This window comes from Gallinula chloropus (genome assembly GCF_964237585.1).
Source record: "Gallinula chloropus genome assembly, chromosome: 1".
NCBI classification, from domain to species: Eukaryota; Metazoa; Chordata; class Aves; order Gruiformes; family Rallidae; genus Gallinula; species Gallinula chloropus.
Genome location: NC_140085.1, coordinates 34179937 through 34252025, shown reverse-complemented (window position 1 = coordinate 34252025; position 72089 = coordinate 34179937). Strand labels below are relative to the sequence as shown.

Below are 72089 nucleotides of genomic sequence, written 5' to 3'. Positions count from 1 at the left end.
CAGGTAGTTTCTCCTTACCTTCTGATCATCTGCTCTTACTTTTTATTCCTCTGGTCAGAACAAGTGTTTTTTTGCTGGAATACAAAAGGTTTCAAGCTTTGTGCATGAGGCTAAGGAAACAGCAGCGACTAAACCAGAAAGGTTTGCAAGTGTGACAGATGCCCACAGTGATATAACAAGCTTTCTTTGTAGACACGTTACAAGTGCTCTTCTGTTTAATTTCTTTCAAGGCTCTGCGTCGTACCGGCAGTTTGTAGTCCTATGGACCAATATATTTTGGCCTGAGTAGGCCATAAAACTGTGGTCTTTCTGAAATGAGTGGATTCAGATGTCATTTCACAACACAAAGAGGCGATCCTCTCTCTTCCAGAAAAGGATAGTGCTACTCTGTTTGTATAGTGACTTCAAAGGCATATTGAACTGTAGTACCCGTTACGTTGTGTTGCCAGAAATGGTCCTGGCAATTTGCAACTCCTCATGCCAGTGTTAAGACATGGTTCTGGAAGATGTGATTCACCTAGAAACATGCAATAATTTTTAACTGTTTGTGAATTAAATTATACTAAAGAGAATTTATTTAATCTGGGACTTGCCTACTAGTGCAGAGCCCAGTAATTGAATTCTCCTCAATTAAAACAGATAGATTAAAAGATACATATCTAAAAGAAAAGAATATGGAAGTTTAGTTCAGCATTTGGGTGCCAAATTTATACATCTAAATCCATATAATTAATTAGAAGTATCCAAAGTTGCTCTCTCACTGCTGCTTAAATCCATGGGAGCTGAGGGAACTCAGTGTCTCTAGAAATCATAGTGCTCATTTATCTGACCATATATAAAATTAATTACCAACCTGTAAGCATCCAGGTTACACATACTGACCTTACTGTAATCCAACAACAACGTAACCAGGAGAAGTTGTGTGGGATCGTGAAACATTGTGAAATGAGTGAATTTGAAAAAAAATGGATGAATTCTCATTTTTGATAATTACTGTCTAATAAGATGACATAAGCTTTTCAGGACACTGATAAAACGATGAGTTCTTTAAATCACCACAGTAAACACTCAACCAATAAAGATCAGCTTTACAGGCAAAATATACATGCTGAAGGAGTAGAGGACTAGGTTAAAATGAAGTTCTTGAAGAACATCTTGATGGTTAATATTTTTTTAATATAATAAACCAAAATAAAGCTATTGTCATGCCTAAGGGTATGTCAGGAATTGAGGCTGAAATTTGCAGAAATAGTAAGCTTATTTAAAAGCTGAGATCGTTAACACGTCTGTAAGACCGGGCGGGTGCCTCATGTGGTGCCCCATCCCCATCCCCATGTTCCTCTGGTATTTACATTAGCTTTTGCAGTTCTCTAAAATGCAAACAAATTCCATTTTCATTAAACCTAAATGAAATCAGTGAAAGCAAAATTGAATCCATAATTTACAAGTGTATTCTGTGAAGGTCCTTCCCGAGAGACTGTGACGGTGCTGCGGGCCAAAGCGATGCTCTGTGTGTGCGTTCTCAGTGGTTATTAAATGTGCATGCATTTAATAAGGTGAGGAGTCAAGTTCTGTGGAAAAAAAAAAAAACAAACCCGAAGCAAACTGATAAAATTAAGCTAACTGGAACTCCAATAGTATAAATAGCAAAACTTCCTGATCTGCTCGAGACAGGGAAGTCTCCAGCGCAGCTGGTGTGGCTGCTTCCCCTGAGCCTCCCTTGCAGCATGGAGCTGGGTGATGCCGGTTGCATCTTCCTGATGTGCTTTTGAGCTCAAGCTGCAAATGAGGGAAGGTGAAAATACCAAAGGATACAGTTAAAAACATTCTGAAGTACCTGCGTGGTAACCTATTTCTCTCTCTGGTTTTGGGCTTCATATAGCAGCTGTCATTACAGTAATGAAGTGATTAGATCTGCTCTGTTGCCTAATTACAGGACTAGAAATGGCATGCGTTCCTGCAATCTAGTTAAGTACTCCATATCTGAATCCTCTGATTTCAAGGATAGTCTTTGGGAAATTATCCTTAGAGCACATAATATTTTTTTTTCTTTTTTAAGTGCACTTGATTGAAGTGAGAAGTCTGTCATATTGTAGAATTATTGATTATGGTAAGTACTTTGAACATACACAGTGTTTTCCACCTCAGAATCTCCTAGTATTTTGCTACTATTATTAGCCTCATTGAAGAGTGAAAACTAGGAGGAAAAATAAGAGAATACTTTGTTTATTTAGGATTCTCTTCAAATGGTGGAGCAAGACTAGCTCCTTCAAGACTAGCTACCCTTTCCTTGAATGTCCTTGAGGGGATCCTACAAGCAAAAGTGCTTTTGCTGCATTTTTCTTTTTTAGTCTGGGAGAGATTTGCATCCCTGGTGCTATAGATTTTGGGAAGAAACCGAGATGGGTCTCAGCCTCCAGTTGGATATGGCTTTCTTTCCCAGAGCAGCTCCCCTTTCTTTGTACAATAACCAGGAAGCTCTGTGTGGTGATATTAATGATAGGAGAGCAGTATTACAAGAAAAAAAGACATCTCAAAAGACTTGATGTGCCTGCCTTAATTATCAATATGTGCTTCTATGGAGGTAGGTCTGCCTTCATTCCAGCTCCTGACATCTTTGGGGATGGAAAGCTGAACCTGCTCCCTACCAGCATCTGCTTTATTGTTTTCCAGCAGCTCTGTATTTGCCCAGCTAAAGTGCTTACATCCTTATAGTATCCTATCTGGAATCCTTGCTGTGACCAGAAGTTGAACATCCAAGGGAACACCACCTGCCTTGTCCTACAGATTCTTCTGGTAAACGGCAGTTAGCGGAAGTTGCTGTTCACCTGGCAGGGCATCCAACTAATTGTGTACATTCTTACAGCAAACAAGATAATGATTAGCACATACACAAGTCAAGCACTGATAGAGGTTCTTCACACCGGAAAAAGGATTCAGTAATTTTGATTTTCACTGCTTTATCTCAACAAATCCCTCCTGTTTTTCCAGCTGTTTCACATTGCTTAGAAGATAAAGAAAGCAGGTAACATTTTAACAAAGCTGTGTGAGAGGAAAAGTACAATAGCATTTTTAAGACCCATGCAAAAGTCTGAAGGTTGGTTAAAAAATTATTTTGAGGTAAGGGATAATAGAAAAAATTCTGACAAGATCAGAATGCAACACTTGCTTTACAAGTAGACCTGGTGTATAAAGCTCTGGGCAACCAGAATGCAGAAGTTATACCACAATACGTAGCATATATAATTTATGCTGTCTTCCTAAAGCCTTGCCTTGGCAGCAAATCATAGCCTGATCCAGCACATTTTGTGCACTCAGGTATGGAAGTTGCATTGGAAATACCGTTATGGAGTAGCGTACGCAAAGCTGCCCGACCCAATGTGTTTTTGCTATTACCACTGCAGCCTAATGTGGCTGCAAAAGGAAGTGTATTTTGTAAATGTGTTCTGAAATATTCATGTTCATCTCAAAGGCTACCTGGTTCAGGTTGTGGATGCTCTTATAAAAGCATATAATCTGAAAATGCTGTTTTCAAGAAAGAGTCGCGGTGCTGTGTTCGCAGAGGCCATCATCCTGCTTCACTCCCCGTGTTGGGGGGGTGGGAGGAAGGGGGGGATCACTGAGAGAAGTGACACCTTTTGCAATCTTGGGCACTGTTAGGGCTGGCTGGGAGCTCAATGAAGTCAATGAGACAGACAGGTACATATAATACAGCCTGGGCTGAAACCCTTTCCCCAGTTTGATCCATAATGAGGAGTTTGGATCACAAAGATGTAAATAGTTGCTTAGGAGTTACAAGGGTCCAGAGCAGCCACAAGGCTACAAGAGCAGCCCAGGGAGGAGCACACTGCCATCATAGGCTGTGGTTACAGATGACTCTTTTGCTTTGAACCAGGCTGGGGCATGTGTCTGGGTTAAGAACATCTCACACGTGAGCTCCCATGAATTCCTAGAAGGACCAGTGCAGAGGCAGCAACCGGCTGGTGGTGGGCAGGACAGGGGTGATAAGGACCAGAGCAGGGTCACAGTGTTGCAAACTGCATCCTGAAAGTACAGGGGAAGGAGCAGGTGATGCAAACCTCTGGTAAGTCTGAGGAAGGACACCTTATATGACAGCCTGGAGGGAGCACTAGAGCTTGCCCTGAAGCTGGAAGTGCAGCCCTACAAGAGCTTCACAGCTCCCTGTTATAAAACCACACATATTCCTGAGACTCAGGTAAATGAAAAAGTTCTGCAACTTTTCTTGGGTTTTGCACTGAAGTTTATGGTTTAGGGCAAAGGTGAGAGGTGTGAAAAAGTCACACCTGGGCACAGAGCAGCAGATCTGCTGGTAGTGACAGCCTAAAGACAGTCAGTCTCAGCCACAGACTCCCCTCCTTTTTTCTTGTCTGAGACAGGACAAATCCAGCCTCACAACTCCCCCAAAACTACCTAATACTCGGAGCATACCCAGCATAGGAAATGTTGAGATTTTGATGGTGGTTTGAAGAAACCCGAATCAAGACCTTAAATGCAAGAGCAAGAAGGCTTGGAGACACACTGACTGCCTGCAGTGAGAAAACCCCAGACACAGGGAGCAGCCTGTGCTGTGGGGAGCTGGGAAACTAAAAACATTGTCTATCAGAACTCATTTGAAAATGTTCTGGCTTTAACCAGGGGTGTGACTGATAGCGAACTGCTGGGAACCAGCAAGCAGAGAGGCAGCGTCCACAAATGATCAAGAAGCTCTCGAAGCTTACAGCACTATGCAATTATTATGGTCTGAGCGTTTTTTAAGCAGAGCAAATATTTGCTTTCAATTTCATGGCTGGCTGTTGCTGGCGATGTACATGGCCTCTATGGGCACAAGCAGTCACTTGCTCCCTGTTTGCCTTTTGGTTTTCACGCAGGAGGAAGGTTCAGTGCCAGGGTGTAGTATTACTTGCATAAAGCTATTTGCTTTTCTCTGACATTCGGCTAGTTTGAGATGGCTACTGATGCTTTTCAATTTAATTTCTCATGTGGATTAAACAAACATGTGCCACTCACAACAAACACTGCTGCTCATGACTCATTAAGTTGTGTTTCCTAACCAGGTAATCAATTGCCTGAAAACGCTGCGACAACAGAGTTGATGAGCTGTGAAATGCAAAGAGGAAGGTAACACAACCAAAGGCTGCCTTCTTCAGGCCTTCTGCATGCAACAGTGCTGCATCGGGACTTCTAAAAATAGAGGGATTTGTCCTCATCACTTTAATCTCATGTTCGGAAAATTTCCGGATGGCAATTCGTATTTTTTCCTCTGCTTTTTTCCTTACCTTCTTTCCTTTTATTGAGGCTGGGTAATATCATGGATAACATATTGCGTTACATCATGGAAAGGGCCAATGCCATTAGTTCAGGACCTTCTCTTTCTCCTAGCTTCAGGGTATAAACTTGGCTGATTAAAATATCCCACTGCCAGCTCACCTGTCTTGCCCAGGGTGCTGGGTCTGCAGAGCTGATCCAGACCTTGCCCTGGGATGCCTGATGCAACACAGGGAAAGCAAGTGCACACTGCGCCCTTGCACATCTTGGTGGTGATGTGCAAAACTGAGGGGGTCCATTTGGGGCTGCCTGAGTATGGATATTTGTTTGCATACTGTTGTCCTGGTTTCGGTCAGGATGGAGTTAACTTCATTTGTAGCAGCGGATGGAATGCTGTGTTTGAGAGTTAAAATGAAAGCAGTGCTGATAACACCCTGATGGTTTTAGCTGCTGTCAGGCAGTCAAGGACTTTCTCAGCTCTTCATATTTCTCTATTCATGAGAAAGGAGGGGCAAAGCCAGGACAGGTGACCCAACTGACCAAAGAGAGTATTCCATGCCAATTACATCCTGCTCAGTATAAAGGGGGGCTGATGGGAGGAGGAGCGGGGCGGCTCCAGGATGCATGGTTCTTGGGGGACGGTCGGGTTCTGGGACGGCTCTGGGTGGCACGGCCTGAGTTGTGGGTTCAGTGAGGAACTGCATTGTGTATCAACAGTTTCACATATTTTTTGCTCTAAAGTCCTGTTAGCATTGTTATATTTTATCTTTCTGCTATTTTAGTAAACTATCCTTATCCCAACCCATGGGCCTTTTGGTTTCTTGGTTTTGGGGTTGTTATTTGCCCCTTCTTTTCCCTTCCCTTGCCTCACTCCCTGCCCCCCTCTTCCCCCCTGCTCTTTTCCTTTAAGGAGCAGGCAGCTGCATGGATCTCTGCTCTCAGCCGGGGTAAAACCACGACAACTGTCTTAGAGTTTTGGAGTCCATGGTGCATGTTTGGAGAGTGGAAGAAAGTTAACTTTTCAATGTAGTGCTGAACAGCTCTTGGGAAATCTGGCTACTAAGAAAAATGACCGCCCACCACTGTGTTTATTCAGTCTCAAAAATTAGGATCAAATAGATTTCACTCATATTTTATTTGCAAGCCTACCATTTTCCCTTAGAAATTATTTCTGACTATGGAAGTGTTTAATTTTCTCCTGTCCAAGTGACACTAGGCTATTAATGTCATTGTGCTAATGCTTCAACTGTTCTTATCATTGTCATGCCCTCTGGTAAAAACTTGCCCTCTGGTTCCTAGTCCTTTGGATGACTCTGTGTTAGCACATCATGCAGGATGGCCACAACCTGGGATGCAGCTTGTGCAGATGGAGTACACTAACACACACTGGCAGGCCAAGGTTTGTACGCTGAGTAAAGCAAACTTCTGAGCACACACACGGTCTTCTTCAGATAAGGTGTAGAAACACACTTCAGAGCTCAGCAGAAGTGGAAGGAAGCTGCTCTAAGCTAATTTAGGTCTGTGGAAGTTAGGCTACCTGACAGCAAAAGGAAGAGTTTTGATAAATTTTCAGATTAGATGTTAGGAAAATTTTTTTCACTGAAGGAGTGGTGAAGCATTGGAACAGGGTGGCTAGGGAGGTGGTGAAATCACCCTCCATGGAGCTGTTAAAAAAAAGGGGTAGATGAGGTGCTTCAGGAGAGGGTTTAGAGGTTACAGTGTGTAGTGCTGATGGTTGGATTGATGATCTTGAAAGTCTTTTCCAACCATGATGATTCTATGATTCCATGATTTATCCCCTGCAGCATGGGAAGGGATAATGCATCACCTGCCTGATGGGAGGATGGTAAAGGAGAAGTCTATGATGTACATCGAAACTTAGTTTCACAGCAGACTTAGGTTTGCTGCTTCTATTTCAGGGCTGCACAGAAGCTGGTGCTCCTGCAAGCTTTTTGAAATTTAAAAATTAGAGCAATTTATCTAATAAAAGATATAATATCTACCTACAAAACTTGTACGTTCTTAGGGCTTTTTGGCTACAATAATGCTACATATTTCGATACAGGTTTTGATTGAATACAATTCACTTCGATATAGATGATGTCATATTGTCAATTTTCATTTTACAGCATGTGAAGGAGATGATATGGTCTTGAAACAAAGTTCATGGAGGGAAGTAGCAAAACTAAATCATGATTCTTATGGGACACTCCAGGTTTCATAATGGACGTTTCTGAGCATACGTGTTCCTCTGCTACACCACAGTTTTCCCACAGTCCTGTTTAAGATGTATAGAAAGATTTCAGCGTTGCTTCTTTAACTCCAAATTCAAAATGCTTTAGTTTATTTCTGTTTTCCACATCAATTTTTGTATGCTCTTGGGTTGGGATATATAGTTTTATCTCTTTTCCTTTTTTGCTATTCCAGAAAATAGGAGTACACGTTTCAGAGAAACGGGAAGTGCTTTATCTTTAATAGAAATGTATTTTGACATATAATGCTCTTATCGATCTGTCGTGGTGTTGTCCTCAGATATGCTTTCCTTGCAGGGCTTTTTTTTCAGAGCCCAGAGTTAAAGAAATGAGCAGCTGAAGTTCTGATAATCCCAAGCTAAATCTGAATCATGCTTGTAAGTCTAAATATAAAACTAATAGCAAGATAGGGTTTGCATATGTCAGCTTCATTTGCAAAATCAAATTCTGACAGGAAATGGAAAACAAGAAAATGATCCTCAAGAGGATCATCATAACTCCGAAATTTGAATATTTTTATCTTTTTTCGTTTGATCCTCTTTAAGGATTAATACCCTGCGTCAGGACGGTGCTTCCTACAAAGGAATCTTAACAGACAGAAAATAATGTTAAAAGGTATTATATCACAGCAGAATGAAAAACTGTTTGTAACAAGAGGAGAATGAAAAGTCAATTTAAAGGCAAGAGCTGCTTTTCCGTAACTTGACTACTTAACAACACCAGGCAGGAACTGTTCTAATTTTCTCTGAGGTATCAGATTGGCGGCTAATTAGTCAGCGGGAAGGAAACACAGCAATATTGTTCTGTGTGCTGTCATATGACCTCACCAGACGGATAGCGGTGGCTTTGCCAGCCCGCGTGAGGGGCTCAGGAAGCCCCGGTGCTTGCAGCGTGGCCGCTGCTCGCCTGCTCAGCAGCCATTTTGTGCGCGGGCGCCTGCACAGCATGGGGGTGGCTGCAGGGTGACACTGGCATTTAATGAAAATATTCACACAGCAGTCACATTGAGGAGGTTCTCTTCATCTTCCTAATTCCTCTGCTGAGAAGTCTCCTTCCAACAGTGGCCGTGTCTTCCTTGAAATACCTTCAGGTCCCTTATCTGAAAAGTTCCTCGAACCATTTACCATGAAAGGGCATCTGTGAGAAATTCCTTGACTGGTATAGCTGAAGCAATGTCTGGGAATATCTGTAAGAACCCATAAAACTGGAAAGACAGTTTGTTCAAAGACCAAATGCCTGGTAAACGCATCCCAGAAGCACAGCTTGTTTTACTACCATGGCCTGCCAGGCCATGCAGATGCTCTGCCCTCTCTTCTGGCTGCCATGCTCCATCCTGTGAAACACATGCAGGCACTTTGGCCTTGAAGTGGAAAATATCATGAGAACAGTCTTGGTCATGATCCAGGCACGGTTTGTAATAGGATTAGGTATCAGCAGCAGGCCTGGGAGTTGGGGTAACTGTTCTCATGCCACAGGGCTTTTCCCCATCCCTTTTCTCAGCACGTGTCTGAATTACTTGCTTGTTTCAGTGCAGTGTTTGAGCTCAATTTCCTTTTTTTTTTCAGTTTCCAAATGAATTCCTTATAGTAGGACTTGAGCACAAAAATAACTTATTTTAGGCTTGAGTCCAAAATTACTTTAAAATAAGCATTAAAGTTAGTGGGACCATTTGGGTTGCTTAAAGCATATCCTTAATTTGGATCCCCAGAGCCCCAGGTACCATGCAGGGAATGCAAAACTTCATCTTTACGTTCTGGTCCTCTCTCAACTGCAGTTGGTCTCCTCCATCACCATCATTGCACTTGAAGTACAACTGCTTATGTTCCAGCAAAACGAGTAACTCTGGCACTTTAATAAGGGTGCTGTCAGATTTGAAGATGTTTTGAACAAGCCCTAACCACTCTTCTGCACAGAAAAGTTGATTTGAATATGAGCAAGCACCTTCACTGGGATTTGGAGGGGATCTGCAGCTCTGTTCTTGCCTCAATTAATCATTGTTAACTTTGTGGTAGGTTTAAAAAAAGTGAGCTGGGGTAAATATGTGACAGCTAGTACCAGTATTATGGGAGATTACCACAGTTTTGACTGAAAGCTCTTCAGATAAAAGAATTTATCCATTTTTGTGTCTTCTAGATAAGCAAACAGCTTGACAACAGCAACACAACCCAAATTAATTATCCAAAAGCTAAGCATCTTTCCATTTTTTTGTTGTTACGCTCTTTAAAATAATTCACCACTGTCATATGCCTTTGGTTCAGCCAGCTATAAAGAAAAATGAAAATGCCCTCACATTCTATTAAAATACTTCTTCTCCTTGTTATTCTTGTCAATAGGGAAAGTTGTCCTTCCTCGAAACACAGATGTAGTTCAGGCCAACTATTCTGTTCCACAAAGGCTGTTTTTAAATCCTCAAGAACAAAGATATTTCCGATGAGTCAAGGCAAATTCCTCCCTTCCATGTGAATATTGCCGTCAATCTCTTGGCCAGAATAAAATACTTACCCTCTTTTCCTTCCTATCTGGTTCCTGGAAAATTGAATCAAACCTGCTGTTTTCAGATGATTTATTTTCATGAAGTGGACTTACTAACTCAAGGTCAGAAGCTTGTTTGTGACTTTGCAGTTTTTTTTTTCATAATCCTTGTGATTCAGAATATTGCAGATAGCTACAAGTAGAAGAATGTGCATCACAACTGGTATGTTTTGGTGCAGAGTGACAATCCCAGGGTCCCTCAAGGCTATGGACAAGGCTGACCATTTCTCTGGGGAATGAATAAGTTTTATATCTCATATTTGTAGCACCAAAACTCATCACTGCAAATGCTTTTCATAACGAGAGAGAATGTTTTTTCTGGAGAGGAGCACACACATGCCCCTGTGTATGTGATCTATGGCTTTTTAGAAGAAGGAGGAATGACCTGCCTGCAGTTTGCCTGTAAGGACTGCTGCACGGCTGCACTGGCTGTTGCATGGGCCATGGCTGCTGCACCAGCCATTGCTGACCACCACTTCCTGGCTGTCCTGAGACATGTTGCTGTGCTGGGAGCCAGTGTTCCTTTGTTTTCCAGCATGAGTTTGCTCATTGTCAGCTTGACAACCAGGACAAGGAAAAGTTCCTGTATCTTTGGCTGAGTCAGAAACAAGTAAAGTCTGAAAAAAAACTGCCTTACTTATTCCTTTTTGGCTTATTTCTAATGGTTATCTGCTCTAAAAATCCATGTTCAGAGGGTGATCTTGACATCCATGCTACTTGGATCAGCTATCTATCTCTGGTTTCATTGAGAATATAAATTGCTCACAGTCAGTGGGAAAGGCTTCTGGCTTATAGTGATTTGTTTTATTACTTATGTTAATGTGCTGGTGGGATAGAAGATAGCTTTGTGGGCACTACAAAACAAGGGTTAAGTAATGACTTGAGTTTCCTTTGGAAACACGTATGTGTTTCTCCAACCTTTTTTCACGTGATTTCAAAACAAATTAAAATTTTTATGAATATTTATTAATTGAGTTGCTTTATGGGCTGGTCTGGCTGATGTGCACTTCTTCACATATTCTGTTATATGTACCTCATCCAGGATTATTTCCATAATGTCCTTCTTGCCTTTCCTTTCCCTTCAAGGGAAAGCAAGGAGGGAAACAAGTAATCGTGAAATGATTTTGGGACTTCTGATGCTTTGCGTTCTTCTCATCTCATTTATCAGTGGGTCTACTTTCTCTCTTCTTCATAACAATTAAATTGCTGTCTTTTTCTCTTCCTCTCTGGGCCTTTTTTCCTCTTTTCTTTCTTCTGGCTTGCTTTTCTTCCCTGTGGCTTGTGGTTTCAGGGAGTCCCATTGCCAACTCCAAAATTGCAGTTGTTAGCTACTCAAGTTTGCAGGAGCCCTCAATGACACCAACCTGCTTGTAAGCACACTGCGGAGGGTTAGAAGAAGACTTGAGGGGCTGGCCATGGGTACTTGGGCAATGGTGATGGCTCCTTTCCCTGTCCAGCATAATGGGCTGCTGACAGCTCTTGCTCCCACCCTTCAGGCACCAAGAGACAGGTACTTTTGATCAAGCATCCCTTTTGTTAGCACACACTTGAGTTTTTATCTTGGATACTGCTCTTTCTTGGGCAGTTTGGTGGCCTGCCCACCTCTTCCCCAACCACCAGCTCCTTGGGAGGTTGCAGAGTGAGTGGACTCATGGCTAAAGGCAAAAAGCACAAACCCTGAAGATTTGTGAGCCAGATCAGCGTGCAGGGTAACAGATAAGCAGGGCCTAGCTGCAGCTGTAGGATGCAGGGAAAACTTTGTGCGGTTACATTTTCAGATATGGTCTCCCATGTCAAAGGTGAACCATGGTTTAATATAACATTATGCATCAGTTGGCTGGCATACTGCCATGATCTTGCAGGTTTTTTTCTACTGTTTTTTATCGCTGAGTCTTTCAAAAATCCCCCCCTTTTTTATACTTCTGTAAAATCCCACTGTAAATCTATGTGGCAGTTTATTTACTAGGCTAGGTGAAAAGGACCTATGTACTTCCCCTTTGAAATCAGGCCATACTTATGGTCTACAAGAAGATCATATGGGAAACTCCACAAAGCAAATGAAAAACAAAGACACTTCCTTATGGGAAAAAAAAAAAGGACCAAGAAGAGTGAATGGTTTTGGGTGTCTGTGGTGCAGAGGAGGGGGGAAGTGACAATGCATTAGTCTGAAGAAGAGTTAAATAAATGAAAACAGGAAAGGTTTTGCAGAGGAACGTCTGTAGTTTTATCTCTGTGTTACTGGACTGTGTACAATAACTCACTGTGCAGGGTCAGGGAAAGCACCATGTCTAGTCACTTCAGCAAGGGAAAAGCCTGAATCACACAGGCAACTCAATTCAGATAATAGCAGAACTGACAGAAACAAAGACATCTGCAAAAGTACTTTAGGTTCCATGTGTTTAATTTTTCTCAGTATTTATAAAAATAAGAGGAAAATTGAAGTAGTTACTTCAAGTAGTCGCCGCTGTCTTTTTCAGAAGGGTTCCATGATTCTACAAAGTTTCTGGATGACAAAGATGGGATCTGATTCTTTCTCACAGCTATCCATATGCAAGGAAGAAAGGAAATGCTTCAGAGGATTCGTTTTGGTCAAGTTGCTGCTAGAAAATTCAGAAGAGATGACGGCTGCTGTTCCTTGCCAAAGAAAAATTTGCAGAGGAGGTCAGATGGATATTCGAGCGGTTAGCCATGCTCAGACACAATAACCGTCACAGGACTTCTCCACTGGGACTCGGAGATAAGCAGTGTGTTGATCCAAGATATGGATTGTTTAAATGTGTTGAGAAATTTAACCACAAGATGGAAACTGGCTCTGCTGAGTGCAGGAGTAGTGGAGCGCTGCGTTTGACCTACCACAATGGCTGGAAATTTGTGGCAGCAAAAAACCAGAAACATTTGTTTTATGTTAAACTACTGACTGGGTCTTGAAACACAGCTCATATGGCAGTGTGAATATGGCCTCTATTTTCTTTGGTAGTTTAGAGGACTTCGCTGAAGAGCTTAGGGCTGGGGCTGGGGAAAGGAAAGGCTGCTGCATTTACGTTTTTTATAATCTCTTTAGGGTTTAAGTCGACTGGAAGATCTGAAGGAGCCAGGTACATGAAGGATGCTATGACTGAAATGAAAGCTCTCACAGAAGAAGTGGAGGTTAAAGGTCAGCTTGTTGTAGCTACCAGAGTGACTACAGGCTTCGAAAAGTACAACAAAAGTACAAGTGCAAGGGGAATTTGGACAATTCTGGACCTTCCTGGGACCAAGAAAAGTAATGTAGGTGTGGGAATCAAAATTGCTTCTCACCTAGTTTATCAGAAGAGGAACTTGTGGCCTTCTCCGTTTGACGACTTATTGTCTTTCCAGGTAAGTCCAAGTAAATGGAAAGAGCCCTTGTACCCTGTACTCCCAGTGTGTACACACAGACATGGACACCCTGTTGTGGTTTTGTGTGGCTGGGTTCTGGTGGAGGAGGGGGGCTGCAGGCATGGCTTCTGCAAGAAGCATCCAGAAGCTCCCTGCAGGCCCCACAGAGCAAAGACCAGCTGGGTCAATGACAGAGTTGTTGTTGACCAAGGCTGAGCCCATCAGCAACAGTCACAGTGCCTCTGGGAATCACATTTAGGCGAAAAAAATGCTAGCAGCCACTTTTTGCCTCCAGAGAAGGGAGTGAGAAGATGTAAGACACTGTGCAGGCACCAAGGTCAGTGAAGAAGGCAGGGGAGGAGGTGCTACAGGTGCTGGAGAGAAAGATGTTCCTGCAGCCTGTGGTGAAGACCATGGTGGAGCAGGCTGTGCCCCTGCAGCCCATGGAAGGGGACTGGGAGCTGAGATCCCACCTGCAGCTGTGGAGAGGCCACACACTAGGGTAGGTGAAGACCTGTGACCTGTGTTGGACCAAGTATGTGGCAGGACCTTGCTTGTGAAAAGAGGGCCTGACGCCAGAGCAGGTTTGCTGGGGGGGATGTGTGTGTGTGACTCGGTGGGGACCAGACTGGAGCAGTCTGGGCTCAAGAGGCTGAAAAACGTTCTATGATTTATGACTGCATCCCATAGAAGTGACCCACACTGGGGCAGCTGGTGAAGAGCTGAAGCCCCGTGGGAAAGGACTCAAGCTGGAGAAGTTTGTGGAGGACTGTCTCTTGTGGATGGGACCCCATGGTGCAGTGGGGGAAGGGTGTGAGGAATGCTCCCCCCCACCCCCTGGCTAAGAAGGAAAACAACTTGTGAGGAACTGACTGAAACCCCCATTCCCCATCTCCCCCTGTGACACGCAGGTGGGGGGAGAAGGGAGAGAAATCATGAATAAAGTTGAGTCCATGAAGAAGGGAAGGGTGGGGGGAGGTGTTTTAAGATTTTGTTTTATTTCTCATTATCCTGCTCTGGTTTCACTGTGTGTGTAATAAATGCGATTGCATTTTAACTCTGTTGAGTCTGTTTTGCCCATGACGCTAATTGGGGAATGATGTCTCCCTGCCCTTATCTTGACTCCTAAGCCTCTCAATATATATTTTTTCTTCCCTGTCCAGCTGAAAAAGGGAGTGATAGAGCCGCTTTGGTGGGTGTCTGGCCTCCAGCCAAGGTCAAACCACCATTCATGCACACATACAAAGTCACTCCAAACCATGATCATTACACCAAGCATGACTTCTTTATTTCAAAATTATTCTTGTGACCCCCATGGTTTTAATAATCTGATTAGAAGAACTTAAGTCTTATTGGTGCTTGGAAATACCATCTTTGCATTAAGGTGAGAGACCCGTCTGATGTCTGGGAAGTGCCGAAATCCCACACAGATTCCAGCGGGTAGCCTGCAGCTCCTCTGAGCTGTGTGATGTCAGGAGGCTACAGATGGTCCCCACAGGCTGTCAATCAGTGTTAGCACAAATTTCATCATTTCCTGCTCTCAAGACGTTGTGGGCGGGCTGGCGTACACGGCAGCCTTGTTGCTCCTGGTGCTGCTTTTCGGCAGGAAATACCTGCACCCAGTGCTGGCCTCTGGTAACTCTTCGGCAGCTTCTTGTAAGAGCTCGGTTTCCTGTGGCTGATATCCTTAGGAACTTGCTCATTTGTTCCCCAGAAAAACACATCCTCATTACACAATGTTCACTTGGAGCTCGGTAATCTTTGCAGCCCAAGAGTTTCACAGCTGGTGTCTCCCTGGTTGTGTCCAAAAGAGCAATGCAAAGGCAAATATTCAAAGTTCAAACATTCATTCAAATTACAGTGGCAGCTACTTTCAAACCCATCTTCTGAGAGTTCCTCTCCTGGTTGCTGCCGTGTTCTGATGTACACAGAGTGAAATTCTCTTCATGCTCTCTGTGGTTGCTCTCCATCTTTCCACACAGTTGTGGATCTACAGTGTCCTTTTTGATGGCTGTTCTGTTTAGCTCCTGTGCTGGGATATGCTCCCTGTGTCCTGCCCACAGTGGAAGTACCTGCCCATCATCAGTTTTACTCATTGCCCAAGTCCTTGGTGGGGGTCACCTCCAGGTGACACTACCGCAGGTAAGGTGAGGTGCCCAGGGCAGCTCCCAGCCCACTCTGGCTGACATGAAACCTGTCTGTCTGCTCTGTGTAGTGACCTGGGCTCCAGCCCCAAGATACCACTGCATTTTACTGAAGTGGGCAGGAAGGCGCAACATCAGCTGTTCACAAAAAGTAGATACATGGTTGACCACCCTGAGCACTTGGTAATACCTGCAGCTCCTCACTTGGCTCCATTTCACGTTGCTGCAGCCTGAGCTGCTTGGAGATGATAGAAAGAAGATTTTGAAGATCACCAAAAAGCTAGTTGTATAAGCTACACTTTCTTTCTGAAACCCACACTGAATTTTTGTTATTGCTAGTATCTATCCAACACGTATTACTCATCAATTTATGTTCTGCAATTAGAAAGCCCTTTTGTTATTTTATTCCTTTATATACATGTAAATAAGAACCAAAGTAAAAATTTGCACTAATTTCTAATTGAAATATAGTTTTCAAAAATAGTTGATGATGCCACGTGTTACTGAGATTACTGAGACAGTTCCGTTACTGGAATGTGTCTCTGTTCTTTTAAGCTTCAGATGTTTCTCCTGACATTTTCCATTACGAGGGACTGTAGCAGTGTGGTATTTTTGTGCATCTGTGTGGAAAAACAATCAGCATGAATGATCTGGCCCATTTGAGAATAAAATTGGGGAAAAGAGGATGTTTTCCCATAGTTAAACAATAAATCATTTTTTTCCTGGGAAAAGTTTCCCTTCCCATGCTGTGCAGCAGGGCTTCACCCTCAGCCAAAGGTCGGAGGGGTCCTGAACTGACTGTGGCAGTGGACTTCTCTGGGCTATTGAAGGTGACCATGAGGGACCGCTTCAGAACTGGGACTGGAGGGACGGCCAGAGAACAGCAAAAGAAAGCTTGTAGTTAAAGCAGAAGCAATAGGGAGACAAGCTGGGCAGAGACTAGGAAAATCAAAGGACAATGTTTCTAGCTGTGCCTGGGTGAAGTGAATGAGGAAGGGTGGGGGCAGGACATGGGCAGGCAGATAGTTAGGAAGGCAGGAAGATGGGGGAAGGTGGCTTGCAGGAAGAGTTGGGAGAGGTGGTGTTGCTGGGGGACTAGCAAACTGGGACTGGAGTCAGAGCCAGGGTGACAGAGCTGACAAGGAGTCACTTTGTGACAGCTAAAGCCAGCTGTGCAAGGGGCAGAAGGAAAGGCATGTGGAAGCAGGTGAGGTTTACACCATTATGCTTGAGAGACAGCTACCAGAGAGGATGGGGAAATGGGCACTGAGCACATCTGCACTGGAGATGGGATGGCATGTCCACATTCCCAGAAGGAAACCTGGGGCACAGACTGAACGGGAACTGTGTTCCCTACAAATGGGGTTATGAGCCACAGGGCACCTTAGGGCAGGACCTGATGTGATGCAGCCACTGCACCAACACCTGGGGCCTTGGGACTGAACAGACTTGGCAAGGCCAGCATGGGAAAAAGATAAAATCCAGGGGAACCAGAAGAAAGTAAAGGTGCCACCTCTCACTTGCAGAGGCCTCAAGAGATTCCCAAATCTTAGCATTGTGAATAACCCTAAGTGACAGCTTATCCCTCTTCTGGAGCAAAGGCCTTGTGGTGGGTAAAGAGATTCAAAGCATGGTGTTTTAGACAACTGTCACACAATGTAATTTCTGGGGGTTTTTGTTTGTTTGTTTTTTAACCATTGTCTCATTCACACAGGGTAAGCCAGCTCTGGGGAGGAATCAGGAGGGTGCAGTAAAGATTGCTTCCTGTATTAAACTGATAGAGATCTCAGATTGCAGAAAGGTGGGCTAATTGCCCAAGCAGTAGAACAGGGCTCTGGGAAAAGGGCTTCTCTACTGCCACGAACCTCCTGTGTGATGGTAGGAAAATTACGAGCATTTCCAAGAATCACCATTCCCAAGCAGCTAACAGGAGAGATGACTCAAAACCTGTTTGCTCTTGTGCTTCAGAAGCACATAAGCAAACACTGAAATACCAAACTAGCAAGTGCAGGACACTAAATTGTGGACTCAAAGACATTGCGTCCCGGTGCTGCCTCTCTGCCCTTCAGGTCCCAGGCTTGCAGGGCCATTAACAACTTCTTACAGGCTGTGACATAGTCAACATGAGTACACAGTTGTGTTTCCAAGACACCATTAAGCTGAAAACTAGAGCAATATGTGGACCTTTATCCTTCATCAGGATGGGCTTTGCACTGTGAGGAAACACGCAAATGAATACATAGAAAACATGATAGAAAAAACCCAAACAACGAATAGCTAGTCAGTGGAGGTTCCAGCAAAAAATACTGTGTGATCATGCAATTAAATCAGCTTTAAATTGAGGCACTTCCTAATTTCAGGATGCTTAACTAGGCCTCCTTAATGTTCCTGTCCCAGTGTTTTGTTGTATACTAACACACCGTGTTACACCTCCGGTGTCTTTCACACCCAATTCTTAATAATGGAAAAGACAAATATTTGTCTTTCCCAAATATTTGGGAAAAGACAAGTATTTATCTATGAATTGATACAGTTAGAGATTTCTAGAGAACAAAGAACTGATATGCCGCACTTGGGTTGTATCGGAGTGCTAAAATACAAGTGAGGCAGACACCCTAGTTTTGAAAAATTTTGCAGACGCTGCTGTTCTTCTCCTGGAGATTCAGTTGAGGGAAAACAGCAGAGGATTTTGGCAACACTCATTTATTACACTTCTACAAGACCCGACACATTGAATCTTGTCTCCAGCTATGCCTGTACAGCAAAAAAAAAAATGACATAGTACAGGTTGCTTACAGAAATTAATCTTATTCAACGTCCAGACTTGTTCTGCTTACTCCTGTAGTGTTGTAAATTGTGGACTTAAATAAGTAGTATGCTGTTTTTCCTTTTTTTTTAACCCTTCCTGAAAAAATGCTCATAAACAAGTTAAACATGCAGGAAAGTTAATGACACCCTTTCAATACTGCCTTTAAAGAAAATCCTGCAAATGCCTCCCACCCCCAAAGAAAACCAAAGCCACACCATGGCTTCAGATTATCTATTTATTTATTTTAGTTAAAACAAACATACAATGTTTCACTGAAACTGTTGCACTCCCTGCCAACAGCTGTAGCTACAGTGTTGGCCTCCAACAATACAGTGGCTATTTACATATGTACACCCATGTACCGCAGGATGCCTGAATTCGGTGGCCTAACAATACGTTAGTAAGAGCTGTTATAAGTAGCTGCATTCAGGAAATTGTAACATCCATGGTAAGTTTTAGAGGAGGAGAATACATGAACGTGAATGATGCTTTTTATGGACCCAATTGACTCCTGTGTTTATTGCAACACACACATCTGTAAGAATCTTAAGTGTTTTCTTGCACACCTCAGGTGTTAACACATTTCTTCCACTGTTGTAAGCCACACTTCTTCCATTGCTGGATGCTGTTACATTTTGTTCTGAAAGAATCTTTCCTTTGACAGTCATTACACAGATGTACAACATGGACAACTCCTTGAAATGATGTAGCAATCAGTAATGAGAGAGGAATATATACAGAAATCCTGGATTCCAAACCTACATTATATACATCATACTTACAGTATATACACACATACAGTTTATGTACATAGACTATCATAAATATTGAAAAATAGGTTTAGTTTTAATGGATTAATGTTTTATAAATAACATGTTACATTTATGACTGAAATATCATGGAAGACAGTAATGTCTAACCGAGGTGACAAAACAGTGGTTTAATACTGAAGCTGCTCTTTCAGGTGGTTTGTAATGTAGGTAACTTGAAGCAGACAGGTTTGGACAGAAAAAATATTAAATAAATTAAATAAATCATACGTTGGAAATCAACCCAGCCACGTGGAACTCAACTGTTGCAGGTGGAGAGCCAGGCATCAAGTAATATAGCACATAGTGTGAAAACTGGAAATTGCTACATTGAGAGAACTGGTGATGTATTATGAGGTGTCATTAAAAAAATCTTCCTCCTCTCTGGCAGCTGAGAAGGACTATGTAGGAACTTCTCTTTGATGGTTACTGAGAGAAAGGAGGCTATTTCTCCCTTCCTTCTATTTATGTATTTTTTTAACGCTGGCACAGGAAGCACTTCGTCCCTTATGTGCTACAAATTGCTCAAAGGTAGACATCATTTTAATCCTCTTCCACCTTCCTATGCTGGTGGAGAGGAAGAAGAAAAGCTGCCAAAGTACTAAGGAGGCACACGCTCAGCACTTCTGTGGAGATCAGGTAACATGGGATAGTTAGCCACGGATGGGCAGTACCTGAGGCGGAGAAGTACGGAAGGAGCGTTGGTCAGCGCTGACTCCAGGACTATTAACTGCCAGTTGAGTACCACCGAACTAATAATGCGAACAACACAAGAGCAATCTAACTTCTCATTACAGTTGTACACTACAGACTTAGTGACCAGTACTTACAGTCATGCAGAAATATCGATACAAAAAACCTGCAGTTGTTTTCATAGATTTTTAAATGGCTGGGCAGAGACTGACATTATCTGCCAAACAATGACGATCATCTAGATTTGTTCCCAATTAATTCTGTGAGAGCAAAAGAAGTCTCAGGCACTGTTTAAGCAATGGATTACAGGCCCTCACTTGTTCCCTCTGACACAACGACCGAGTGGAACTTTGTAGATCGGATTTTTTTAAAGCATCAATTCAGATGAAGACAGCTGACCACGTTGCCATGATTATTTCATTAATACTCTCTTATCTAGGCATTTGTACCCAATATTGTTGTGTTTGAGAACCTCTTAGAAGCCAAGTATGCTGTTATACAAGAATTATTTCTCTTCAACCTGGGATAAGAATGAAAGAGTAAACATGCACTAGAAACAGCACCTGTTTCATCAGCTAGCTAGCTAGGGCTCATAAGAAACTTACCTACTTCTGAAGCAAACAAGTATGAGATGACTATCCAGTCTATGAGGTTATCTTTAGGACTACTATACATTATAAATTGGAAGAGGAATCCCAGTTGTGTATGCGAAGAGAGTTTGTACCAAGCATGAAATACTGGTGCAGTTATTTTGTGAATTTGACTCAGAAACAGAACATAGTCAAGTAATCCAAAATCCAATAATGGATGAGTAGTTTGAGAAATACTGTACACTTTTTGAATGTTACACAACTAATAAACTACCTTAGGACCTTTCTGTTTTCCTACAGAGTGTTTTCAAGATAAATGGGACAGGAAAAAGAACCCAAACCAACCCAAACATTGCTACAACTGACAATGGACCTTATTAATAAAGACAACTCCAAGAGGGAGTTCCATGTTAATGACGTGATATGCCCCAGTGCCATTCAGTTTGTATCTACAACATAAAAAAAAACCACAAAAGCAAAACCCCCCAAACCCTGTTTTACCCAACTGCACTATTGAGTACCTCAAGAAGGGAAATGCCAATGCCATCTTTACAATTTCTAGATCAGCTATGTTTTCCTCAAACATACCCATTCCGAAGGGTGGGGTTTTTTAAAGCTTGAAAATTTGTGTTTCCACGCCATTTTTGGGAACTAAGGTAACTGTGCTTACTTATGTAAGCTGACAAATGGTTTTCAGAATTATTTTCACTCTACTTTCAAGTAAGTGAATTTCATGGGAAGCATTTGTAATTACAGAATTTTGACTTGAATTTGTTCATTTTCTGTTTTGGTCATTAGAAGTATTTTTTAAAATAAAAATGGCTTCTAATCATGCCTCTCCTCTACAGAAAGGCAAACTTGATTCAATTTAGGACACTGGTCAAGTATTTTTATGAGCTCTACATTATTCTTTCATTCTTTTTTTAGAAAAAAGTTTCTTAAAGTCAAAATAGTGCTTTTGAGGTCCATAAGAATTTTTTGGTACAAAAAATAATAGTGTTTTTTTCTCTCTCTCTCATTGGTTATTTAAACACTTTGCTGTAAATTAAAGAGTTATTTCTCACATCAAATGGTTCCATTAGGCACATTCAAGTAAAATAACAAGATATCCAAGTAACAATGATAAAAGCCAAACAAGGCTTGATAAAAGTCTATATGGAGAGTTCTGTCCATTCTCTGGAATGGAATAAAGTTGTCACTTCCTTCAGCCAGACACTCACGTGGTTTGATGTTAATATCCACTTCCATCATGCAGAATAGCTTCTCAAAGACAGAGTTCGGGTATTCTACAATCAGAAGAACCATCAACCAAGAATCTGCATTTTAAAGGAAGCTGAATAGCTCATTGTCATTCTCAGTAGGTATCTGAGCGAACACTGGCATTCGAAGTGGAGTATTAGAGATTAAACCAGGGCAGTTAATGGCCATCAGATGCAACATTATGGGTCCAGTCTAGAATAATCAGTGTCATACACCCAGTCATCACAATTATACCACTTAGAAAGAAGAGTGCAGCCTGAAAAAGAGAAAACATAAAAGAAGTATTTCAGTTTCTGCCACCATACCCACGAAGTCATGCCCTTTTATGGCATGAGTGTCATTACTCATGGAGACAAACTAGAAGAGATGAGAAATCACAGTAAACAATAAGGAGCCAAGTACCTTTTGCATACTTAGGGTTCTTTTTCAAAGAAACAAGTGCATTTATTTTCATTATAGCAGGCCTCACCCTCAGCTGAGGGCAATTAATGTAGCTGCTCATACCATGCAGGCTGTGCCCCTGAGCTGACTTAATCCTGACTCAGTATGCTGAAGATTTGATTCTGAGTCAGCAAGTCTAAGATCAGTAAAGTAAGAACACCGAGATCCATTAGAATGACCCAAACTATGAGCAGGGGTCAGTTTTTTATGGGGTAAGTTACATAAATAAGTCTTGAAAGAAAACTTGCAGGAGAACGACCAGACTCTTTTAGTACAGCTCTTCAAGTTAATCTGATGAAATTTGGTTCTTATCAGCAACAGAATAAGCTAACTATTGTTGAGGTTGGGGAGGGGTGTGAGAGAAGTCACTGAAGTGGACTGAGCCTTGTGACTGCTCTCTCCTCAGTTTTGAGCACCTATACAACTCCCACTTGTTAAATAAGATGACTTTACATGCCAATTCACTGACTACCTTCATCAGGACTTCAACATTCTTAAATCATGAAGGAAACGAAAGTTCTTGCTCTGAAGTAGTGAGCAAATACAAATAACTACTACGCATTTGTCTATACATACCCCAATCTTTTGCACTGACTTCATTGGTTCCTTCTTCACTAACTTGATGTAGAAGGCAGAAGGAAGTATAAAGATCAGCATGGCAGCCGCAGATGCACCTGTGTTTAAAAAGCATAGGAGTAAGTATTTATAATTTAAGTAAATAAAGTAAGTAAATATAATTTAATTACAGCGGAACTGTATTCTCTGAGATTTGAAAGACTATTTGAACTGATGTGAAAATGCTTACCAATGAACCCAAAGATGTCACGGATGGTAGGGACGAAGATAACAAGCACGTTGGTAAATACCAGGAGAGCAATTGTGATGGAACAGTGACGCCACCATTTAAACTCCTTCCCTGCCCACAACAGCTGGGTGATGGAACTGCGGATCTTTTGAAAAGAGGAAAAAAAAGTAAAAGGAAAGTTTAGTCTTCATTGAGGAAGTCAGTGAAATTTGAATTAGACCTTCCTTCTGAAAGCATTTCAACATCAGGTTCCTCATTTTAATGAAAGTTGAAGGACTTTAAAGCATGTTTTTTTAAAAATAGGTATTTTTTTCCTGCACTTGAGAGGCAGCTCTGTGTTTCTGGTCTGTTTCTCTTCAGTGATCCAGATTTTCAGAGCACAGAAACCCCGGGGATTTTTCTAACATCTAAGGATGCTGCTCACTCATACACATGTAAATGGCCAGAATTCATGTTCACAATGTATTTACAAAAACACACCGACTTTTGAAAGCTGGTAACTTGACAGTGCAAGTCCTTTTATAAAGGGGCAATCTGTTCCACTTCCCCAATTAAACCATAGCAAGAAAGCAATATAACTGAATGTATTTATATCTACTGCTTCGTAAGTGTTGCCTAGTTATTTAATTTATATAAATTAACAGTATAGAGGTATTTCATCAAGCTTATTTGAATAAATTTCCTTTTCCAATTAAGAGAAAAATTGTATAAATGAGAGTTGCCAAATCAGTAAATGACTGCAGCAGTGGTGAAAATAAAAAGTGGTAGTAAGATTAAGAAATAAATTACTTACTGGGAAAATAACTACAGGTACAGTAAGAGTTACAGCCATAAGTACAGCGAGACGCACAATAAGAAGAAGGACATCAGCACCCAGATAAGCAGAGTAGGTATGAAGCAGTTCTGGTTCGACTCTTCCTATAAGGAAAACAGTATTTTAATTAGATGTAGTTTATATACGTCTCAAAAAACCCCTCACTTCTGCTCTGAATCCTAAGTGAATTTGACAGTTAAGAGCAATATGAATTGAAAGCCTCAACAGCTCCTGCAAGCCCATCTCCATTTTACACAGGGATATCTTGGAGGCACTGGATTTGTTTTAATCCAGTTTTAATCCTGTGCCTCAGGCCTAATTCTACTACCGATCTCTTTCTGGGCGTACACATAGAGAAGTATTAAAAAAAAAAACCCAACAAACAGTGTATATTTAGAACCCATAGTAAATGCTTGCTTGCTCTAACTTAAAAATAATACTGTGGTTTTGCAGAATGTAATTCATTTAAAAGAAAGCAGAGAAGGCAATATTCACCGTAAAATGTCAGGTATCCGAAGAGAGCAGCCAATAAATACATGAGGAACATGGCAAAAAAAGAGACGTAGGACACATTCATCATCCTTTTACGGCTTCGGCTGTAAGACAAAGGTACATCATGAGCCATGAGAACATACTGATTCATACTACTTCAGTTTGTTTAGTGAAATTACAGACAGGCATCTAACACATACCTTTTCAGTTCTTCATAGATAGGAAGAATTGCAGGATGGCAGACGAAAGAAAATGTTAGGATTGGGACAGCATAGACAGTCTGAAAAAAGAAAGTATCTTCCTTAAATACCTCAACAGACATTAGAAATTTAATTTTAAAAAATAATCAGTACATTTTCTCATTCTGACTTAGTCATCTGTCTAGTTTAGCTAAGTTCAGCTGTTCTTTCCAACTGAAACTTTGGCAAAAGTTAAAACAAGTTGCTATTTTCTTAAGCCCAGACCCTGAGGTATTAAATACTCCCAAATCTCACCGAAGTCCATGCTGAGCTGAATGGATGTGCATTCAGAATTATGTTCTGCACCTGGTCAGCTGAAGCCATTACAGCCTGTGTTGGCTCACAGATACTTCTTCCCCACGTGAGGAGATTCACCACTCATTGGGAGCATTCATGTCAGTCAAGACTGTGACTAGGAACTTCCAAGTCTATTTCAAACTCTGGCATACATTTCCCACCTGCATGGTATTCCATAATCTGCTATTTAAAATGCTTTACTACCTTACTTGAGAAAGCCTGAGAAATGCTTTGCTGAGAAACAAGAGATGCTGTTGCTGCCACTCATCTCAGGCAGGCATCTCAAGCTCCTCTAACTTCTGGGCATTTGGAATGTGGAAAAACCCAGTCTACTCTATGGGAATAGAAAGGCCTAACACAACCCAAGTTTACTTGAAGGGAAAATGACCTAATTTATCTGCTATGTATTTATTTAGTCTTCGTTATTTTCAGTGGAGAGCCTGAATTTTAGCCAGTTACCTGTGAATTGAAGATGAAATATTTTGGCTTGCACATATCATCACTTGTTATGTTTTCATCTACTGAGGGTGCCAGTGTCATATTTAATAATGTCATGTTCAGGATGACACTGTCCATAGGACAGGGGATCTGAAACATCTTCCAAATTACCTAGAAATAAAGCCATATAATTATTGCTACTTTGACTAATGCAATATGTGAAACTTTTCAGAAACTGTGTTTAATTGCACTTTGAAATGCAGTTTTACAAGCACTGGAAATGTGCAAGATTAATACTTACAACAATCAGAAAGAAGACCATGCAAAGTAAGGAAAAGCCACTGGTATAGCCCAAATATCCTGTGTTAAAGAAAAAAAAAATTAAAAATCTCAGATCACCATTCATGTTACACATGACAAAAATATTCTGTCAGTGATCTCTGTAAATTAACATTTTCTTACCGTTACATAGAACAAGTTAATTACTCATTAACGTTCTGCTAATCTCAGCCCAGACCTGACAGTTCTCAGACATATTTATGTGCATAGGGTCTGCACATACAGCAAGTGTGTAATATCAAACTTTGTGACTTAACCTCCCTCTGCCCCCAACAACAACTACAGGACTTATTTATTATACCCTAAGAATGATTATAGAATCGATGTGCTGTGACATAACTTAGCCTTTCCCCTTGTGTTTTATTGAGTCACTTTATTTATTTGAAGTAATAACTTCCTAAATAGTAACAACAACAGTTCACGCTGAGTCTCTCAGTCAGTAAAGTTCCACTACAGGATTCTCTAAACTAATGTGTCAAGTGGATTTTCTGCCTATATGGCTGAATTAACAGCCATTTCAGATAAAGCACCTGGTATGAATATTCTGCTACTGATTGGGATCTAAAATGAAAAACACAACTTCTATTTCCACTGCAAAGGCAATTTAACTGTCCAGAGCTGGCGTTCTTTGTCTTCTGAGACTGTTACTGGATAGCTAATAACGCTATTTAATAACAGTATTGTACTATTCATTACTGACCAAAATAGGTCAAACTGCAGTAAGCATACTAATAGAAAGTTACTGTTGAGCCTTACTCTAAAGCTACATTATCAATGATCTTTTTGTTTGCCACAAACACATCTGGAACTTAAGACACCCACCTTGTTCTTTTATTTTTTTTAGTGGACTGATAGCAATTGCCTGAACCCTGATTATTCCCAAGAGACAAATCTGGAGACAGCTGTTAATTCACACAGTACTTCAAGACTAACACCCCATCAACCCATGGCCCCACAGCATTTTCTACACACTTATTTTGATTGCACTCTACTGCTTACCTAGATTTTTCAGCAGGGACAGGGGAAGAATGAGGATGACAGACACCAGCAGCACTAAATAGTCGCCGTTAAGATACCATTCTCTGCAGAAAAAAGGTGATGTTTGTAAGCAAGCAAAGTATTCAAAAATCACGGTATCTGCAGTTTAGTTTTCACTCATGTTCTCCTACATCATATGGCTTCTTAATAAATGTAGTACCTGATGTCACAAGGGATTACTGTTCAGCTTACTAGATGGACCTACAATCCCTTCTTATCTCACCCCAAACCTGCATTGTGCCTTTCCTTTAGTGTCCTTTTCTAAAATTAATATGCCTCTGAAAGTCAGAAGACAGGAAAGCAAATGACTGGCCAGAAAAAAAGCCAACTGGGATCAATCATGGGAAAATGGTAATTTGCTTACATGTTGTTTCCCAGCTCTCCAGATGTATTAGAATATTGCAGGGCCCAAAGTGGGTGCTGGTCCACTTCTAATGGAAATAAAATTCTGTTGGGTACCCTGTGAGAGTTAACGAAAAACAGGTGAGGGCTGGAGTTAAGGCAGTTATCTCAAGCCCACCGGCTGAGAAAACTCCAACAAGCACTGGGAGTCTCTTGGAGGCATACTTAGTCCCTTTCAGTAGGGAAGTTACAGTAAGAACCTCAGATTTCTTTTTTTTTCCCTTCAGATTGTTTTTGCCACTTATTCTGTAAGAAGCAGCAGCCTTTTTTTTGGACAAAATGTTTTGGAGTGTTGGAAGATCAACATCTTCCCTTGAAACACAGAAACACAAAGTTAGATCTGTGTAAATATAACAAAAGTTCACTGTACTAACAGAAAAAACCCTTATCTTGAGTATTTAATCGTGGCAGGGTAACTGCTTTCTTCATCTGTCCCACAGGAACATCCTATATGCTTTAAGCAATTCAAGGAACACTAAGTATTTATTCCCAAATATTACTGTTTTATGTTCCATTACGGTATCAGCTAATAGCATTTATTTTTAAATGGACTACTATTTAGATAAACAAAGAAATATCAATGAACCAATTGGAAATTTGTGCATTCAGACCCAATTGCTGAACTTCGATAGTGGAAATATGGAACAGCTTTAAGTCTTGCTCTGGATTTACATAGTAAATGCAGAAACAATTTGGTCACCTCTTTCTCCAGTTTTATCTGGGATAACTAAATGTCAAAAAATGTATTTAACAAAGTTCAGATGTGAAGGACATTAGTGTCATGTACCTTTTGTTCCCTTTTTAAAAAACTGAGTAGCCTTGTGGTAAATTTAGAAGAAATCACAGCACAGCGATTCCTTGCATTTGAGACAGTCGTAAGAATGTGCACTGCTACTGGGCATGCACCACGTGAAGACCATCCCGACTTTCACACCAAGGACTTTAAAAGAGTTTTTCTGTGCTGAAAAGTAAAGAATGTGATTGCACAGCTTTAAAATACAGTTACTTTTAAAAATACAAGAGGAATTTTAATTATAGAGCTAGTATACATAATATAGTCTTAGTATTCCAGAATATTTTCTTCTACAGTAAGCATTATTTTGGGACATTTAAACAGGTTAAGTGCTTACATTTTGGGCACCAGGCTGCCAGAGTGGAATCCATGTCAATGGTAGCCACCCAGACTCCCCTAAGCAATGCATGGAGAGAGTCAGTTAAGTGGGATCCACAACTGCCAGAGCACTGAGAAAAAATTGACTTTAAACCAGTGTCCAGTTACCAAGTACCAGCCAACAAGAAAACACTGAAGATACAAATGTCACTTTCCAAGTTTTGCTTGCCAGATTTGCAGAGCAACAGCTGTATCCAGCCTTTAACTTCCCCTCTTTAAACTGCATCCGATTTTAAATTCTTCTATGAAGATGGGACAGTTAAAAATACTTGCCTCCAAGTCCCCTCATAAGCACTGGCTATTCCAGGGACTTTCTTAAGAAGTGGAAAATAAGGACTTGAATTCAGCCAAAGGAGGGGAATGAGCCTTCCCAGGGAAAAAAAATAATCATAAACATTACACTATTAAGTAAATAGGGTGGGTGCATTCTTTGAGTACATTAAAAAAAAAAAAAAAGGCAGCTAGCATTGTTGTCATGACAATATTTATCATCAAGCTGTACAAACACCAAATGGCTTGAACCCCTTGGGGAACACAGGCAGAAAAATGCCTACCTTCTGAACTCAGGCTTAGGTGTAAGTTGGAGTCTTGAGCTGCTCAGCCCTCTCAAGACTGGGACACTTCAGGACAAGGCACAGAAGTACAACTCTGAAGAGTGAGATTTATAGCACTTAACTCTATCCATCTGAAGTCAGGCATCTTGTTTTAGATAGCTGCTTTTACACACCCTCTCAATATAGAGTGCTATGATAAATTACTCTCTGGAGGTGCTCAGAGCAGGTGCACAGAAGATCACCTTTCTTCACAGATTATACAAAGAACAGAGTAAAATCTAACTTTAAGACAGTATGGGTAGATAACACAAGCACCTGCTTTTAAAGTTGAGCAGGAAAGACACTATGGAGTCAAGGTGTCTCCAGGGCTAAATGGCAATGTGTCCACCACTTTAATCTTGGGCATATAAACTGTATTTTAGTTCACTGTTTAGTTCCCTTATCTTTTTGAGAACCACTCTTATTAGACAACTGCACCTCAGTCTTATATTTAATCACTTCCCACAGTTTTAATACTAGAAAACCAAAATAACCAGTCCAAAACAGTTGGAATGCAGTAAGTAAAAACAACAACCCCCCCCCCCGCCCAAACCAAAACCAAACCAACAACCAATAATCAGATTTACCTTTCTTTATTGAGAGTATGTACTGACTGGTACATACAGGAACACACTTACCTGATGTTCTTTAGAGAACAGCTTTCTGTAATATGATGCAATACCTGTATTTTTCTACCCTTTTTCCAGGACAGGCTGGTTCTAAATGAAGTAGAGCGCTCAGGGGAAGGGCAAACTTACTGTATCTCTGTCTGAGTAAGGAGCTACCCTATGGTGTACCGAACGTGGTCTTCGTATAAAAATATATACAGTCTCCGTATTTGTTTCTCCTAATAGTTTCTCTGATGAGGAGTTCTAACACCTACCCTGTGGTCTCTTCGATGTTCATAAATGTCTTGATGACCAATGGTAACTCATATTTCACTATGAAGAGGTAGCTTGACATAGCTGTAGGTGAATAACATCATAGATCATTACAAATATAGAATATGCCACGATGCAAGAATCACATAACATGTTTCATAACTTCACTTGAACACAAGCAGTTAATGAACACATGTTGTGTGAAAAAAAAAAGTCTCCAAGAATAAGTAGGGAACAGTAACTATTGACAGTACAGATTAGTTAAGATCCTCACCTCCAATGTTCTGCATTGTAATCGATCCTGAAGCAGCAAGTTTTCCAGCCATGCCAAATGCCTTCATTCCTAACTGTTCATACAATAAAGATCCTAAAGGAAGACAAAACAATCCATTGAAAGGGTGTGTTTTACAAAGACACTACATGAAACAAATACCTTATGTTTGTAAAATAGTAGTTTGCCATACCTCCTTCATTGGCAGTCTTCAAAAGGAGATGCACCGAATACAAAGAAAGTATTGAGACAACCATCAGGAGTATCCTGGTGGAGGGAAACATGCAAATTTTTAATAGCCATAAATGATTTATTGCCTTATTAAATAAAGGCATATCAAGCATAAAAATCAATCATATTAAAATATTATCTGGGAAAAAAACTGCAGGTTCTAAGGCCAGCTAAAGCATTCTGAAAGGAGTTTATATTAAAATGCATTTCACTGGCGTATAGAGAAATTCTAATGTAAGGTTAAGCAATGCCTATAGGCAAGGAGAAGTGGCCTAAACACTGGGAAGTGCAAGACCATTATATTGGCTACATTTGATACAAATAACTTCAAGTATCACTGGGAATGGTTTTGTATCATTGCAAGAAACTGTATTTCTCCTCTCTTCCTATCCTTGTTTAACAGTGTGTAGTGAACCTACTGAACATCCAGTTGTTACTAACTGTGGCAGAAGTGAAGATTATCTCCTTGTCTTAAACAAGTCAGTTTTTCAGCTTAAACCTCCCCAGTGTCTTTTTTCTTTATGTAAAGATGAAACTGAAAAAAGCCTTAAAGAATCATCTGAAAAATCAGATGTATTGAGAACTCTGTTTTCAAATGGTAATACCTATTTGTTGTCATTAAAAAAACCAAACCAAAACAAAACCCCAACACAACTTCCTTTTCTCAAATTACTCTTCACATGTGCTTACATGGGAATCACCAGTGGCTTGTTTATCTTCCCCACAGCTTTTACATGCAATATATAATATATTATTTCCAGAAGCGCATTTGTAACATTGAAGATTCAGATCTCTCAACAACAAATCTCCACCCCAACAAATGCAAAATGCAATTCCCGGAGTGGCACGCTAGGGGGGACTTCTCAGCTCCTGAAGAACAGAGTGGAAAATTACAGTACATTCCAAAAAATCCCTGGCCTTTCTCATACCCATACAAGCTTTCTGCTTTATAGGAAACCTCAGCATCAGCATATCTGCTCAGAAATGGCAAGCTCCATTTAGAGTTCCCATAGTACTCCTTTACATTTCCTTTTGTGCCAATTTTAACATTGGTGAAATTAGTAAGCACAGCACAAAGAGCTGGGAACAAGAACATTTGAGAAAAGCTTCACAGATCTCTGCAAGGAACCCAGGAAACTATGTGCTATGTGCTATGTGCCAATTCAACACCAACACACGCACACAAATAAACCTCTGCCTTTCTGGCAGGTAGAGATTAACCAGGATTTAATTCAGCCATCAACTACAAACAGCACAGCGAGATGTGCAAGAGTTGCATTTCATTAAAACAGCAGAGATCCTGGACCCCTCAAGTCCTAACCTTGAACAGCTGCCTAGAGTGTTGACAACATCAGTCAGTAAATTCATCTCGAAGCTCACTCAGTTTCTGGCTTCCAGACCGTATCATTCATTTACTTAGTGCTGACACAAGTGACAAGTCACAGCACTGACACAAGTGACTCCACACAGACTTCGAAGAATTTACTGCCTCAATCAACTGCATCTGGATCTGATTTTGTAACCTAGTTATTAAAGGATGTCTGTAATGCCCTCAGTGTCAGCAAAAATCCTCGGGATCATCAGTGACTGACTCCTTTCCTGCCTTGGAACTACACAAGCTTGGCTGTGTTTTGAAAGGTGACAAGCTAGTTTTATCTTTGAATCAGTACTAACACAGATCTTAAAGCAGTTACCAGGAAATTAAAGGTAACCTCACAGCACCTGACTGTTACAAGAATCAATAGTTCTGCACTTTTTTTCCTTCAGAAAAAAAGGACTCCCCTTACATACAAATCTGTTGAAATATCTAGCCTTAAATTCTGTTTTCCTTCTCCTCTGAGATGTTCTAACAGGCATTATGACAGTTATATGTGCTGCAGAACATCTGTAGAGCATGAAGCTGATACGTAGAGAGATGAATTATCTACCTCTTCTGAACTGATGCCGCTAAGTGGTTTGCTCAGTTTAACATGGTCTAAGTTCAAGTCTTAGCAGGAAATTAATGCATCAGCATATATTTGAAATAAAAGTCTTTAGAGCAAAACTTTATGCATCGGTAGTTTCCTCTGGAGACTGGAGTGCTAGCCTGATATACCATGGACTATCTGGAAGTAAATCTGACCTACACCTTGCTGGAAATCTGGCACCAGATCAAGGCAAATTTTGAGCTAAATGTTGCTCTCCACTTGTTCTTGAACAGACAGCATGTTTGTCTGTTTCTGGGATAAAGATACAAAGTCCCTTTATACATATCCATGGATTCCTGTTTGCACTGAGTGACTCATACGACACATGCTTCCCATATATGAAAAATGTACCTTCCCAACACAGTTAGAAGCTTAACTGCTTCCTCATTTGCAACTATGTTATTATAGTCCCTGTCTGTTCCCTGAGAGGTTTTGCCAATATAGCTACAAATAGTATTCCACATCCCTCCCCTGCAGGGAAACAGCAGGTTTTATAGGTGTAGCTGAAAACAGTCCCCCAAACTGAGTAAAAGCATAGCAATAGAAAGGGTTTCTTTATTGGTGTAAGCACATCGTACCTCCGCAGGCACAACTATGTCAGCTGAGGAAAAGGAGACCACGTCCCTGATCGGTAGGACTGGAACACAGAATATTTTAAGAGTAGACACAGCCAGACTTGCATGAGACAAAGAAGATAATCCTCTTCCACCTACATTTGTCTTTTAACCCTCTATAGCCTGACCCTGTACTTTTTGTGCAATTATGACTTCCACTCATTGAAAAGCTTCTGTTGCCACTAATTTCAACCAGGTAACTCTGAAAGAAAAAGCTAATACAGCTGCACCTCTTCTCCACTTAAGACAGTGGAATTTTCAGGGGAAATCAGTTATTCATGGAGAAACTAAAGCTGAGTAAAGGAAAATTCACTGTTAGATGTTCTGTGCATTGCAGAACTTGCAATGGATCTGTGTAATTTTTACAAGTCCTTCTGAATGCATCAGAGTCTCTTAATTTAAAACAACCCTAAAATGCAATTCTGCACCTACGGCAATGACTGAGTATTTTTTTAAAGGTCATATTCTTACATCAAGTGCTTTTCCATTATTAACTACGCAGCAGTAAGATGTTTTTTGAGGAGCCAAAAGATACTTACACAAAAAGAGCAATTCCAGTGTTAGCCATGGCATAAGAAAGCCCGAGGATGCCACTACCCACAATAGCATTGCTCAGATTAAATACTGACATTCCAAAGGAAGTAGTACCCGGATGCTGAGAAAAGGCAGATAAGTAATAATTAATAAAAAGTTATGATGCATTTCAGAATTAAAACAAACAGATTTTTCAGGAAAGGGTTTTTTTTTTCTTTGCTGTTGTTGTTTTTGAAAGGTCATCGCTATGTACTTACATACTGAGTTTCATATTTCTTCTTTCCAAGATTGGAATCGAGCAAGAAATTTTGGTTTTCGGGATCGATATCCGCATAGTGGCTGTAAAAGACACGGCATCGTTAGCGACCATCACGGGCGACGTGCGCCTTCACCTCCCGCACCGGTTTTCCCATCGGCTTCCAAAGGGGAAACGAGAATAACCAACGGAATGTCCCAAAAGGACACCCCCCCACCCCCACCTGCCGCCCTGCCCAGCGCAGTGTTTACATTCCCCGCCGCGTGTCAACACGCGACACCTCCGAGACCCAGAGGCGCCGTTTGAAATTAGGGCTGAATCGGGGCTGCGGGCGCCCGGGTGGGCGGCGGGGTGCCCTCACCTCTTCATGGCAGCCGGCTTGGTGGGGTAGGGGTAGCTATAGTCGTTGCTGTTGGAGCTGTAGCTGCTGCTGTCCTCGTCGGGGGAGATGTTGAACTTGCCCATCTCGGCGCTGCTCATGTCGTCGGCGGCGGCGGCGATGCCACGGGGGGCAGGGGAGTGCGAGTCGGGGGTCGGCGGCCGCTCTTTTGTCCTTGGCGGCGGGGCTCGCCGCGCCTGCGGAGGTGGGGAGGCGACGTCAGTTGCTGCAGCAAGCGCCGCGGCCCGTCACGTGGCGCCCGCGCGCGCCCGCGGCTCGGCGGCCCCCGCCCGCCGCCGAGTGGAAAAGTACCAGGCGCGCGGGGCGGGGGGCGCGCGGGGCGCGGGCAGACAAAGGTGACGCGCCGGGGACGCGGTACCTGCGGCGGCGCCGGGGACCGGGACGAGGGAGCGGCCACCGGCACGCAGCGCTCAACCCGTACGCACCCTCCCTCCGCCCTTTCGCCCCGGTAGCGGAGCGCTGACTGATGCAACACCGATGGGCGATTGTCACATTGGCTGCCGGCGCCTCTCCGTCCCGCGGCTGCCTCCGTGTTTACCTTCCCCCCCCCCCCCAACCCCAGCCGTCAACACTGAGCATCCCGGCATTTCCAATGGAAAAAATGCAAATCGGTCACGGGACCGCACCGCGCCGCAGTCGTTTGGGGTTTTTCCACCTCTCTGGGATGCAGCATCCCTACACGAGCCCGTCGCCACCACGGCGCGTCCAGGCAAAGCCCGGCAGGGTCTGGGGCGGCAAACCGGGGCGGGGGAGGGGGGGGAAGAGTGGTGCTGCCGCCGGACAAAGGCTCGAAGGACGAGCCGCGCTACGTCCGAAAACTCGCCCCGTTCCTCTTGGCGGCCGTGTAACAGCCGGCGCCTGCCGCCGCGCCGTACCTTCTCCGCAAGGGCTGGAATGCGAGGTTTTCTCCCGAAGCCTGGGAACGAGGTGATGCTCCTCTCTCTCTGCGGCCGCTTCTCGCGAGGCAGAAAACCCTTCGCTGTAAAACGTCAGCGAAAACGAACCCCTAAATAAATAAGGGTGGAGGGGAAAAAATCGCTCGGAAAAGCCAGCGGTATGAAAGCGAGAGAAAATATCGTGCGCCCGGTGCTGTGGCGAAGGCGTCGCTCCCGGTCTGATGGCCCCCTCGGGGCGCCGCCGCTCTTCAGGCAGGAATGCGGGCGCGTCATCGCGGAGGGCGGGTCGCTGGCGGGCGCCGCGCCCCTCGCCCTGCCCGACTGACCCCCTGTTGCTTCCCGGGGCGGGGGAGGGGGGAGGTGTGTTTGTGTGCAGCGAGCGGCTGGGGCCTCGCCCGCGTTAGGGGTGGAAGCCGGTCATCGGCGTGTGCCCAGCAAGGGGGGGTGTGTGGGGGTGGTCGAGAGCGCTGCCGCCGGCACATGACAGCGGTCCTTGCGCCGAGCCGCCCTTCCGTGTTTACGTGGGGGGCTGTTGCGTTTCACGGCGGAGACGGGACGCTACGGTGCCCTGTTTGAAAGGTCCTTCCACCTCCCCGGTGCAGCAACTGCACCGTGACTGCGGCACCGGGGACGGACTCACCGAAGAGGCTTCCTCCCCGTTCCCATCCCGTGCCTGCCTCCGGCGCTTGGCACTGCTCGGTGCGGGGAAGGGGACGAGGTGCCACCGGCCCGTAGCTACCCGCTGCCGTCTCTTGCTATTTTTAGTGCACGAGGAAGTGGCGGTGCACGTGCGAGCGCCGGTCCCGGGGGCCGCGGAACGGCTCCCCGAGGCTTGAGCTCCCCGCTTTTCTCCTTCCGGGAAGTGATCGGCAATGACGGCTTCCCCCCTGGTGATGCGATGCAGTTATCAGCCCCGCTTTTGGGAGAAGAAGGAAAAACAATTAGCCCACTTCCTTTCCCTTGGGTAGTCGCTGCAGGAACTTTTGAGGGACTTGCTGCCCGACGCCCGCCCCGTGGAAGCGGGCGGCGGGGCTGCACTGTTTGCCCCTGCCCCACCTCACTCACAGGCAGTAAGGTTGCAGGTCCGGAGGAGGCTTGGCAGGGGCATCATGCATTTGGGCACTTCCATGAAGCAGGGGGGTTCTGAGGCAGCAACGCCTCGCCCTGGCCAAAGCACACTCCCACGCTATGAGCCTCCTGTGTGAAGGATGCTGGGCAGGCCACCGAGGTGTTAGGCCCCTTATCTCCCTCCCTTCCTCCCTCTGCGGCATTCAGAGCTGGTGGAAGAGCAATAGACAGTTGGCAGCACAGCCTGCCTGCCTGTTCTGGGGTTGGGGTGGCCACAGTGACATGGCAGCAGTTCGCACCCTTGAAGCCCCCACCCCACCACACACGCTGCTGGCCCCGTTGAGGGACACATGGTCCCCGGGCTCTGCTGGGGATGGGGGCAGAACACACGAGGTTTCCCTGAGGTGGGACAGTGGGGGAAGACAGCCTGTGCCCCCCGGCTGTCCTGTCGAGAAGCCGCCGGGCGGTGCGAGGTGGTAGCAGGCCGACCGTCAACGCCGCAGAACCTTCTGGAGCGCCCCCGCCGTCGGGGGGGGGGTGTGAGGGAGATGAGAGAAGAGAGGGAGGGAGAGAGAAAGGAGGGAAGGAGAGAGAAGGGAGGGAGGGAGGGAGGGAGGGAAAAGGGGGAGGGAAGGCGGGGAAGAGGGGCGGGGCCCGGGGTGGGCAGACGGAGGGGACGCAGAACTGAAAATTTTCCATCACTGCAGTTCTCCCCCCGCCCCCATCCCGCACGTGACGTCAGCGCTCCCCCTCCCCCCAGGCCTGTGAGGGGGAGGGGCGGGGCGGGGCCGGGCCGGGTCGGGAGTGCCGTGCTGCGGCGCCTTCCCTCGCAGCCCGGGGCGAGGGGGTGGCGGCGGTGGCATCGCACCTGCTTCCCTGGGAGCGCGGTGCCGCAGGGTGTGTGCCGCCCGGCTTGGGGCGGCCCCGAACCGGCGCCCGTCCCGCGCCGCGGGCAGGGTGTCCGGGGGAGTGGGGAGTGGGCGCTGGTCGGTCACCGGCCTCCCGGTAACGGGGTTTGAAATGTGCCTCGGCGGTCAGCTCGGGGCGTCCTGGGGCTGGTAAGGGGCGAGGGGAGCAAGGCACAACTCTGGGTGCTTGCGCCCGTGGGGTATTTTAAAGTTGGAGGGCAGTGCCGGGAGGCGGCATCTTCCCCCGGGAGATGCGGCTCCGCAACGACAGGCCATTCGCAGGGGCTGCAGCAACCGGGGGGGTTAAGCAAAGGGCGGCGGGAGCCCCGCTTCGAAGTGCGGTGGCAGTGAGGCGTAGCTGAGCATTGCTGCACGGAGGGGGGTGGGGGGGGGAGGCGATCACACCTTATTGGGGTTGGTTTTTCTTTTTGAAATGGGGACCGCGAACACCTTGTGCGCTTTCTGCTCCCTCCCGTTCTCCAGATGTGAGCAGTTCCGTCAACCTGCAGCGTGCGCCAGAGGGGTCAAGGTGACCCGTTCACCGTGGGCTTCGCTAGGCGAAGAACAAGCGCGGTGACGTGGCCCCTATAGCCTGTTTCGGCCGTTCCGCAGGCACCGGGGGCGGCATCCTTTGCAAGGCAAGCGCGCGGGTTCGCTGCGGGGCGAGGTGCCCCACGTGCGTCTGATAAGTGCAGGAGCCGTCTCCAGAGGTGCCATCTGGTTGCCATGAACAGGACAGCTTTTGTAAAAAAATAAGTTTAAACCGGATTTTACTGCATAATAAAAGTTTTGCTGTGCAAGTGCTTGAACTTTTTTTTTAAAAAAAAAAAGACTAGAACTGATGCAAATAATGGAAAAAGATAACGAGCCTTCGCTGGGCATTTATGAGAAGAAAAATTGGTAAAATACATTTAGGAAGAAAAATTGCTATTTATCTAATGGCCCCATTATTGGAAGGTTCACTGTGCAACATGCGAGTGCAATCTGCACTGCTCCAGAATATTGAGTCTCTCAAATCTTTACCCATGCAGCCTGTTTGATGGTTCAAATGGTCTGCTTTTTCAAGTGGTTTTAAGTAATGCCTCAGTGATTGAATTATAATTTTCCTGACTTTGTGATTGCCAAGAATGTCCTTGGCAAAACATACATACAGTGTGTTTCATCCAATTTTGAAATGTATTTTGTAATCAGAATAATAAAATTTAATATTCATCAGTTCCTCCCACCACAGTTTCAAAGATTTGTTTTCATCGTCTTGCTCTTTTTCCCCCTCCCTTTTTTTTTTCTAGTGTTATGTTCTGTTTTCCTTCCCTTTCTTTTCACCCGCCTTAAATTTCTCAGTCACCCTCATCTTTGTACCTTCTATTTGTTTGCTTTTTATATGGTTCTTTTGTGTGCACTTACTCATTGCAAGCTTCCTTACAACATTTGAGCCTTCAGGACAGTTAAGAATGAACTTCTGGGTTTTTTTCTTTTTTTTTTTTTTTAAATCTAGAGATCCTGTTTCTACTTTATGTGTTCATACCAGCACAATTCTGGCAGCTAAAGACTGCTAATATTTTTTTTTCTTTTTTTTTTTATATTGAAAAACAGGTTTCTGTATTTTCTTGAATATAGAGCTGTGGGGCAATGTCTCTTGTTCTTAGTCAGGTTCCCCTAGCTGAAAGACCTTGTAATCATTTAGGAGGTGATGCTTTACGCTTTCGAAACAAAGCAAACCCAGACAAACAAAAATCAGGTATGTTATTGTAAGGATGTTGTAAAAAGAAGCTATGAGTTAATCTTGAGTTAGGTGTTGTAAAAAAGGAACTGCCTTCAGTTGTGCAGGCAGAAAGGACCTAGAGTTTTCAATGTATTATACAGGAAGGTAACAGGGGTTTTGCAGCGGAAGAGCTGCTCTGCACTTCTGAACGTCTGTTTGCAGCTGAGACTACGCTGTGGATTCACCCTGCCCTGTGACATGGCATACCAGTGCCCAGCCTGCGAATGGTTTTGTTTTAAATTGCATTAGTTGGTTTTATGTTTAGGAAAAGAAGCAGTAGCTGGCAAGTGCCTGTGCTTTTTTCTTTGCTCGTGTTCTAGCAAATAAAAGGCCTTTATAATATGGGAGGGTTTTGTTTCATGCTATTTCTTCCTACGTATGTAAACAAACCTGGTGGAATACTGTAAAGCTGTTTTGTAGCACATGCCCAGTAGAGTAATATATGTTTATGGTACGCATCGAAAACGTGTATGTACAATAATACTGTAAAAGTCAAGTCCATCCACATGGTTTTTAGATGATGCTTCCTTAATTGCCCAAAGAATATCTAATGGAATATGTAATAGGTCATGTCAAAGCAATCTGTACTAATAGCTACGTAACATTCATTCTGCTGGGTATCAATGATGTAAAAATCCCAACAGAGTAAGGATCTGCATGGGGTGAAATCCTTATTATTGGGAAGGATGATAATGCAAAGTAGGGACCAAGACCCATAGTGTGTCCCAACTGAGGTGTCTGCACAAGTGCTTCCCAAGGAAGAGCTGCAAGGGTGGGTGAGTGGGGGAAACGAGGATTCATGGCTTTGCTGCATGGGCTCGGTGGTCCACAGAGATACAGGCGGAGCTGAGGGTTCCACCAATCCTCCAACCAGTTTGGTTCATTATTCTTACCTCACATGGACTGCCTGTGGCGTGCAATTAATGAAATTACAGGTTCTGATTATGTGCTTTCTCAAACAAAACCTCCACTGAAGCCAAGAGGTATTACGAGTGTGTAAGGAATGCAGGGTTGCATATCCTGCCTCTTGGGCTTTGTGATGGTGAGTTGGAGTTACATATTAAACTCGGTTTAAGCCTTAATTTTTTCCCTCTGTGTTTATCCTAGCCTAGTTTCAGTTTTGCAATAGGAAAACAACAAAATCACTATGTTCAAGACACAAGCAACAGCATTCTTTTAAAAAATAGTACATTTACTATAATTATATTTTGGATTCAGGCCAAAAATAGGGAGAGATTCTGAGTCTGACTTTTAAAGCCATATGATTGTGCTGTTATGCTGCAATAAGCTCAAAACAGTGGGTGCTGCATGAGGTATATAGTACTAGTCATCCACAAGAAATTGTCAGCCTTAAATGGACATCGCCAGCTGCTATAAAAATAATTTTTACTTTATAATTTTAACCCTGTAACATTTTTAGGGGGGTTAAAAATAGCATTTCCCCACTAATCTTGATTCATCTTTTCCACTCAGCAAACACTGTTTGTTTTTTCCTGTGTGAAATTAACATAAGTTTTAAAGTGTGTGTATACATATATATATATAGTTTGTTTGTTTTGGGGTATAGTACAAATCTAGAAAAGCTTTGGGAACGGCATTTGTTAATGATCTGACACTGTCATTTTCTATAAGCCATCCCACATATTTTTGTTTATAACCTTATGGGAATAAGAACTACTATTTTGGTTCTTTCACCGTTTGCTGGTGGCAGAGAGTACAATTTAAGATACACAGTTGGAATCCCGGAGATGTTGTTGCCATAATTGCAGCAGTCTGTACATCAGCATCACTTATTATGTCAGCAAATCTTTGAGGATATTGTTTGTCAATTAAATGATACTTCACATCTTGGAAAAGTCACTCGGATTTTTGTGGCTCCCTTAAAGATAGTATAAGTTTAAGAAACTAGTCAGACTTCTCTAGGCAAAGCTCTGTGCAAGAGCTGTGTTCACAAGGGAACAAAACTGGAGTAATTGTGTAGTTACGGAGATGATTCTGTGCTTTACCAGTTAGAATTAAGTGTGGATACACTGATGGGACAAAAAAGGGCAAACTAGGGCAGGAGATCAGTGAGCACTGTACTTTGATGATGGGGAGGGGTGCTCCTGGGTCCCTCCAGGGCAGTCTGTGGCTAGGATGTTGGATTAGTTCTGTTGTGCAGCATGTGTTATAGTCGGGTGGATGAGGAACTCTGTGTTATCACCAGGTGTGAGTATAATTTGCCACAGGTTGTTATTGTTCCCCTTTCATAGTGCTTTTGTCAATAAACTGTCCTTGTCCCAACTCAGGAGGCTCTGTTTCTCCTCTGGGAGCGAGCGAGCGGCATGTGGTGCTCAGCCACTGCTTGGGGCAGAACCACCACAGATGGCTTGAAGAATTGAGGACTTTGTGGACAACTGCCATTGTCTTCTGAATATAATTCAACTTTCCATCTCCACTACATAAAGCACAAGAATGGCTGCTGATAGGATCACAAAAGGTCCCTAAAATCTGGTACATGTTTTCTGGCAGTGGTTGGCGGAGTGTTACTCCGGTGAGAAAGGGCAGGAAAGAGCATAGAGCCATGCAGCTATGTGTTCTAGCAGTGTGATGTTTAAGATTTACTGAGTCAAAGGCTGTATCCATGTGTTTGTATGTAATATTTTCTGGTACTCATCTGCATGAAATCGTTGAATCACTTTTGAACCCATGTATAATTTGATGCTTATCATAAGTGGTGGCAAAACTTACTTAGGCATTTATGAAAGGTTCTTTCATACGGTTTGTGCTCCCCCCAACTTCTTCCTGATCAGTTCGAGATCCCCATGTTTTTGCACAGTAACAGTTGGATTTTACAAACCTTTATTATACTTTGCATGGTCATCTTTCTTGATGCTGAGGAATCCTAGTCAATCTGATAGGTAGAAACTGTTTTGTATCTTCTGTTCCCCTGGATTCCTGTTCTAGAGAAAATAAAATTGGCTCACATCTTCCAAATGTCTTCTCATTTGTTAGGGAATAAAACTTAGGTCTGGAGTCTCCTATGAAGTGTCAGTAAGGAGATTTTACCTTACAATTTTTGCTGTTCAGACTTAGTTGAGTCCTTGCTGTAGGTTTGCATATTCTACATTGGCTGGTGTCCGCATGTAGAAAATTTGTAGCCATTTATTATTTATTTTAGAAAGGTGGGCTTTAGTTTTAAATAATCAGGAGCAACTTTTTCCAGGTGGGAAAAAAAAATCACCCTTCTGCCTGAGTGTGTACGGTTTTTCAGTGAGAAAAATGGACATTTTTAACTTATCTTTGTGGATCAGTTCCTGGAAAAAATGAGAAATGCTTAATTAATCCAGTTTATATAGCCTCCCTTACATGTAACGGGAAGATCTGAGTTGGAGAAAAAATTATTGGAGAAATAATTGTTGGAGAAAAAATTATTGCAGAAATTCGGAGTGGTGGGAAGGACATTTTTGTTTACATACATACTGGAGAATTTCCTTGTGTGCAAAGAAATCACCCCTCCTGTTTATCTCCTGTGTGCAGAGCCCTTTTGTGGAATAGGCAGCTGCTGAGTCACGCTTTCGCTGAATGACTGACAACCCCCCTTCCTACCAAGAATTGGTAGACTCTCTCGCCTGTGTATCAGGCGGGCAGCGTTACACCACTCCCTTAGGAAATGAAAGCATGACACGACATTATAGCTGACTTCATTGAAAATGCTATGAGCAGGAGGATGGAAATGCATTTATGCAGCCATGTAAAGCAAACCAAAAATCTATTCACATTAAATTATTCACTGCCAGTAATGACTCGTTATTAAAGAAAATAATATGATAGTGTTCATTTCGATGTGCTGAAGTAGCAGTTTTGCAGTGCAGTTATTCAGAGGGGGGTTTGCCTGAATATATGAGTAGCAATAGATCTAAGAGAGAGACGTGGTGCTCTCTGTTGGCAATGTTTCCTGAACAAAGAAAAATATGTACGTAACTAGAGTGGTTAAGTCTGAACCTAGATAATCTACATTTTATGATACCAATATATAACCTATATTGAATAGCTTGTGAGGCCAAAATAAATTATGAGAAGCTGTAAACATTGCCTTCCTCTTCATAAATGTAGGAAGGTTTTATTATGGAGCCATAAATATGTCCAATACATTTATTTCGTCTTCCTATATGATGTTTTAAATTCTCTATTCCCTGAGTGTATAAGTACATTTGGATTGTGACAAGCAGAATCCAGTTTACATTTACAGAAATATCTGCGGCTATTACTTACTTTAAAATCCTTTAAGTAGTTAGTTTATGTTGCTGCTAGAACCATAATTATTCCATAAGCAGCGTGGTACTTCACGTTTCACTGAGCCATTTGCTTTTTTGTGAAACGTATAGGTATAATCTTTTAACGGAGACTGAGATTTACCTTTGGCCATTAGAGATTTTACCATCATTTGTCATGTAAACACATGTCTTCTCTGAGATTTATTGTACTCCCATGGTAGTCCATAAAGAGGTTTGTCAGTGCATTCAGCAGGGAAAGAGCAAGTGCATTTATTTGGTATTTGCTGTGGAGGTGCTTATTATACCATTCTTCTGATGGCCTTCTTTGGATTGAAAAAAGGTTATGGTATGAACTTCAGGTTGCTTGGGTTTTCTGTAGCCCAAGAGTACCTCAGTTGCCATAACACTGAGAGTTTGCTGTGTGGGAAAGTGACTCATCTGAATAGAGTCATACGGTCTTCACGTGAATGATTTGGTGTGCGTACCGAAGGTTTGGCAGGACTGGACATGATGAATTTCATGCTGCGGTATTTCTGATAGAGTACACTTGATGGAAATAATGGCACTGGAATTTGGTATGTCACGGGATTGCCACACTAGGAAATCTTAAGCTTTCTCAGTTGTGTGACATGAAAAAGTAACTAAAAATCGGCACAAGTTATCTGAAGAGTTTTTAAATAGCAGACAGTTCTATAAATAGCTAATGTGGCTAGAACAAACAGTGATATTTTGTAGTTTAACTCTTGGTTAGCAGACATGTGGAACAACCTACGTAACTCACAACCGCCCTGAATTAAGAAACACAGAAAGTCCAGGACACAAAATGTCCTTTTTATTCCACAGAAAGTACGTGTGCATGCGCAGCCAAGCACGTGCAGGCAAACTTAAGAGCATGTGATATTGGTTGCCATTAATGAACAATGGATGGAATCCCTTCATCAGAAATTTAGGATCATTTAAAGTATCATCTTGAGAGATACTGGTAAGTAGATTCACTAATTCATGTCAAAATAGGTAATGCATATTTAAAAAGAGAAACATGGTTTTGATGGGACTTTTAAGTTAATCATGGCTAATGGGTGCTATTCTTAAACACAATTTGTTCCTTTCTGTTCTGATTGCTAAGTTATTTTTAACATCGTGTTAGTTTACAGAACCCCTCAAAGCCATGAACTAATTTGATGTGATTTTCTAGTAAAAGGTCTGAATGGAAGAATCTCACAGAGAAATAAAATTGCTGAGAAATGAAAATTTTGCTCTAGGATGAAAGGAATGTAGAATAGTTACTCTATCAGTGTATTAGACATCCCCATAATTTATTATTTTTTAAAAAAGCTTTAAAATATTCTTTATTTTAATATTTTTGGGATTGTACATAAAAAAAGAGAGAAACTCAGGGCTCTTCACTGTTGCCAAGGTGGACTTGGAAAACACACAGATTTAGAATGGGGTTTTTTTTCCTCTTATGGAAGATCTATGGGACAGTATCACAGTAGAAAGAATAACTGTCCTATGCAAAATAATACAAGCACGTAGAAAAGGAAACAAAACTAAGAGTGCTACATTTTCACACCTGAATGTGTGAACATTTGAGTGCCAGCAAACCCTAGGGTTTAGGCTGTCAGCTTCGCTTCTTGCCATTGACCTTACATCCAGGACTCACTACCTCACTCCTCGGATCAGACTGACACCTTGTAAATCCTTAACAACTCAGAAAAAACTTACCTGTAGTTTTTGATTTTATGCAAAGTTTGGAAACCTATTGTGAGGCTTTCTAAGACAAAAATGAGACTAGAGGCAGAGGAGAGCTCATTAGAAGGAGTCATGGAGAGAGGCAAGAAAGTGATGAAGAGGCCAGATTATTGCTTTGTTCACTAAATTACCATTGAGATCTTGTAATGGACCTCTTGTGATATTCCCTAGGCTGAGTTCTTGCCTGCACGTATATAATTTTGTTGCCAGTCACTGGCACAAAATGGTCATATGCCATCTTCCCAAAAATCGAAGGAGCGTGGAGTGTAAAGCTATCTATCACTAGCACAAAGCCCCTTTAGCAGCTCATTTTTCATGTATTCCCAATGTCCCTAAAGGTCTGTGACAACACAGAAGGGGCCGTACCTCTGCATCCCGTCTTGTCCTGGTAATTCTTTTGCTGTTGGAACACAATCGCCTCGAGCAATGGGAGGAAGCACAGAGCAGCACCTAGGTATTAACTGGCCATGAGTTAGTGCCAGGGTCAGGATGTTACCTCTTTGCTTGTGAATTGGGTCCTATAAGGGCCCACCCTCTGCAGTAAAAGGAATGCTGAAACCTGTGTTGTTTTGTACAGGCTGTTGCTGCCCTGAGCAACCTCCCCTGAGATCCTCACCCCCACCCTGCCCAGATCTGGACATCGTGTCTTGCTTGTGTGGTGGTGTTAGTGTGGTTGTGTCCGCCTCTGTTTCTTACAGTCTGGGTTCACTGGCTGCCTTCCCAGCTGGACCCTGGACCCACATCACAGGCAGCCTTGTCCATAGCCGGTTTCCTGGCTGGACCTTGAACTGCCAGCCTTGACCTGAGTGGTCTCCTGCAGGAACACCTGGCTGCACCCCCTTGACGGACCATGGACCTAGTTCATTACCCATGTCTGGGACTGTTGGTGAACCATGACCTGACCACCACACTGCCCTGTTGCTGGGGGTGCTGGTGGTCTCTGCCTGCCTGCCCTGGGGTGCCTGTGGGCTCCTAGCTCATCCTCCCTTGTGGCATGCATGGGATTTGAACCAATAAAACCATTGTGTGACTGGGCAGTGGAGGGTGCAACTAAATCTGACAGTGCTAAGCGCTGACACAGCTTTCCTTCCTTTTTGGATCCTGACAGCTTGTTTCATCCTTCTTTCAGATGTATTCAAAGTCTTTCTGCTGCTTTTATGTTTACAACTGCTGTAAAGTTTTTACAAAGAAAAAGGTATTCATATCTTATCTTGATACTGCCTAACTTCACCCAGCAGCCTGGCAAGAGCACACCCGACTGCTATAAACGCCTTCATAGTCTGCTGACCTTCATGGCTCCTGGAAAGATGGTGCATCTTCATGCTACCCAGCTTTATATCGATAACTCTCAGTACATGCAGCAGAAATAAATGTTTTTCCAGAATGTTACAGCACTTCAAGACACCTTTTAGTGCTGTGGGGATTTTGTATTTACATAATATTATGTTGGTTGTAGTTGAAGACTTTCAGTAGGGATTTGCCCCCCAAATCCTGCAGTTGTTAAAAGGAAGGTATGGGAGTGTCTGTGTGTAGAGTCACTACAGGCTTTTGTGGGTAAACAAATACTTTCTCACCGAGTGCTACACTTAAAAAAAAAAAAAAAAAAGTTCAAGTCTGAAGCTCTAACTGCTTATAAATCATGATGAAGACAGTATTGGATTATGACGATCTATTTTTAATGGATACCTTAGTTAATAGGTTTCTATGTGAGCATCTAAACCAGCATTAAGGGAACATCCTTTGCATTTTAAAGTAGAGTTGATCTTCTTTCTTATCCAGTATGAAACTTCAAGCTAAAAAATATTGAAGAACAGTAAGGTCTTACATTAGTTTATAGAGTGCAAAACATACTGATACATGGTAATATCTACTCTCAAGGTTTTGTATTCCTTATTATAGGGTGAATTAAACCTGCAGAATTCTACTTCTATAAATTAACAGAATTATATTAAAATACTTGTATTTTAAAAGCAAATAGAATCGTTGCACTTTGCAAAATTAACAAATATTCTTGTTATTATATGTCCATACAGCATAGACAGTTGCAATAATCAGGCTGTTGAGTCTTTTAATGATTATCAGAACACGTCTGACTAATTTAGCCTTTCATCTATCTTCGGATAATCATGTAGAGCCTAGGCACATAGGAATGTTGAACAGATAGTATAATTGGTACTGTAAATCTGAGTGGGCAGGCAGTTGGATTTTCTTCAGTCAGTTCTTCCTAGCCACTGTCTTTGAAGCAGTAATCCTTCTGAGCCAACCATGGTCTCAGATTCCAAACATACATTAATGCCATGATAAGAAACTTGCTGTGGAAAGGTTGTGCTGCGTTGGGGTGTTGCGGCTCCCACAGCCAAACCGGCTGTCAAGTTTCCTCGTTTGTTTCAGTACAGAGTCAATGGCTTTCCAGGATAATTTTAAACAACCCAAGCCATTTTGCATGAAATGCATAAAGAAGGCTCACATGTCTTTCATCAGCTCAGCTCTGGACTGTCTATCACTAAATTTGTGATTAGAAACATCTGGTGACTGGTAACTTGCAGCTGGGCTGAGTTGAGATACACGGTGTGTTCTGGGGCGCAAATGCAGGGAAGAGAAGAGACCTGGGATGGTGTGATCTGCTCGACTTTTGTTAGTGGTTTCACTTTTAGTGGGGTGTGTATGTCCTGGAGATTGGTGGAGTCAGCAGGGCCCTTGCAGGCACACAGGCATTAGGATGGGGACCCAAGTTTGTAGTCTCTCATGCCCAGTGTTGTCTCGAACATTTAAAACTTATTTTTGTTTAAATATTCAATTATAATTATTATCTTCTTTTAAACTAGCAAAGCTGAAAGACTGAAGGTTAATAAAACTTGTAGTTTTCTTCTGATACTTGAACAAGTGCTGCTTATGTCAGACGCATTGAAGAGATGTAGGAAAAGAGCTATCAACCTTAAAAATTTTTGTTTCCACTTCTCATTTTCATCCATTTCTACAACCAGATATCATTAATACCATGCCATGCCTAAATATACAAGCAAAATAGTCTCAAAATTTTCCCGAGATTAGCTGACAGAAACGTTTGTAATGACATGTGCATTCTTAAGCCTAGTATTTCACCGTTCTCCAAGTCTATAAATAAAACATGATGTGAGCAAGAAGGGATATTCTTGCCTTTCTATTTTTATAAATCTCCCATTTCCAATGGGAACGAAACACAAAATGACTAAACTTTGGTCACCCTGTGCTGCTCCTGATCTTCATGTTAGTATATTACTAAGGAAGACATTCCTTATTTTGGATGAAGTAAATACTTTCTGTGAAACTATAAATTTATTTACATGCTTAAAGTTGCACAGTGGCTCGTTCAGCCAATCAGTTGTATATTCACCTTTGGCTGCTGTACATGCGAAACCTGAAATTCAAACTCTGGTTCCTTCCTTCCATCCTTCCACTCAAACACCATTCTTCACTGTATGTCTCAGACTTTTGTTCCTACGCCCAGCTGTCTTTCTTTGGCCTGAAGACAGCTACACTTGAATGATATGGTAAAACTTATCCTCTAACAGTTGTATGATCTGAAATTACTCTGGTGGAATTGTACTTTTGTAGGTGTAAGATAGTAATCATATACATGAGGAGCAGGCATTGACTTACACCACTATTAGTGTACAAGTGGTGCGAGACAGAGTCCATATCGAGGCAGATTCTCTGCTAATGTAACGTTATTGCCTGTAACTGGTCAGAGAATTTATTCCAGACTATCTGTGCAAGCCTTCCTCTAAGTTTAAAAAGCCAGATGATGCCTTTCTCTGCACATGCACTTGTGAATGAAATCAATGACAGAGACGTGCTCCTTTCTGTACAGGAGAAGTATTTGACACAAAGCATTACCTTCTTTTCTCTTGCCAACTTTGCCAATACCAGCAAATATGTTCCCAAGAAAAGGGATAATTCAATTAAAACCCCAGTTAGAATTTATCTAGATGAAAAAAAAGTGAACACTGAGCCCACCCTGAAGTCCAAAGAGCAGGTTCTGGTTAATTGGAGGCCTAACGAGCCAGTCTGCTTCCTTTTGTGGGTGGTGGGAAAATAGTTACAATAATTAATCTGTTCTATCTCTGTAGCTAAAATTCTCCTGTGGGAAAAAAATGTTCCAAGAAAAAAAATTTTCTTTGAAGTACAAGGTGAATACGTTATTCTAAAACGTTGTATCTACACAAGAAACAGTTTTTGATAAAGCTTGTTGATTCATTTTGTTTTACTGAATGTTGCATTAAAGAATTAATAGAAAATAGACAAAGGAAATGGCTCTTGAAAGCCTGCTAGTCCATCCTCTGTTCTGAAGGCTTATCAAAGGACGTCTAAACCATTCTTGGCAGAGATTTATCCAATTCTCCCTTGTTGCAACTTATGTCCCCTACCATCTGCTCTCTGTGCAGTAGCCTTTTACACATCTGAAGGCCATTATCATGTCCCCTCACAACCTTCTCATTTGTAGATGACGGAAACCCCCATCCTTTCAGTGTTTCCCAGGCTGTACCTGCTTTCCTATGCACACTCTCCATTGATTTCTGGCATTCCTGGACATGATGCTTCAGACAAGATAGTACTCCATCTGAACAAAACCTTCCTATTGACACTTATCCCAGATGATATTTGCTTTTCTTGCAATCTCTCGGCATCGCTGACGCATGTTCAGTCTGTGACCCATTGCGACCTCTGATCCTGGTTGTGGAACTGCTGCCCAGTCACCCCCATCTTATATTTGTTCAGTCGATTATTCCCTTGTGCTGTGCTTTGGATTTGTCCTTACTCAAATGTGCTCCATTTGTTTAATGACCACATGCCTCTCCTTTCGGTAATGCTGCCTCTGTATTTCTTTAGCTCCTCCTTCTGAATCTGAACCCTGCCATCTGTGTAGGGATCACAGCTTTTCCAAGTGCTGCATCCTTTGCAAGGGTAAGGGTGCTATTCATTCCATTGTACAAATCATTAATGAAAATACTGAAAAGTGCTGGACCTGGGGTAAGTGGTGTAAAATGTAATGAGTAGGGGTCAGTCACACTTTGTTACTGAAGCTCACAGGACAGGCCTGGTGGGGACAGAGGATTATTCCACTGAAATGTCAGGACTTCAGAGAGGTGAAGCAAAGTTTTATCAAACTGTCCAGGGCTGTGGAGTGCTGAGCATCAGCAGCAACAGTACCAATGAGAGTCCCTACGAAGTCAAAGCTGAAAAGACAACAACCTGAAGTATCAGTGCCTCTTCAGCGCAACCAGCAGAGTTGTTTTTCCTATGGACTCTCCTTCTTTCTCTTTGTGGATGTAGAAGCAAGGTCTACACATCCATACTGAAACTTCATTTTAGTATCTTCATAATTTGCACTGTTTCCTGAAAAATTAAATTGAGTTTAGCTTAGTTTAAAAAAACCAAACCTGCCCCCCCCGCCCAAAGCTTATGGAAGTAGAAGAAGGAAAGAGGAATATGAGTAGGAACTAGAAATATTATTGGAAGGGAGCAGGCAGGAGCTAGAGCTGTTGGGGATGGCCTGAGTGATATATATGACACAGATCCATAGAAAGCCATGGTGTGTATATTTTCTTGTTCTTAGAAAGACTTGCTAGTTTTCACTTTTGAAAATATAAAACTCAGGGCCCCAGCTCTGATTAAGTGCTATAAATGGTATGTTTCATTAGGAAACTCTATTTTTCTCAAAAAAATAATGACAAGGATTTTTGTTTTTCATTTTCATCAGTGCTCCTCCATGAAAATGAACAACCCAATATATTTGGGTTTTCTTTAAAAGTCTTCCAAAATTTCCTGTGTTTTAAACTAGCACATCTATTACAGCTGGTTTTTTTTCCAATAGCTTCCAATAAACAGATACCTCACAAGAATGGTCTTTTGACAATTTATATTGCTGTGAAAAGTGCTTTTCTTTCTTACAACTTCCTGTAAAATCTTTCCTTATCTAAACTCGTGATGAAGATGAATTCTCTGTTCTTGCTAACAATGATTGCACTTTGTTCCCAAGTCAGTTACAAGAAAATAAATAATTCGAGCTGCCCTGGCACTTACACTTTCTGTCATTTGGCTCAGCATATGGAGAAGTAGAGATTCAGAAGCAAACATTTTAAATTGTTTTGCCTGCCCATCAACCTTGAAATTAGCTGCAAGAATAATGCACACTTACACATAACTCCTTTGGTTTAGGTATGGGAAGGCAGGATTCCTGAGACCAAGTTTACCTTTCTGTAAGGGCTCTTTAGAAGCATGTGCTTGTTTAATATGAGTAAAATTGCCAAATACCACACCTGTTATGTATTACATGGTTTCTAAAGTATAGCCCTGCATTTCCTTTGAAAGGAGTAAGACATGGAAAAATTGCATTAAAGAATGATGTGTCAGCTAGGTAGTTTTCCCTTAAGATATAAATGATTCAGAGAGGCTGATTCTTGCTGCTGTGTTACTCAGAGAACAATACAGCCTGATACAAAGCAATGTTTTGCTTTACATTGCTTTATATTATTCTTGAACTACTGATGCTGCATTGTATCAGGGTAAAAAACCCCACAGAATCACATCCATAGTATCTCGAACATCATAATAATTAATAAGTGATTTTTGTCATCAAAAGGTCCTGTTTTTGCACAGCCAGCTTTTGAATGAACTGACTTGGATTTAACTCAAGGTTTGATCACTAGTCCAGAAGAGAGCAAATGTAGTTACCAAATCAATGACATATGACCATGACTGAAACATATTTGGTGGAAAAAAGGAACTTGAGAAATTATAGAATCACAGACTGGTTTGGGTTGGGAGGGACCTCAAAGATCATCTAGTTCCAACCCCCTGCCATGGGCAGGGATGCCCTTCATTACACCAGGTTGCCCAAAGCCCCATCCAACCTGGCCTTGAACACTATCAGGGATGGAGCATCCACAGCTTCTTTGGGCAACCAGTGCCTCACCTCCCTCACATGGAAGAATTTCTTCCTAATAGATAATTTGGATCTACCCTCTATTAGTTTAAAGCCATTCCCCCTTGTCCCATCACTAAATGCCCTTGTAAACAGCCTCTCCCCATCTTTCCTGCAGGCCCCTTTATGTACTGGAAGAGTGCTATAAGGTCTCCCTGGAGCCTTCTCTTCTCCAGGCTGAACAAGCCCAATTTTCCCAGCCTATCTACATAGGAGAGGTGCTCCAGCCCTCTGAACATCTTCATGGCCCTCCTCTGGACTCACCCCAACAGCTTAATGTCTTTGTTGTATTGAGGACCCCAGAGTTGGATGCAGTACTCCAGACTGGGTCTCATGAGAGCAGCGGAGGAGAATCCTCTTCTTTGACCTGCTGGCCACGCTTCTCCTGATGAAGCCCAGGGTACAGTTAGCTTTCTGGGCTGCAAGTGCACATTTCTGGGCCATGTTGAACTTCTTACCCACCAACACCTTCAAGTCCTCCTCTTCAGGGCTGCTCTCAATTAATTCTCCACAAAGCCCATCTTTATATTTGTGCTTGGCCTTGCCCCAACCCATGTGCAGGACCTTGCACTTGGCCTTGCTGAACTTTATGAATTTCGCACTGTCCATGTTGCTGACAAAGATGTTAAACAGTGCTCATTCCAGTGCCAGCCCCTGCAGTGTGCCACTCATCCCTGGTCTCCACTTGGGCATTGAGCTGTTGACTGCCACTCGTTAAGTGCGACTGTCCAGCCAGTTCCTTACCCACTGAGTAGTCTGTCTGTAGAATCCACAATTCTATAGTTTAGAGACAAAGAGTCAAATGCTTTGCACAAGTCCATGCAGATGACATCCAAGACAATAAGACAAGACAGTGGTATCTCCAGAATTTATTAAGGTTTAGAAATGTGCAACCTAAGAGACTAACTTGCCCTATAGTTTTGCAACTCTCATTCAGAGTTGGTATTTCACATTTCAAGGAGTATTGTTACTTAAAACAGAAATTGAAACTTAAATGGATATGTTCAGCTTCTTATACTTTATGATGTGTAAACAAAAGCTCAAACTTTATATTTTTAAAGTGTGTGTGTGTGAGGGGGGTTTGTTCCTACTTTTTCATCTTTCACCCCAAAATTCAGATCCTGTCTGGACTACGGCACTCCAATTGTTTTGTGTACTTGTTCTTGAGTAACAGATGTTGTTGTCTGACTGAGAAGCATCAGTTAGGAGTAACCAAAATGTTAGGTCTGACTTTGTTAGTCTGAGAGTAACATACATATGGCAGCTGACAACAGGGTGAAGGCACCAACTTACTCAGACTGTTGTCACCTGCCTGACACTTTCTCCCAGCTGGAAATTTTCATCCCCCTCTCTGCCTCCAGCAGAACTGAATGCCTGGTTATTCATTGACATTATTCTGTCAAAATGATTTGAGTGAGTTTTAATACTTCATAGTGAGGGATTTTAGGTTTTTTTTTAAATCTGGATCAATTTTGACAGAACGGGGTTAGAAGAGACTCTGCATGTAGTGACGCCAGCAAATGGGAAGGTGCAGCTGTCTCGCCTGGGATGGGTGGTGAGGCCTGAATAAGCAGCTTGGGGAAGTCTGCATGGGTAACCACCGACACTGGATCTGCCAGAGAAGTTTGTCTCACTGGGCTTGCTTCAACTCTAACCCCACCTCTGGTGCATTTGTCAGTTAAGAAAAATGTGCAAGATGACAGCAGCATCAGCGAAATAGCAGCATCACAACATCTGAAGGAACAAATAATCCCAAGAAAAGGAGGATGTGGGTTTTTTTTAGCTGTAGCTTATAGACTTTGTGGGATGAGTTTGTAACCTCTTTAACACTTGTGATTAATTTGTCTGTGGAAGTCACAGCTGCTGCCAAAGCCTCAGTGCCTTCTTCCCTTCACTGAAGGTGTTAGGAACTTGCAGCAGACTTCTTCACACCTTCCCATGGCTGCTCCCTGGCCACAGGAGGATATTTCTCAGGATGTCAGTGTTAGGAAGGCAATGTCAGTTCAAGGAGTCCTACCTCCTCTAATGTGCCTCTTTTGCTTGTCTCTCATTCCTCCCCCTACACCACAATGTATCAGCCTCTCCAGGGTTATTCGTAACCTAGATCCTTTCAGAAATCCACCTTGCAGAGCCCTACCAAGACCTTGGGTGAGTGTTGCTGGAGAGGAAGCAAACTGCTGCGGTGAAAGAGGAGAAGCCCAGACTTCTTAAACTAGTTATGCCACTGAAGTGAACAAGTGAAGTGACCACTGAGGCAGTTTAGGTAAATGTGTTATGGTGTTCTATAAATTATGTAGAAGACTGTGCAGATGACTGTGCACTCAGAGGATGCTTCGTTCAACACTTTGGTCAAGTAGTCTGGGAATATGCACATGTATTATGCTTTACACCCTGAGAAAACAAGAGCATCCAGATGTTGTCTTTGGCTTTTGTATGTGCAGTGCATTGCAGTATGATGTATTAAATCTAATTATTGTAGCCACTTGCATTTGAAATTTTCTATTTGTAAGTATAAGAACTAAAGCTTGGACTTAACATTTTAGCTTCTGTAAAAAAAAAAACCTCTTAAAAAACCCAGCTCTTTTGACCCCAGACAAGAATATGAGAACCTTTACAACATTGTTCATTAAGGAAAGTCATGTGCAATTTCAGTGAAAGAGTTTTAAAACCTGTATTATCTGGGCAACAGTGAGTTCTTTTGTACTGTTTCTTCCTGTATTTGTGAAGCTCCTGTTGCAACAGAATCCCAGTCATTTGAGAGCACCAATAGCAAGCAACGATCATAGCTTAACTGGCCAAGCACTGATTTACAGTATTCTTTGTAGGCAGATTACTAACAGGCAACAGTCCAAAAATACTTCAACGACCTTAAAAATGTTTCCAAGAAAATGTTACTGATTTTAATAGTGACTGTGTAATGCATAGTAAACATGACTGCAAGAGGTGAAGAGATCAGTGAAGAGTTCTCAGCAGCACGGATTTAATACAGGAAGCAATGGGGAAAGTCTAAGGTTAAACTGTTCAGCTAAAGCCAGAACGGAAACTGGGGTAAGAAAAAGAAAACATCATGTCACAAATATGATGACATCTCTGTGCTAGGAAGATGATTCACAATACAGTTGTAAAATCTAGGTACAGAAAGTTCTTGTACATTCTAGAAAGTAAGGCAGAGTTGGTAATTGTGTTTTCACCACAGCTAAATCTATTTCCCCTTTTGACTAAAAGGTCAGGCAGATCAAATGCAATCAGATAAAGCGCACAGTAGATCACATACTCAAAGTACTCACTTTAATTAGTTATGAAATATAATAACACGTCAATGAGCTCAGGCTAGGCAGAGGAGAGGTTTTCTTAAGATAAAGTACTTAGGCACCTTGGAAAGATGCAGAGTTTTACGTGAAGTGGGAAGCATGTTGATCTAACTTGCTTACATCTAGAATACATCAACTAAATAAAACAGCTGAGGAAAGTGTCATGATCATCTTTGTAGTTTCAAACGAGGAGAAATGGGGAATGCTGTGAGAAACCAAGTTCTCTGGCTTTGACTCAGCGAAGCTCTTAAGCACGTTCTTAACTTCAAGCACAAACATTCCCATGGAAGCCATTGGTTGTGACTCAATGACTTGGGAGCTTGGGCCCTTTAGAAATGTTTATTTTCTTTCATTGTTTTGCATCTGTGTTGCAGGTTCTCCTACAGCAAAGCAGCAAGCTGGGGCATGCCCCTTGTAACTGTGGGTACAGAGGAATTCATGGTGTAAGCGTGTTGTAATACACTTTGTGAAATCCACCCCGACACCTCAAGTCTTTCCTGTAGATTGATGGTACCACAGAAATGTTGCAGAACTGACACATACTCACTCGAGGGGGATGGGAGGTAACTGCTTCTTGGTCATCCAAAGACATTCATTTGTGGGAGAGTTTACAGAGCCAGAGCGACATATCACCGCGTTTGTTACTTTGCATGTGAGGTTGGGTAACCAGTTAACAAAACGGTATTGTTTGCTGACTGGAGCCGAGGCGTTTTGTAAAGGAAAGGAACCTCCTATGAAGTAATACAGAAATACTCTGTCTCTATTTGTAAAGGAAATAATCTGTATTCATTTCTCAATAGTAAAGTGTTTTGAGATTGTGCAAGTACACTAATGCAAGACGGTCATTAACTATTTAGGAGACGGTCTAACAACTCCAGGATGGTTTTATTTTAGTTCTTCCTGTTTTATTTTTACTAGTTCTGCCATTTGTGTGTGCTTACAGCCTGCTCTTTGCTTCCAGAGAAGAAGAAAGAACCTTTCAGATGTAGGCAGTTTACTGCCTGCAGTATGTAAAGCTGCAGTTTCTTTACATTTTGGTGCAGACTCTATCCTTAGTCCATGTTCAGTTAATAGTTTGTGGAGTAAAATAACATCCTCTTCTCCTCTGTTGTTTCTGTTGATAATGTGTCTTGGAATTCTGACAGGAAAAGGGCCTCTAGTTTAAAGCTAGTCAGAGTTAGCAACTAAGGGTTTCAAGAATGCCGACAAAGCAATTACCGCAGAAGTGGCCAGAGCAGCTAGTTTGATTGTGGGTCCAAGATTTTCCCCAAATTTTCCTTTGAGTGGCAGTTCTGGTTACAGCTAACTTTAATAATCATAGTTACTGCTGACTTTCTTCTCCTGCTAGCAGCATCTAGACAGGCAGAACCCTGATTTCTGCCAGGGACTTCCAGGCAACACGGCAATAGGCAAACACTAATGCTAAGGTTGCTGCCAGTGATAGGGAGCTTATCACTGAGCTTTAAAAGACTGTGAGCTGAGAAGAGATTGACCTGTATTGTTGGACATGCAGCAAAGAGGTAAATTCAGATCCAAACTCGACTTCCTTGGTTTCTGGCCATAGCTCTGATGCAATAAATGTTTCTAAATGTATGTATACGTGGAATTAAGTATGCTCCAAAACAATGCACACCTCCTTTTTTTGTAGTTTGGGTTTTTTTTAACCCGAATATTTAAGGCAGTGCAGAGAGGCCCGCAGTGTAGGCAACCCTTCCCACCTTCTGCATCTCAGGTGGGTGTGAAGCTCTGCACTGGGACACAAGGAAAGTGTTTTCTTTTACAATATGGAAAAACAGTGGCAGTCTTTCAACAGTTTAAACAACTGTAGCCTGCAAACTGCTATACATTTTGTGACACAAGAAAGAACAAATAGACTGTATCCTCTGTACAAAACAGGCTCAGGAGCAGTGTTTGTTGGCATGAGAATGCCCGGCGCCGAATAAACATACCTACTTTACAATCTTACAGATTGTGGAGTCTGATTTCCACAAGTCAGTATGACTTATGAAACTTATGCCTCTGACAGCACAATATTTACTGTTCTTTAGAAGTTATCTTGTTTTTTAAATGTTCAAGTTTTCTTTGAACTTTTTCCCCTTCAAGGTTTTGCTTTTAGTTTCTTTAAACTGGCCTCTATTTGCAATGGTTTTAAGTGACCTAGAAGAGTTCTGATGAAGGAACTAGTCTGAAAAGGTTATCTACGTCATTTTTGGATTTGTTTGGTAACTCTGTTTAGAAAGTAACTCTTCTCTGCAAGAGAGAATGTAATTTCACAGATTAAGTACACTGATCTGTTGTCTGCATTCCTTTTTCACTGTAGTTGCCTACAACTCTCAAGTGGCAGAAAGCAGATGTTGCTTGGAAGCTTCTCTTGGACTTCGAATTATCTGTGTCTGAGGAAGGAAGCCAGTAACTAGTGTTTTAGATGTTTTTGCAGGAGGATAGGGAAGGATAGGTAAGATTCGAGGTGTGTGTCACTACTGATGATGTGCATGATGACATGCTGTAGTAATAGAAGCTGTGTTAAGTTTTAAAGTTCCTCCTGGTGCTGGTGGTTGGTGGCCCTGGAGATTGGACTGTTGCTTTAGAGTAGCTGAATGAACCATTAATTCTACTCTGTCTATGATAGATTATGCTCAGTGTTTGTGCTGAATATTTTACTGATACATACTCATGTAAATTAGGTTTTTCTTCATAAAGAAACCCCCACTGACTGTTTACAGCTCTCTCAAGTTCATTCAAAAGCTATTCCCGATAATTTCTAGGAATTCTTTATGATCCTGGAGTCCTTCCCAACTGTTGGAATTTGTTGTACATTTAGTTAAGATTAAATTCTTATTCAGATCGGCTCTGTCATCACTTCACATATTGTCACATTCCCAATGAGTGAATGCAAAAGAGAGCACAAAGGCATCCAAACAAATCCAGTTTTTAATTTGAGCGAATACTTTTGGAAGGTTGGGCCTGGTGCCATTCAAAATGCAGTGCTTCTGAATCAGAAGTGATAAACCCACAAGAGAGAGCGCTGGAAATAATCCACGGACATCCTGTGCTTCTAAAACATTCTGTCAGATTTCGAACCTGCTGAAATATTCTTCATTAAAAATTTTGACGTCGACTCCGGTGTTACCGGCAGCACATCTTACTTAGAGAGATAAGGGTGACTATGAAAAAAGAGAGAAGGCAGAAATATATATGGTGAAAGACAGGATGAGAAAAGAGGCAGAGAGCTGCCTGTGTGAAAAGAAAAGAGACACCCTGGGAAAGCAGCAGAGAAAAGTGAAAGAAAAAAAAAAATCCCAGTTTTTTCAAGTATGTCTCTTTAGGTCTGAGACTGTGCCAGACCTTGGACTTGGAGGCTGTTCTGTCCTTAATACATTGCACATGATTGTCTGTAGCTAGAAAAACATTTTTTTGTGGGTTTTAAAAATTGAATTATCCTTATATGAAATAAAACAAGCTATGAATTTAAATGACAGAGTAAAAAGAGACCAAATTCATTTTGCAAGCCCTCAGAGAGTTTAAAATCCCTTAGGTTCACAAAAACTCAAACTCCATGAGGTTCCTATATTCCCAGAGTAGGATGTACAATGGAGTCACTGCCCTCTACTTTAATTAAGTTTTCATCAGACTCTTTATATTTAGCTAACTGATTCTCCTCTCAAGACATGTTTGCACTAAGGGCAAGATCCAAAAAACCTCGTTGACACTTTCTATGCAATATAAATAGAAGTTAGGTAAGGAGAGATGTTATAAAACCTGGGTGACTTCCAGAGCTGTAAGACCACAGGCAGTTGCCCATGATGAGGAATGTTTATTTCAGCATCTATGGCTTGTTACAGATAGGCTCAGTTGCCTTTTAAGATCTGCATCTTGACCTGCTGGAAGTCCTTAGTGTGTAAGGACCCCAGAGAGGGTGGCCCTTAGTGTAATTCTTAAAAAAAGCGCATTTTCTATTGCCTGCTTCTTGGTAACTCCCTATTCAGCAGGGCTTTTTAGCCCATTCCTGAGGAATGCCATTCCCTACTTTATTTGCTGCCTAGGCTCCCAGCTTAGTGTCCTTAACAGACTAACAGGATCCATTTTTCAGATGTTGGACTGCCTGCTAAGCCACATGAAGCTGACTCTGAGTGTAGACCCAAACAGAAGCAAAGGCTTGCAACGCCAATGTATCTTCTAGGTAAGTAATTGCTAGCGCATGGATGCCAAAGTAAAGGTGTGCGTAGAGTTAGATGCTAAAACAAATTAATGCTGATAGTCAGTATCAGTAGACTCTGATTATGAACAGAGATACCATGGGGCTGAGTGAGCATAAGAACGGCTATGCTGGGTCAGAACAAGGCTTCACCCAGCCCAGCAAGCTGTCTATGATACTTATCTGACAGGAAGGCATTCTGATCACAAAGGTGGTTTTCAAGAGTGAGCCTCATCACTAGCACTTCAGGTAAGCTGACTGCTACAATTTCCCCTAGGGAACTTAACTACAAAATTTGTGATGTGGGAAACTGTTTTTGTTCTTTTTCCTGAATTAAAGCATGTTCCTACCTCTGAACTGCCACTAATCTTAAGCAGATGCCTAGGGAAGAACACAGGAAAAGGTGATCCTATTGCTGCTCAAGCCCATATCAACTTTTAGTATCTTTGATGTTCCTTGCAAGGAATTCCACCCATTTAATGAGAACTACACCCTTTAGTTGACTTTGAATTCTCATTTGGAGCTTCATTTGACATCCCTCACTCTTGAATTGCTGGATGCAGTACAAGGTTGGTGTCGGGCTACCCTCTCCATGACGTTGATGATTTTACACACTTCTGCTACATCCTTCAGTCATCTGTTTCCCAGACTGTAGAGTCCTGAATTATTTGATTGTTTCCCTGCATGGAAGCTGTTGCAGACTTCTAACCATCTGTCCTTGTTCTTTCCCAGTTTTCTTTATTATGAAGTATGTTCTGAGCCCCACTTCTTTACTCATCTTTGAAGCTAATTAGAATGTAGGTGGAGGACTCTTCCTTAGAGTTAAATACCTTCACTATTAGGCTAAAAAATGAAGTGTGGTGACTCATTTTTCTTAGGATTCATTTATATATATGTATTTGTGTGGGAATGTCTGGGTATTTGAGATTTGCTTCACCCGCTTTTCTACCATGAGTGGCACAAAGCTGTTCATGTGTTATGGTACCTGGAGAAGGTTCGGGAACTCATGTGACCTGCCTTCCCGTCCAGTAAGCGATCCCTTGACTGAAGAGTTACACAGGCTCTTTCTCACGCTCAGATGACAGGATCATCACTTACACCATGTGAAGTGTGACTGCTTCAAGGACACCCTTAGTGCAGCGTGGTCTTGCCTCCCACTCCAGGCAATCTCTGAGAGATTGCAGAGATGGGTTTGCACTCACTTGGGATCTGGGGGCAGGTTCTCCTTATCTCCTGTAATTGCTAAGCTATTGTGTAATGGGACCTTTCTCTTCCTCCTCTAAGTGAGACAGCAGCTGCTGCAATACTTCCTTCAGTGCTTGTTCCTATACATGTAGGGAGGGTGTTCATGTGCTGTGCAGCACTAGGAAGCATGCACAGTGGCACCGTAGATATCAAAGGACGTGGGGCACAGAGCAGTTGCTGCTGCCCCTGGGTCATGTTCAGATAACAATGTACTGAAGAACTCTGATGACAAAGATGTAGGTGCACCTGGGATTAGGCAGCAGGAAAGATAGAATTATAGGATAGTTTGTGTTGGAAGGGACCTTTAAAGGCCAACTAGTCCAACATCCCCCTGCAATGAACAAGGACATTTTCCGCTAGATCAGGTTGCTCAGAGCCCCATCCAGCCTGGACCTGGATGTTTCCAGGGATGGGGCAGCTACCACTTCTCTGGGCAACCTGTTCCAGTGTTTCACCACCCTCAGCATAAAAAATTTTCTTCCTTATATCTAGTCTGAATCTACCCTTTTCTAGTTCAAAACCATTAACTGCTGTCTATTGCTACAGGCCCTACTAAAAAAGCTTTCCCCATCTTTCTTATAAGTCCCCTTATAAGACCACAATAAAGTCTCCTCAGAGTCTACTCCAGGCTAAACAACCCCAATTATCTCAGCCTTTCCTCATAGGAGAGGTGCTCCAGACCTCTGATCATCTTTCTGACCCTCCTCTGGTCTTACTCCAACAGGTCCACATCTTTCCTGTGCTAAGGACCCCAGAGTTGGACACAGTACTGTGGGTGGGGTCTCACAGAGGAGTAGACCTGGCCTCCTTTGATCAGGTGGTCATACTTCTCTTGATGCAGCCAGGGATATGGTCGTCTTTCTGGGCTGCAAGTGTGCATTGCCAGCTCATGTTAAACTTCTCATCTACCAGCATTGCCAAGTCCTTCTCAGTGCTGCTCTCAATCCTTTCATTCACCATCCTGTAGTGATACTGGGGATTGGCCTGACCCATGTGCAGGACCTTGCACTTGGCCTTGTAGAACTTCATGAGGTTCATACATCACTTCTTGATCTTGTCCAGGTCCCTCTGGATGGTATCCCATCTGTCAGGTGTGTCAACCACACCACTCAGCTTGATGTCATCTGCAGATTTGCTGAGGATGCACTCAATCCCATTGTCTATGTCATTGATGAAGACATTGAACAGTACTGGTCCTTAAACAGACCTCTGAGGACAGCACTCATCACTGATGGAGTTTCAAGACTTGCAGTTTGGGCTTAGGCATTTAATAACCACTCACATCTAATTTAGATGCCTCAGATCTCATGAGAAACTTTCTTAGCCTCCTTATACAGCAGTAGTTACTTCTTCCACAAGCAGTTGCCTAACTGAAGTGGGTACACGAACACAGGCAAGTTAGATATGCTCAGGCACTATTTTATTTGGGACTGAATAGGTGCACAAGGTTACCTGGATCTGCATTAGGTGTTACATTACTGCACAGAATGTTGAGCAACTATTGCATCATCATAGTTGCCTACATCATACAGCAGTGTCAACCTGCAAAAGAAGTCAATAATGTCTAAGGTGCCTGAGGTGGACTTACTTGGAGACAGCTTTTTTGTTTTTGTTTGTTTTGCTTTTCATTCTTCAAATCTTTTGGAAAAGTCGTGATCTCTGTTCTTATTCTTTCTACTGTCCTTCTGAGAATAAAACAAATCCCTTGCAGGGACCACAGAGGAAAGTAGTGATGGTCCATGGAGGTAATGAGAATAAACTTCCATTCAGTGACTTCTTTTTCCTTCTAAGCATCTTGTTGTTTTCCCTAGAGTTTCACAAAATAATGGGTAAGTGGTATTATTTTTCTGTGAACAGAAAGGGCTGTCTGGTTTTCATTTGAGGAGGAAGTAAGTCGGCTTTCACATCCTTACTTGGGGACTGCTGGTTTAAAATCTAGATCATTAAAATTAGAAATAAACTGGATTAGAGATACTCAGTTTAGAAATGTTCTAATAGAACAGTAAGGTTGGGATTTGTACCCACAGCTAGCAGAAGGTTCAGCTGTGTGTTTGTTGTGAAACTTCTGCTCATTGTCATCTGGTGAGGTGAGACAAGTTTCTGGAAAAGTATCTGTAATATAACTATCTAGTCAGGATAAAACAATCTACTGAGATTATATTAGTGAAAGGATGTGTCAGGTTTCCTTGATTTGAGACTTTGCTCACCTGTTGTGGTGGGTAAAAGCAAGGAAGGGATGGAGACAGAATTAATCATCTTTTTCAGAAAAGGAGATGTAGTAGTTTAATGTGAGGATGCAGAGCTATACCAGACAATGTGAGTAATTTTAACTTCTGGCCAGGAAGGTCCTCAAGGGTGCCAAGACAGAGGCATGGAGACCTCATGGATGCTGGTCCCCTTGCCCCCTGAGGTCCCATGTGGTGGCTGTCAAGAGGAAACTCTTCAGATGGGACTCATCTCTAGACCTGTGTAATGAAGTGCATTACGTTAATGTAATGTTGGTCATTTCTCTGAGGAGGCCCCTGTACATGTGGAAGGACACTGTGTCCCTTCACTGGTGTGTCACTTCTCCGCCCACTTGAGATCAGGAGTGAGAGTTGCAATGGTGATGACAGGGAGACGGTTCAAGGAGCATCGTCCCACATGGGAGCTCCCCCTTCTGTGTACGCAAAGTAATAGGGGCTAAAACTCACGCCAAGGCAGCAAAGGGGCTCATTTCTCACTGTGGTAAACTAAGAAGCGAGGAGCATGAAAGCGTGTCTCTGAGTTTGCCTATTTCGCTTTGCAAACATAATGAAGTGTAAATAAGTGTTTGGACGATGTTTTCTGTATGAATGAAGAAAGTCTCTTCTCTGACCATGGCCCATTCCCTGTGCTCGAGCAGCATCCCGTTCTGCCCAGCTGTTTGAACCCAGTAGAACTGATAGTGGAAAATGAAATTAAAACATCACTAAATTAACTGCAGAACATCCAGGTCAATATTCCTTCCCATGAGCAGAACAGCAGGTGCTACTCTGGATCATAGCAACCAGTTGATCAATGGCCACTGGTGTTACAGCACCAGACAGAGCTGTGGAAACGCCAAGGAAAGATCTTTTTTTTTGGTTTTTGAAATTTCATGATGAAATTCCATCAGGAATGGATTCCCCACAGGGCACCTGAACCTTGAAATCCAGAGATACCTAGAAGCAGATTTAAATATCAAACAAATAAAAAAAAAAAAGGATAATAATAAAAATAATAAAAAACTGTGTTTCATGTGGGGGAAAAAAGAAGTGTTTTTCCAAATGTGCATCATTTCCAGTAACACCCATCTCAGGAGGGTCAGTACTGTAACCACTTCACTGTGTGAAAGTGACTGTTTGTTATGGTCTGTGTGAGCCTTTTTTTGCCCATGCATACAGAATAAGGAATTCTGCTCTCAAAGCCTTAAAAGCTCTGGTGCTAGTGAATACATGAAGATAATGCTGCTCACAAAAATGACTTCCTTTTTATTTGACTCATTGCCTCTTTATCCCTTTTGAGTGACTTGTGTTAACATCATTGTCCACATGTATTCATGCACAGGAGCTTTTAATCTCAGCTTTCCTGCTCTGAGTAGCTGTGCACATGTGAACACAGAGTTGCTGTCATATTAGAAGATGGTGAAATGACTTCTGCCCCAAGTATTCTCCTGCCATTTACATGTAAATGTTCTTTCCAACTTCCTTTACTTAATAATATACAAGCAGTTACATCCTGCTATTGAAATTACGTTTTGCTTAATATCAAATGAATGTGATGCACGTTACACACAAGTATATGTAGGTACTAATGCTTGTTGTTAGCTACCATTTTATGATCCTCAAATAATAAATAGGGACTTACCAAGTTGGATAATGCTTGATGTCTGCCTCGAGCATCGTTACCCGCTCATGTCAGAATAGAAACCCATGCAGTTACTCTCACAAAATAGGGATAAAGAACTACAAAAAAGTGGAACACAGGGAAAGGTATAAAATAAAAATGTAGTCTCAGCTATGTTAAAAAAAAGATAAATTTTTGGGTTGAACTTAATAGTATTTTCAGCTATGAAGTGAGAAATACATTAGAAGGAATTTAGCAAATTCTATTTTATAGAACTGAGGGTTTTCAGAACACAAATAGTATGGTTCATTGGTCAGATTGCTTTCCTTGCATTACAGTCAAAACTGTCTTTAGGAAGGTTTATGAGTAACATCCTGCCGAATATATGTGCAGACACATTCTTGTGTCTGCAAAATAAGAGTTGTTTTTTATTTATGCAAGAAGCCTAATCAAAATAGGATATAATGTAGCTCTGAACCAGAAAAGGATGTAATATTTTTGGAAGCAATTGTATGTTTGTTAAACAACAATGATTTGCCTTTAGCTTTGTGTCTAAACGTCTCTCATTTTCATCTTGTTTTTCAGAGACACTTCATTGCAATACTGTTTATTTTATTGCTATTGGAGGATTAAAAAAACCCTGTTACCTATAAATAGAAACTTAATATGGGTTATAGTTCTGACTGAAATTGAAAATAAACTCTCATTCTATTATGGCATCTCATATAAGAAATTATTAAGATCACTGATGATCTGATGAATGAACTACCTTTTAATTTAAGAGTACTGGGAAAGGGCAGAGGCAACACAGCTTGTTTTTCTACTCTACCCCTTTTGCAGGCAACAGTACTGCAGACGAATACGCAGTAAAAAGAAACAAAGTCTGAAAGTTAATACCCCAGGCGCCAAACACATGTCTGTGAAAGAGGAATGCAAGCAGACATTTCTATGCACAGCATGTTGATTCCTAATAGTCCCTTTCTCTCTTACAAAGGTCAGATTATTGGATGGAACTGAATCCAGTCTCGTGCAATGTATTACCTGCCTCCGTGTGCGTAGAGTAATGGTGTAGCTGTGTGTCCTTGCTGTGGGGTTAACATCCCTCAGCAAGTAATTAATGCTTCTGCTGATGAGACATGGACATCTCAACAGGTTGAGCCTATCAAAGGTGGCTGCCTAAAACCATAACTTTTTATACTGCTAAAATATTCTCAGCTGCAAATTGCTGGGTGTCCTCACAGCAATAGAGGGACAGGATGCTGAGTGCACAGAGCATCACCCCCATTCCTGGTGTTTGGTTCCATAGGGCCCTTCATTTTCCAGTCTCCTGCTTCCCTTTTTAATTGCCAATGATGTGATGGAAAACATCAGGTTGATAATTCTGGTGTCTGAAACCCGGGTGTGACATGTTCATAAGGTATGAAATCAATGCAGGCCTTGCCATAGCCTCCAGTGAATCCAGGCTGTGGGAGAAGCAGAGCTTGGGCAGAGGCAGCGAGAGGGTCACTAGTGCATGGCCAGGCACCGGCAGGGACCAGAGTCACTTTGTAGATGGCTTCACCGCTCCCAAGCAAGCGCACAAATCACTGCCAGTGACTACCAACCGGCATCACTAAGTGATGCAGTCACTGGCAGCCTCCAAACTACTGAGAAAACACAGAAGCTTCTCTGTGCTGTCACCCAACAGCTGAAATTATAGAAGAATATTATTAAAAATAACAAGCAACTGCTTGAGTCTTTGACTCTTTCGGGACATTTTCTTTCTTAATTGGTCCCCTTAATTTTGGGCTAATTTATACTGCTATTTTCATATGCAAACAACCGTGTAGCTTATAACCGTGCAGGACTGCAGTTTGCAGCTCTGATTTGTCAACATTCCTCTTGGCTTAAAAAGCAATTTATTTTTCAACGAAGAACTACAAAATTCAGCCACGAAACCAAGCTTTCGCAGGATTGAAACCATAATTAACAGGTAGTGTAATAGTATCAGGTTAACTGTTGTCAAGGGAAGCTATGTGGAAGAAGAATAATTGAGCCTCGAATTTCTCACTGCCTTTATTATCCAAATATTTGACAAAACCAAAAGTCTGTCTTTAGATAAGCAAGTAATTTTTCACCTGAAGGAAATTGGTAGCATACAGTGTGAATTTGTGTTTCAATGAACCTTTATGACTAGATTTCTGTAAAAATATATAATCAGTATATATAGAGCTTTTGATTAGCTTGGTTTGAATATTATAGCTTTCAAATAACCGTGATTATTATTTTTCCTCATTTTTTTCCCTCTAAACTTGACAGAACCGAGAAGCCTAAATAATGAATGTAAGAGTTTATGCAGATGATTCTTGTTGAAAATGCAGTGTTTTGTACCATGTAGTGAGAATAAAAGTTGTGAAGAGTGTCTAATATAAATATGATCATACTAGAGACCTAGAGTCAGCTGACTCTTGTTGACTCAGACTGTACCATTGACTGTGAAAATTTTAAGGCAGGAGGAGAAAAGCAGGTTCTGGAATTTATACCTGATAGGTTGTTTTTTTTTTCACTCACCCATCATCCCTTTGGGAAAAAGTGAAGTTTGCCCTTTGCAAGGTCCAGGATGTGAAATCTCCAGATGCTCAGAAAGATGTGTTCTAGTGTTGCATAATGAAATCCGATGGGTGGAAATGCCCTTCAAAGGCTGTTTCCTTCCCTTCAACAATAAATGCTGTCATCGTCTATTTTTGATTAGCCTGTGAATTAGGATCCTCACAAGGCAATTGGCCTCTGGTTACAAATGTACCTTCAAGCCTAGAAACAGATGTGTAATTGTGAGCAAAACTTGGCCACTTGCAATGGCATATAGTTGACTGCATGGTCCATAATGAAATGCTGGGTTGATAATCATCTTTGTAGGATGTTCCTGATTCTTAAGAATCCATGCCAGTGACTGTGGTTGTAGTGCTTTTGTTGCTGAGAGGAGATGTAGTAACCTCTAGAAATCAGAGTTGGAAATGAGGGAAGAGGGGAAATGACAGATCTCAATCACAGAATCATTGAATGCTTTGGGTTGGAAGGGACCTCAAAGATCATCTTGTTCCAATACCTTTGCCAAGGGCAGGGACACCCTCAATAGACCAGGTTGTTCAAATCTCCATCTAACCTGGACTTAAACATCTCCAGGGATGGGGCATCCAAAACCTCTCTGGGCAGACTGTGCCTGTGCCTAATCACCCTCATAGTAAAGAATTTCTTCCTAACATCTAACCTAAACCTACCCTCTTTCAGCTTAAAACCATTGTCCCTTGTCCTGTTCACACTCCCTGGTGAACAGTCCCTCTCCGTCTTTCCTGTAGGACCCCTTTAAGTATTGGTATACCACAATTACATCACCCTGGAGCCTTCTTTTCTCCAGACTTAACAAGCCCAACTCTCACAGCCTGTCTTCATAGGAGAGGTGCTCCAACCCCTTGATCATCTTTGTGGCCCTCCTCTGGACTTACTCCAACAACTCTATGTCTTTCCTGTACTCAGACCCTTGAGCTGGACTCAGTACTCCAGATGGGGTCTCACGAGAGTAGAGTACAGGGGCAGAATCATGTCCCTTGGCCTGCCGGCCACTCTGTTATTGATGCAGCTCAGGACACAGTTGGCCTGCTAGCACACACTGCTGACTCATATTGAGCTTGTCATCGATGAGCACCCCTAAGCTCTTCTTCTCAGAGCTGCTCTCTATTCATTCTCTGCCCAACCTGTAGTTGTGTTTAGGCTTGCGCAGACCCACATGCAGGACCTTCCACTTGGCCTTGTTGAACTTCATGCAGTTTGCACGGGTCCATCTCTCCAGCCTGCCAAGGTCCCTCTGGATGGCATCCTTTCCTTCCAGTGTGTCAACATCACCACACAACTTGGTGTCATTGGCAAACTTGCTGAGGGTGCACTCAATCCCACTGTCCATGTCACTGACAATGATTGAACAGAGCTGGTCCCAATACTGACCCCTGAGGAACACCACTCATCACAGACCTCCATGTGGACATTGAGCCCTTGACCACAACTCTTTGGATGTGACCATCCAGCCAGTTCCTTATTCACTGAGTGGTTCACCTGTTGAATCCATGCCTCTCCAATCTACTGCTGGACAGTAGTAAAAAAAAAAAAATCCACTGTTGTTTGTTGGCTACCCTCTACACGTATTTAGAGAGTGAGGAAAATCTTTTGGGGAAGCAATTTGGTATGCTAGTTTGTTATTCTATGAAAAAAACATCCAGTAGTGTATAAAAAAGTGGAAAACAACCATAAGAACAACAGATTTGAAGGAAATCTGGTTCCTAACTTACACTTCCAAATGAGACTACTCAATGCATGATGTTTATATTTCTTTAGTAATACAATTGGTAGGATGAGTTACTATTCTTACTTCTTAGTGTAACAATCTAAACAGTTTAATTCCTTGCTGTTCACACTTTTCAAATATTTTGTAAGAGGTACCACTTTTTTCTTTTCCCCTCAGGCTATGTGCTAACCTCTACTCTCAGCATACATTAGTCTTTGTAGCTCTTTTATCTCCACTGTCGCTCTTTGCTAAATCCCTTCCAATATGTGGCTGTCATTCTGGTATTGAGGTATCCAGATCTGTATATAGAGCCATACAAGAAAAATCAGTGTATCCTACTTCTGTACCAGCAGGACCACATTATAATTTTTAGGCTTATAAACATTTTGACATTCAGTATCAACTCAGTCTTTTCTAGTAAGGCTGCTCTTTCTCAAAGGTTTTAGGGTTATTATTTTCTATATTTTTTTCTAACATGAATTCCTCTTGCTTGTTTTCCACCAGAATTTTTTATCTCATGCTTTTATCTTATTTTTTTTTAATCTAGGAAAGTCAGCTTCCTTTGAGGATCACAACTGTTAGATCTAGATTTTGCACCATTTCCTTACTACTTTCTTCCAGGCTTTAAATTCGGAAATTAGGTACAAAACTAGCTTTCCATTAATCTGTGGGACACTCACAAACCACCTCCAAATTCGGTATACAGCTTTGTAGTTCTTCCTGGTCTTTTGGGAGGTTTTCTGCCTACAGTCAAGCCAAAGCAAAGACCAGTACACAAATTAGAAAAGGGACCGCTCTCCACTCTGTGTGGGCTTCTCTTCAAGGATGACAGACCCTGAGAAACAGTCAGAGCCTCCACCTGCCCTTGCAAACCGAAGGAAAGCAACCCAAAAATCCCACCTGGGACACCTACTAGCAGTTGTGCCAGCAATGCCTTTGATGAAATAGTCCTCTGCTGTCAGGGGGAAGCCGCAAGCGTGGGAGACAGCTTTCCCCAGAGTTCAGCTGCACAGTGAAATGTGCACCCACGCTATGTATGGATGGCCATGAGCCTCCTTATTCTCAGGGCAAAATGAAAACTCCTTTGATTGAGTACTTGCCTAAGATTTTCTCTCGTGTGACAAGCAAGTTATTCATTCCAGTAGTTGGAAGAGGAGAAAGAAGATTTGTGTTTAAGTATTTTGGTTTTACTTTGTTATTAAGGTTGTGTGGGTTTTCTGCTTACACAAACAAACAGAAATACTCCAAAATACCCTGGTTAACCAAGTAACTGAACTAACTCTTCAATGAAGGTTTAATATAACTCACCCTTATTGAGCAAACATCTTTTTCTACAAGTTAAATGACCCAGTCGAGTTCCTCATCTGATAGGAAAGAGGGCCTAAATCTCAGGATTGCCCAAATCACATCATCCATGAGGAAGCATGGAGCATGAAGCCACTGGATTAATCATCATCCGTCACCTCTCTGCTCTTTGCTGTCAGTCCCCTCTGGGCATTTCACCCGGGGTGCAGGTTAGGGTACCTACCCACACCTGCCTGCCTAGGGAGCTCTCAGCATGGAGAGCTCCAGCCCTAAGCCAGGAGAGGGTAGAGGAAGCCTTTGTTTCATTTGGGAGAGCAGATGTAAGGGCAGAGCTGAAACTCTCATCTGTAGGGCTGTTTTCCAGTGCACTGATGTTGTTGTCAGGAGTAAGAATGATGCAACTTCTTAAAAATGTAGAAGAAAAAAAAAAACATGTCTTTAAAAGTAATTGCTTCCTCCCTTTGTGAACTGCCTTCTCTTGAAGCGCTAGGAATCATTGTAATTAATACTTAATTCAAGTTGCTGTATCTATGTTACATTGTTATGTTTGCTTATATAAAAAAATGTATTATTCTTTACAAGGTAATAGCATCAGTCTACAAGGCCTCTGTGACAGGCACAGGCAGCTCTAAACTAAAACATTAGGTGGAGTGTTAAAAAGCTAGTTAGGTGCCAATATGTTAATTAATTAATCACAGGCTTGTTTCAAAGCATTCTTCATACCTCAGGTGGGGCTCCTGGGCTATTATGAAATGCCAAACTTCCCTTGAGGCTCTGAGGATTGCACTTCTAAATTCCTCAGAAGTTCAGGGAAGTAAAAGGGTATGTTTTTGGTGTGAGTCACTGAAGTGAGGTTGGAGATAAAGATGTTTTACTTTGTTTTATACTGGGGTAGGAGGGCAGCAATCAGCCAGCGTTTCAGGAAGGAACCTAGGTGGAGGGCGAAGATCTATTTTTTTAACCCTATGAGCCTATTTTTCCAAGCTCAGTTAATTTTTAATATTTATAGTTTAATTTTTCTAGTTTAATTTTTCTGAACTGATGTAATTTTAAGTTTAACTCTCTGGTATGCATCAGCTAGACGTCTCACAAATTCTGGGCATAAACCCCTGGTTCCCCTTTGTGCTAGCTCCTTGTACAGTAAAGGGTTGAGTGAACGTAAGCAACTTCTACTGTTCCATACCAAGAATTTGAAAGCGATTCATTTTTTCCCGTTTTTACAAACAAATCATTCTTGCTTTCCCCACCTTTTTTTGTATGTGAGGTACCTGCAAGGCTGTATCTGTATATTTCCCCCCAGCTCCTTTTTCCATAGCAGAAGAGGAGCTTTTACTATGGAAAGTTATCAGATAACTTCATTGTGTTTCAGTGGAGCTCTGGTATGGGGGGGAAATATAATGAAACTTGGAAAAAAAGAAAAAAAAAGAAAGATTTTAGTAATTATAGGGAATACCTATTATATTGTAAGGCACAGAGCTCTAGCATGGGTATGTATTGGAGAAGTGTCATCCACCAAAAGAAGCTGCTGAGCATTATAACTGTTTGGTCAGCCCTGTACTGTGAGTGTGAGGCACAAGATGACACCCGAATGGCATCCTTGCTGAGGTTCAGTGGGACTGACGCATGAAAGGGACCATGCCAGCCAGAGATCGGAGTGTGTCAGAGGCCTGAGAAGAGCTGTCAGCAGGACTGACCTGAGAAAATGTGGCTGGTGATGCCTCCAGGCAGATAGTGATCTGACCTGTCACCCACTGTCTCGCCCCAGCACTTCGCACCAGAGCAAAAAGGTGAGCTGCGGACCACCTGCTCTGCCTATAACTTTCACTTGAATTGGCAGGAAGAGTAAGTGCAATGGAATTTTTTTAAAGGGTTGGGCAACTCTGTTTATATCTGACTCACATTGCAAGTAGATTCATGAAATGTAGAAGCGATTCCTGGATTAGATACAGAAGAGAAGTGCCTCGCGTGTCAGGACAAAGCGAGTGCTATGTGGCATGTCAGTGCTGGGGGAAGGTCACTCAGTTTCGAATGTTTTCTAATTACCATTCCCACTTGGTATCTCATGCTTTACCTGCGGCGAGGTTGTGTAACACCCTGGGAACGCTGCTCTGCTTTCCCAGCGGAGGTGCAGAGGAGAGATGGTATTCAGAGAACCCCTCCTAAGTCCTGCACAACTCAGCCAGGAATATGTTCAGGCAGGACTTTGGGAGTGCATCCAGTACTGCACAGATATCACCGATGAAGCGAAAAGATAGCCAAATAGTGGGGCTCTTTACTGTGATTCAAAGAGTTCTCAGTCTGCTGGAGAAAT

The 72089-nt window shown here is 42.4% G+C and overlaps 1 protein-coding gene across 1 annotated transcript; it reads right to left on the bottom strand.

Annotated features, from left to right (window-relative positions):
• Positions 1 to 18601: 18601 nt before the first annotated feature.
• On the bottom strand, positions 18602 to 35016 carry SLC38A2 (solute carrier family 38 member 2). Its single transcript, XM_084279441.1, has 16 exons — positions 34831 to 35016; positions 33917 to 34131; positions 33557 to 33638; positions 33305 to 33420; positions 30147 to 30220; positions 29957 to 30049; positions 29685 to 29766; positions 26597 to 26679; positions 25560 to 25618; positions 25280 to 25429; positions 24485 to 24564; positions 24288 to 24388; positions 23772 to 23896; positions 22979 to 23123; positions 22750 to 22847; positions 18602 to 21988 (listed from the first exon to the last, which is right to left on the bottom strand). The coding sequence occupies exons 2-16, from the start codon at positions 34033 to 34035 to the stop codon at positions 21890 to 21892; spliced, it is 1506 nt and encodes a 501-aa protein (XP_084135567.1). The 5' UTR covers positions 34036 to 34131; positions 34831 to 35016; the 3' UTR covers positions 18602 to 21889.
• Between the last annotated feature and the right edge of the window lie 37073 nt (positions 35017 to 72089).

Bases quoted from the DNA above. Each gene is read 5' to 3' on its own strand.
- SLC38A2 (XM_084279441.1), bottom strand. From the start codon at position 34,035: ATGAGCAGCGCCGAGATGGGCAAGTTCAACATCTCCCCCGACGAGGAC. The intron at 24,389-24,484 runs GTATGTGTTAGA...TTTGTCTTACAG, and splicing joins ATCTATGAAGAACTGAAAAG to CCGAAGCCGTAAAAGGATGA. The intron at 23,897-24,287 runs GTGAATATTGCC...TTTTCCTTATAG, and splicing joins CGGATACCTGACATTTTACG to GAAGAGTCGAACCAGAACTG.